Source organism: Episyrphus balteatus, chromosome 2, assembly GCF_945859705.1.
Source record: "Episyrphus balteatus chromosome 2, idEpiBalt1.1, whole genome shotgun sequence".
Taxonomy (NCBI): domain Eukaryota; kingdom Metazoa; phylum Arthropoda; class Insecta; order Diptera; family Syrphidae; genus Episyrphus; species Episyrphus balteatus.
In genome coordinates, this window is record NC_079135.1 from 2,403,866 (window position 1) to 2,475,954 (window position 72,089).

At 30.1% G+C, this 72,089-nt stretch overlaps 1 protein-coding gene across 1 annotated transcript; it reads right to left on the bottom strand.

The window, feature by feature from the left end:
- Positions 1 to 2,813: 2,813 nt before the first annotated feature.
- LOC129912615 (uncharacterized) lies at positions 2,814 to 42,423 on the bottom strand. The gene is made up of 13 exons (XM_055990921.1): positions 41,496 to 42,423; positions 36,904 to 37,385; positions 23,925 to 24,081; positions 23,223 to 23,350; positions 22,901 to 23,068; positions 19,747 to 19,913; positions 19,492 to 19,692; positions 18,949 to 19,386; positions 16,190 to 16,401; positions 15,840 to 16,080; positions 14,934 to 15,096; positions 4,175 to 4,277; positions 2,814 to 3,170 (listed from the first exon to the last, which is right to left on the bottom strand). Exons 1-13 carry the CDS (start codon positions 42,402 to 42,404, stop codon positions 3,051 to 3,053), a joined length of 3,489 nt encoding a protein of 1,162 aa, XP_055846896.1. The 5' UTR covers positions 42,405 to 42,423; the 3' UTR covers positions 2,814 to 3,050.
- Between the last annotated feature and the right edge of the window lie 29,666 nt (positions 42,424 to 72,089).

Below are 72,089 nucleotides of genomic sequence, written 5' to 3' on the forward strand. Positions count from 1 at the left end.
TAAACATTTCGCAGCGGATTTAGCGGTGTCAAATATGTGTTCATTCCACAGGAGGTGGTTTGTAATGCACATACCGAGGATGGAAAGCTTTTCGGTTTCTTCGATGCAAGTACCACTCATGGATAGTGGCATGGGAGACATGTTCCGCTTTAATGATAGTAAGCAGCATTGAGTTTTGGAAGCATTAAATTCTACGCGATTTCTTATTCCCCATTGGACAATGCTATTAAGATCAGAATTTAATGAGTTTATCATATTTAGCCGTTCAAGATCCACTTCCGAAGAACTTGGGCGAGAATCAGGAAACGAATATGAAAAACTGAGGGTACTATCATCTGCAAAACAGTTGAGTGGATTAGAAGTTTCAGACAGGATATCATTTATAAAAATGAGAAAGAGAGTCGGAGACAGAACGGAGCCCTGTGGCACACCAGCATTTATTTTGTGGGTTTCAGACTTGAATCCATCCAAAACAACTTGTATTGAACGGTTCGAAAGGTAATTTCTAATCCAACGAAGAAGAGATTCATCGACTCCAAAAGCACGCATTTTCGAAAGAAGAGCTTGATGCCAAACTCTATCAAATGCCTTTGAAATATCAAGTGCAACAATCTTACTTTCTCCAAAACGATGTAAAGATTTGTTCCACTGCTCGGTGAGATAAACTATCAGATCACCAGTGGACCTGTTGCTACGAAAGCCGTACTGCCGGTCATTAAGAAGCTTCCGTTCCTCAAGATATTTCTTAAGTTGAAAGTTAATCAACGTTTCCATGACCTTGGAAAGAAGGGACGTAAGTGCGATCGGTCGGTAGTTTGAGGGTGAGGAAGATTCGCCTTTTTTAGGGATAGGCTGGACAAATGCTGTTCTCCATCCACTCGGAAAGAGACCTGTAGAGTAGGACAGATGGAAAAGCTTACGCAGTGGTTTTGCCAGCGTGGAAGAACACCTCTTCAGAACGATGGGGGGGATACTATCCGGGCCAGCGGATTTGTGTATGTCAAGATCTTTAAGAACTCTTGCTACTGTACGAGTGCGAAAGAAGATTTGTACCATAAATCCGTTTACGCGCTCAAGTACTGGCGGAGTCATAACACTATCAGGCAGTGTTGAGTTGGCAGCGAACTGCCTCGCAAGTAGGTTAGCTTTGTCAACAGAGCTAACAAATGGAGTGTCATTGAAGACGAGCGTTGGAACCGACGACGAGGTAGTGTTGCGAATATTTTTTACAAATGACCAAAAATTTTTACTACCTTTGGGACATTGTAGTATTTTTTGCCTTAATTCTTGATCATGCAAAAATTTGGTTCGTCGAATATGGGCGTTGCTGGCCTTTCTAGTTCTAGTTTGTTTACATCTTCACCAGCCTAGAAATGACATTCGCTGGAAGTTTCCCTTACCACAAATATCATTCCAACAGGTAGTGCGATAAATAACGCCCTCTCCCTTCCGAAAATTTAAACCTCTGCAAGCGTGAAAAAAAAAATGAAGTGTGAATGACAAATTTGAGTGAATTTGGTGGAGGTTGAATGATTGAATGATGGAATTTGAACGAATGGAACATGAAACAGGTTGAATTGAATCGCAAAATGCAAGGTGCAAACACAATGTCTTAAGGCGATTACACTTTGCATTTTCTTATTCGATACTTTTTTTACGTAGTTGAGCTTAGTTAAAACGTAGCTCAACAATATCTAAATAGTTAACATGCGATCTTAAAACAACGCAAAAATGTGAAACCACCTTAATGTTTTTTTGATTTTCGCTGAATGTTTCTTGAATGACACTTCATTCCAGTCGATTGGAAATTTTCCAACAGATAATCCAGTTGTTTTTGTTTTGTTTTGTTTTTTTTTTTACTAAAATATAGAATTTTAATTTATTGAATTTACCTATTTCGGTTATAAAAAAAACATTAAAAAAATTAGATTCTGCACTCCTAGAGCAAATTTCTAATCGTTCAGTATATAATATATGCCCCTTCGGTTTTTGTGGGCCGCGTAGTTTGTACCACAAAATTCGCGTTCGCCGTTTTATTATATTAAGCAATTAAGTCACAAAATTGGACTTTTCAGGTTCTTATCGAATTTTCTTATAAACTTGTAGGTATGTTTGTATATTGTCATCACAAGGAAATACTGTGAAGAAGTTTAACACCAGATGATCCCAAGAGAATCCACAATTGATTGAAACCGCCACCAAGGGTTAGTCATCTTAATTGAAAGCAATGATGTTTGTTATGACGAAGTTGTTGCAAAAATTTGTAGAAGTTGTCTCTTTTTATAGGTATACCTACCAAACCTAAACTGATTTTAAAAATTTTACTTTCATTCGAACTATGGCGGTGACTCTTGGACACCATCTGATACATGGAAATAAGAGAATACATAGACAATATTTGAACATCCGCATCCTATCATATTCCCTACAAAGGTCAACTGATTTCATGTTAACGAATTTTTTAACTAAAATGGTCACTGTGGCGTATGCGTATTATTTTTTCCATTAAAATACAAAAATATGAATTTTTCTGATTATTATTTTATTTTAAATGCAATTTTAAACTAATTTGTAAGTGAAATTAAAATTGTGGAAAGGTTGCAATTATATTGTAAATCTACTGTGAATGAACATTTTAATCAACTAGGACTTCAATATTAATTTAAAGACTCAAGATATGCAGAAAATTGAGTCAAGGTTTTCGTTTCTCTTTTTTAATCCTGAATAAATTATGAAATAATACTCCTTCGGGAATTTATTTTGTTTGCTTGTTTTGTTTTTGTTTTTTTTGTTAAGAAAACAAACCAACTCAATCAAAAACATAAATCACCGCAACCGAAAACATTTCAATGATGTCAACTGCAGTTTTCTTTTTAAACAAATTTTTTGAAGCCAAAAAGGTATCCAACCAAACAAAATGCAACGCCACCACAAACGTCTACCGTCATACCGCGTCATTGTCACCAATCCAAACCAAAAAAAAAACTCCTTGCTCCTGCTCCATATTATTCTGCTGTTGCCGCTGCTGCTCCTGATTCTACTGCTGCTGCTTATGTAGCAAATTGTTGCCATAAATTATTATGAACCATCTCCAGAGCCAGGACAACTATGCTAGCTGCAAATCCAAAGATAAGTACGAAAACTGCTGATGTGAATGTCTGCATATCAACCTGGATAATAAAAAAAAAAAAGAAAGGACGAAGAAAAAAAAATAAACACATTTATAAGGTAAAAATGAAGAGTGAGGTGCTAGAATTCCTGATGCACGAAAACTCTCAGTCGTACTCAAAACCCAAAATGAAAAACGAGAATGTGGTTGTTTGTGTTTTGAAAAATAAAAAAAACTTTACTCCCCCTGTGGTTAGTCCTTGTTTGGAGGATTCTTGTTTTCACCTTTGCAAATGGCAACGACGAGACCACAATATCATGCAAAAGAGCACAAATGGCTAAAAACTCATTTCCAACGGATAAAGGAACATTTTAAGAGATCCTTCTCACTAACAACAACACCACCACTAAGACAAAAAAAAAATAATATTATTCGGCAGGATACCTCATCTCTACCTGGGTACACCGTTATTTTGCTATTCTTTGATATACGTTTTAAGGATGCGAGAGAGGGGGCCAAAAAGGTCGCCCCGCAATCCCGCATTGATGGTACTCATTTTTCACCAAGCATGCTACTTGTCAGGCGGCAAAGGTCAACGTCAGTTGCTTTTGCAGGATGTATAAGATGCCACAATGGCATACAATAAAACAATCTGCCACGTTGCAGTCTCGCAAATACTCTTGCTTGCTTGCTTGCTTGGTGTATTATTGTGTATCGTATCCTTGGAGCTTGGAGCTTACATCAATTTCTGCAAAAAAATACCAACATGGCAACATATTCTCGAAATAAATGGATTAACTGCACTTTGCACAGCAGAAATGAGGAGTTCATGGAATAACTCGAGAAACAAATTTATCGTTTTACTCTCTGTTTGTTTCGTCGTTCGTCGTTGTCCTTGTCGTTTGTTCGTCGTTCGTCGTTACGTTTTCGTATCAGTATTGTCGTCATTTTCTGCTTGGTGCTGGATCTGGATGGTGTGAAGGCTATGAACCGAGAAAATCCATTAACAGTGTCCCCACTCGAAAACTTTAGCTCTTCGGGTCACATGCAGAGAAAACTACTTACCCTCAAATCATCAGTTTGGATCTGCTTCACGCACCGCGGTTTTGGCGAGTGCCAGACTTTTCTCTGGTAATCCATTAGTCCGGCCTCTGTGCTTCGTCGTAGCCTGTAAAATAATCGAAAAAAAGGGGGGAACATGTGAGAATCTCATGTGTGAAATCTATGGACTTTTCGTTTTGGCCAGACTGCGTTCTTGTGTAATTACTCTTTTATATGTGTGTGTGACTATAAGTTACCTGAATTTCTGGACGTTTCAGTTTGGTAGAGAAAGTTAATTTATTGAGTCGATTTAAATGGTTTCATTAGTATTCAAACAGTGAGAAAATTTTGGCATACCTATAGGTAGATTTTTAAGAACTGAAGGAACTTTTCAAATGCATATTATAAATGTCAAAACTTTTAATTATAAAATAAATCGAAGACATATTCACAGGTGGCGCATAAACTTGCTTGTAAAATGTGAAACTATTTTCTTAATTTTATGGTTAAATTAAAATTATGGGTAGCAGTTTAGTCAAAACGTACAAAATTAGCAGTTATTCAATTAAAACCTTGCCACAATTTACTTATGGTTTTTGGAAAACGTTCCTGAAAACTGGAGATTTGGGGGAAAAAAAGATCTGGATACATTTTTGTACTGCTTTGACAGAAATCAATATCTCATGAGACAGTCCTTTAGTGCAGTTTTGACTTTCTTGACCGAAACTTTGCTCTAAGTAAAATAAAATGCACGACTGGGTCGCACGAACTTGCTCTTAGAGTTAAAGTTGCCTTAAATTTTTAAGACTTTTTATATAGAAATTTGGAAAAAATAAATATCGTTTAAAAAAAAAATAAAATCTGAAATCTAATTGCCCTCCAAAGTAAGTATGCAGTTTTGATTAATATATTAAGATGCATTTTTAGAAAATAAATTTTCAAAATCGTTAAAACTTATTTTTTTTAAATAATTTTTTGGGAAAAAAGTTTTAAAATAAAATTGGTATGCCATTTTGTAGAAATTACTAATCAACATCTTACAACAAAATTTCAAAAAAATTCAGTGTCCCGTTTTCGAAAATTTGATTTTACAAAAAAAAAATTTCAAAATTTTTTTAAAAATCCAAAAATAATTTTTTTGGAAATTTAATTCTTGGTTCATATTTAAATTATATAAATGCTTCTTCACAAAAAGTTTAGTTGAAATCAAATAAGCAGTTTCGGAGATAATCGAATTTGAAAAAAAAAAAACGGTTCTATGGCAGGTACCGTTAATTTTCAAACAAAAATTTTTTCATTAGAAGATAGAACTTAGCTTAAAACTACTACTTGAATTTTTTAAACAAAATCGTTGGAGCCGTTTTTGAGATATTTCAATTTTACTAAAATCGGTATATGACAAGTACCGTTCAAGACGAAGTGATCTGAGCAATTTTTTTTTTTTTTTTTTTTTGAAAATCGGTTCAATTTCACGGCGCTGCGCTTTTGAAAAAAGTCAAAAATGTTGAGGGCATTTTTGACTCTTTTGGTAAAAACTTAGTTAGAAAGGTAAACTAAAAAAAAAGCTAAAAAAAGTGTATCGAGCTGTACTTTTTTTGAAAATCTGATCATTTGATGGTTTTCGAAAATTCATAAGTATCATTTTTGCTAAATTAAGAGTCATACATTTTAAAAGACATTGCATATCGTCAAACTAGATCAGACAAGACAGCTTCAAGACAGTATACAGATAAAAAAAAAACTCAGTCAATGCCAGACTTATAGTCATCAACAATTGGTCAATTACTTTGATGTAAGCTTAAAACTCGAATTGATCTCTCCAGAAAAACGGTTTTTTGAGATGATAATGGGGGAATATTTCGACATGAGTGACGTTTATAATAATTCATTTCAGAAGCGGGAATACTTCGCGATGATTGCAAAAAAACATCGGTCTAAAATTGCTTTATCCAGTTATGTATAACAAAAAAAAATTATGTGTGCAATCACACGTGGTAAAAGTGAAACCTTAAAAACTCAATTTTCTATCCTTTTTCTTTCATCACCTTTAAATCGGCTTTTTTAATATGACAACCTATAATAAATTTTATATCCCATGAAAGGTTATTTATTTAAGCTTTAAATATGTTTTTCAATCATGTCTGTCCCACATCTACAAAAAAAACTAGAATTTTTGTTTTCATCAAGAAAAGCAAAAAAAAAATCAATCTATTTTCACTTCTAACACCATTAAATCCATTTTTTTTCAATGACAACCTATAAAAATTGTATACCATCTGAAAGCTCATTATTTTATCATTTATAATAATTCAATAATATTTCTACTAAGCCTACAAAAAAGTAAGAATTTTTTAAAAACAACAACAAAAAAGTTATAGTCAATTGATTTTTAATGTCGCTTTTGCGTTTCATCATGTGTCAAATCACTACGATACTAAAGAAATTTTCACTTCAAAAAGTACAAAAGGCATGAGTACCTACTTTTTTTCTAACAAAGTTGTAAAGTTTTGTGCCGAAAAAGTGTCATTTGCAGGAATTTTGTAGTTGAAGCGCAACTGCGAACACGTGGCAAAACTGCTTCAAATAAAAGTGGTTGCTGGAGCTGGTTTAAAAATTTAAAATTAGTGAAGTGATTTTGACTTAAAAGGCAAAAAACAGAAGGGTTAAAAAATTCAAAGACATGGAAACGACTGCATCAATGGAGGAAGATTTGTGTCAAAAACATGCCCTTACTTTGGTTTCAATTGAACCCTAGAATAAAATTTCCATGCCTTCCAACCCCTTTATTCACCAGATATTGTCCTTGTCGATTATAAAATGTTTCGGTATAAATCTGATTACGTGACTATAAGCCCGTACAATAAAAGATACGAAAAATTGTATCTATCCTTGAATGGCCTCAAAACATGAAGACTTTTTTTTCATCTTTACAACATTACATTTCTTGTTTTTAAATACCTACCAATTTTGATTATAACGTGTAACTCATGTACAATTTTTTTGAAGTATTAAAAATTTGTACCCTGATGATTTTGATTACAATTTGGAAATACTAAACAATAGAATCAAAAAGTATACCTTTAAGTAGAAAAATAGTTTTACACTTTTACACCTATGCACTCAAGTGTTTCTCTTTCCTTTTAAAAAAAAAATTCACAAATAAAATAAGTGAGTCTTAGACAAGTGAAAACTTCGTCAACCAAAAACCTTAGAAAATAGAATTAAAAGCATATAAACGTTATGTCTATAGTCCATATACAAAAATTTTCTTCCATCAAAGTCCCCACACAAAATGGATAAATGCCGTTAGTTAGATTACATAATAGTCATTAAATCTAAAGGTTTTGATCCATACAGTAGTCAACACAGCACACCAGCATTTCGTGTTCTTTTGTTATAACCCACAGGAAAAGACCAACTTTCTGCACTCAAATTATGTAATGAAGTTTCCTCTTTTCGAATTTTCCATATTATTGCCATACAAATTTTCATTGCAACACCTCTCTCTCTCTTCATCTCCCTCACAAAACACTCTTCTCTCAAAATATGCAACCCCCCTCTAAAAACTAAAGGGACAACTTTTATGGATATATGTAAAAATGGAACATAATAATTCAAATAGAAAAATAAAAAAGAAAAAAAAATATTCCACATACGCCACAGTGACCTAACACCAGCGCACCCAGTCATATCTTTTACTCACATTGAATTTCTAGACAAATTCTGTTCCGTTTTCCGACCTAAAGTCTGTGCTGAATATATTTCTATACAGAAACAGCAGCAGATGTCAGTCAGCAGTGTTGTAGTGTATAGTTGGTATAGTAGAGTGCTTTTATTCATAAAGTGCTGACAAGGGTCTTAATATACATTTTAATTCAAAATCATTGCAAAACCTGGTCTGGGTTTAGTTTGCAGTGACTATGATGATGGTGAGTTTCCTAATGTCACATCATTTAATTTTATTCATTTCTAGTTATTCGTTCGCCTCTTCAAAACTACAAGAGAACTGAGGAGAAAACTCGAAAACTAGAAAACAAGAACATCATCACCGAACAACGAACATAACTACGAGAGTGCGACAGACACAATTTTGTGCACACTCGAATTGTTTCAAACATCGCATCGTCGTCGTGTCGTTGCTGGAGATTAAATTTTCCAAAATCGTTTGTCGGTGTCGGTTGGTTGGTTTTTGGTTGAATTTGCCAGCATTATGAAATTGCAGTTTAGCATAGAACTCACACCCTCTCGTACTATAGTTAAATTGTGCATTTGAATGCTTTTGTAATAAATTTCATATTTCCATTAATGTACTCAACAGTGGACAGTAAAACAGTAAATTTATAATAAATTGTCCTAAATATTATTTTGTGGGAGTTATAGAACAAGACTTTGGAATGAGAAAGGATGTCAAGGTACGACAGTTTGATTTGGTCGACAAAAGATGTGCATGTTTTTGTAGGAAATTTTGAGTTACATAATAATTATGTAATTGTCTCTGGACAGAAAGTTAAGTGAAAGTTATTGTTACTGGCTTTTATAGTTGTAAGATGATTACATGCAGTTAAAAGGTTTCAAACAGTGAATGAAAACTTCAAAATCTGTCGAAATTCATTTGTATTAGTTTTTATTTAAGACTCGAATTTTTGTAAGTTTCTTGGAAAATTTAACAGTTAGAAAATACCATTTCCGTCTACATTTCTGCGTGCAGAAAAATAGATAAAGATGAATAGGTCGTTTGGTACAAAAATGCAATAAGTGAGATAAACCTCATGTTTGGAAGCTTGATTTGAAAATGATTAGATCAATTTACATTGAAGTACCTGGAAACTTGAGATAGTGAGTCTTTTGAATTACACTTAAATTACGTATCTTACTTTGGCGGACACTTTGTGGCGGAATCAAAAAAAATTTATCTCATTAATTGTAGCTAATTAAATGCTAAGTTTTTGCGCAAACCAAAAATTTATAGCTCGCATAGTTTTTGAATTATTGAATTTTCCGCTAAATTAAGTCTGAAGTTAGCGGACAAAATCTGAAATGATTGAAATTAATGAGTTTAGTTGACCTCCAAATTTGTAGCTTTTTAAATGCTTTTCAATTACATTAACTTGGTTTTTGTAATATTCAAGATTTTGTTTTAAAAACATAGCTCAAAAGTAACCTTTCAAAATCCAAAAAAATGCGAAATTCAAAAATTTCGTGCATTGGTACAGCGAACAGGAGGTGCACTTTTTAAACTTCAAATTGCAATAGAAAATGACTGAGAGGAGCTACAAAATAAATTTTTGCGCAACAATTTTTTTTTTGCAAAGCTACAATTTCTAGAAAAGAAAAAAATTAAAAAATTCAACTTTTTTCAAAATTTTGACCGTTACATATGAAATTGAGTCTTATTTAAGCGGAATATTGAATAACAAAAAAACTAAACGAGCTACAAAATCGAGATTTTTGGATTTCGTCTTAATCTAGGTTAGCTACTTCAAATTTGTGCAAAAAATTTTTTTTTAATTTCGCATTTTTTTGGATTTTGAAAGGTTACTTTTGAGCTCAAAAACGGTTTGAGCTACAAAATTGGGGTTTGTATCAAAAATAATGTATTCAAAAGCTATAATTAATGGAAAAAGAAAAAACTTAAAAAAGTGAATTTTTAAAAAAGTCTCCACTGACTCGTCAAACCGGAAGTGCACTTCTGAAACTTTAAGTTGCAATAAAAAATGACTGGGTGAAGCCCAGTTTATTTATTTTTGCGCAACAAATTAGCATTTAATTAGCTACAATTTTGGGCATCAAAAAAATATTATTTTTCTTACTTTCGTCCGCTAACTTCAATCTTATTTTAGCGGAATTTTGAATAACAAAAAAACTGTTCAAGCTACAAAAACCAAGTTAATGTTATTGAAAAGCATTTAAAAAGCTACAAATTTGGAGGTCAACTAAACTCATTAATTTCAATCATTTCAGGTTTTGTCCGCTAACTTCAGACTTATTTTAGCGGAAAATTCAATAATTCAAAAACTATGCGAGCTATAAATTTTTGGTTTGCGCAACAAATAAGCATTTAATTATTTAGAGATAATTTTTTTTTGATTCCGCCACAAAGTGTCCGCCAAAGTAAGGTACGTACTTAAATTCTTCGTGAAGAATGTTTTTTTTTCTGGTTCAAAATGATAATTTTTCTGAATGAAGCACAGAATAATCATATAGATTTGAAACTTTGTACATACATATATGTAGTTTGGATGACAACACAATATTTTGGCAGTCCGGACCCTATGGAGGGGTATTTGAGGGGTTGAAACACCTTAAATCAATTTTGGCCTACTTCCAATTATTGTCTCGAACTGAAACTTTGTACACATAGTGTAGTTCAGATGACTACACAATATTTAAGTGGTCCGGACCCATGGGGAGGGGCTTTGGGGGCTAATACAACCCAGGTCAAATTTAACTTACTTTCAATCATGATAAGACTAAAAAGTAAAAAACAAAATATATAGTTTAATGAACTATAAATACGCTTTTATCACGCACTAAAAACTATAAAATAACTTAATTGACTTATTGGAAATGGTTAGATAAAAAAGCGTAGAGGACATTTTTGTTGCGTGTATTTCATAAAGTTTGAACAAAGCGGTCTATGCTTTTTGATCTTACCATTTCCAATAAGTCAATTTAATTATTAATCTCCGAACTTAAAAAAAGAATAGTTTCAAAAAACTTTGAAATTTTTTCAATATTAAGTTATCAAGCATTGATTTTTTTTTAATCTAATATAGTATAAAAATCTCGTGTCGCAGTGTTTGTTATCAAACTCCTCCGAAACGCATGGACCGATTTATATGAAATTTTGTACACATATCGGATAGGTCTGAGAATCGGCCAACATCTATTTTTCATACCTCTAAATTGTTAGGGTGGTCAAGCCAAATTTTTTTATGTTTTAAGAACGATTTTTATGAAATTTTTTGTATATATCGGGTAGGTCTGAGAATCGGCTACTATCTATTTCTCATACCACTAAATGGTTAGGGTGGTACAACATTTTTTTTTTTAATATATTTTTGGAACGATTTTTATGGTATTTTTTTGTGCATATCCGGTAAGTCTAAGAGTCGGCTAACATATATTTTCATACCACTAAATGGTTAGGGTGGTCCAAGCAACATTTTTTAACAAAATTTTTAGAACGATTTTGTGTGCATCTGTGCATATCAAGTAGATCTGATAATCTACCAAAATTTATTTTCATAAAAATTAAATGGTTCGCCGCAGCATTTAAATTTCAAGTTTCGTCTTAGTTAGTGCAATTCCTCAACGAGTAGTGCACCCGGTTTTTGTTATTTTCGATTTTGTTAACTCTCCGCTCATAAAAAATTGAAGAAAGCCAAAATCTGTTAAAGGGAAAAAATATTTTTAAAGTGGAGTTAAAATGAACATAAGAAAGAGCAAGCCACCTACACAATCTACATATGAAACGAAATCTTAAACAAAAAAAAACAAAAAAATTCATTTTGACTCCGCATTTCATCAGCTCTATAGAAAAGTTTTATTATTTGTGGAAATAACATTTTCAAGATATAATAATTATATTAATTAGAATTGGACTTAATTGAAATGGGAAATTCGAAAGTTTCTGAGATAACAAACATAAAAGCGAAATACAGTCGAGTTTATAGCCTTTAGATTTTTAGAAGTTGCTACAGCAAATTTAAGTCTGGTAGCTTTTAATTGCTGCTTTATATCGTTTTCAAGGAGTTAAAAACGGTAAATTTTCAACTCATATGAATAGGTAAAAATTCATACTATTTAATATTCTAAATGCAGGAATTGATGCTTTAAGCCTGAAGACATCAATCGTGACAATGCGATCAATACATCTCAAAAAGCACATTCTTTTATTTAATAAAGACCTATATTTGATGTTATGCCCCGATTTTTTTTTTTTTTTTTTTTTTTTTTTTTTTCAAAGATTTTCACACTCGAAAATTGGAAGTAAATAGCAGAAAAGGTGGAACGAAGTCCGACGGGTCAGCTAGTATTCAATATTCTAATACGCATATAAAAGTAAAAATCTAAAATAGCAAAAAATTTTAATTTTGGAAACATTCACCCCAGATTTTAAGATATGCCCAGCAATACCATGTTGGAACGACTAGCTCTTGTAGTTCAAAATATATTTTTAGAAGATTTTTATTGCAAATTAAGGTTTTTGATTACTTGATCAGAAGAAAAAAAATTATGTATATTTTTTTTTATTTTTGCCAAGACTTTTTTTTTTGGGGAAAATTTTAGTGCGTTTTATCTTTAAAAATTATATGCAATATTTGTCAATACAATACATTTAAAAAATGATTCACCCTTTGACGAAATACAAAAGATCTAAAAACTAAACTAAACTAAAAACTATATTGTAACAACACATTATTGTTGTTAGCATGCAGTACAGCCTTTGCCTATTATTATTTTTATATTTTATTTTTATATAAGTTTAAAATCAATGTCGCCTTTGACTATAATTTTAATTTTTTATAATTATTTATTTTTATTTTCTAAAATTCAAAGCCTCCTAATTATTTAATATTTTTTGATTGTTTTCTGGCTATAAAAGGAGAGCCGAAACTAGAATTAAATCACTTTCGATTTGACCAGGAAAGAGTCAAGATACTACAGAGGTAACACTTACCGCTTCTTATCCTTAGCTTCTTTTCTGAAAGTATTATTACAGTGTTTCCCTACGCCTTCTGTAATAACTGCGGAACACCAACCGCATAATAGCAAAGGGTAGGAACACCATGATAATATTCTTTCAATAGAAGTAGTTCCAAAATTTGTTATTTTATTCATCCTCGATTGTTCAATAAAGCTACTATTTTAAATTATCTTGTGGTGTCAGAGTTTTATTTCGGAAAGACCCCACGACATCTCAACCGACGAAAGCATCCTGCTACAATGTCAATTTTCCAAAAAAAGAGGAAAGGCCATCCGTTAGCCAAATTTTAATTCAAAGAATATTAAAATAAATATGTATTTAATTCTCAGATTTTGCATTGAATTTTTTTTTCGATGCAGAAATATTTTTATTTGCAATAATGATTTTTAATGCAAAAAATTTTTGTTTTAAATAACATTTTTCTTTTTAATTTCAAATGCTTTTTTCTTTGAGTATTACAACCCTGGTAATGACAATATTTCTATTTTTTTTTTTTTTTTTTTTTTTTTTCTAAAAAAATTAGCTTTTGTTGCCAGAGTCTATTTCAGAGTTTTCTACACCAAATAATCAGGGACCTCAAAAATCAGTAGTTGAGTCCGATTGAACCTTGGAAAATAAATGTTATGGTCTGTATGTTTTAAAACGTGTTTCGAGAAGTCCAAAAGCCAACCTCTTTTGATGTTTTAAAGTCGTTGATGCACCTGATATAGCAAGTTTTGACATGATCTCTGAATTAAATGCTGAACATTACCTCTTCTAGAATAAATAATTTTTTTTACCAGAATAAATAATTTTTTTTTTTTACATATACAAAATCCACCCATTTTAAAATCCTCTAAAGTTTTTTTAAGCATTTCATAATTCTTTCAAGAAATAAACAAAATCAAAAAAATTTCATAACCCTTTGCTTATTAATTAAACCAATGCTTAAAACCTTTATGTACAAGGTTTTATTCTCTTCTAAAATGTTTGGCCTGAAGTCTTAAAAACTCTTTGCTCTTTTGACTCTTTGAAATTCTAAACAAAACCGCCTTTTAAGTAATTTTTCTTATACCATTTTTTTAAATTTTGATAAGTTGAAACACAAAACACATGACTTCATGAAGAAGAGACTTGACAGTCATTGCTTTTTCAGATAAATTAAAAGCATTTCGTTCTAATAGATTTCGAAGAAAAACAAAACCTTCTTCCGTAGCTTAATTTAATGAAAAAGTGATTAATATTCTTGTAGGTATATTTCAAGCTCATAGCTTTAAAATGATTAGTTTTTGGAAAACAAATCTTAAGGAACTGCAAGCTGAAAAAAAAATCTTGTGTAGATATTATTTTCCCAGAAACTCCAATACTTCTAGGTGAGAAAATAATTCCAGTAAAATTTAAATACATTCACTTTTCTCTTTAATTTCTATTCCTCGAAAAGTAAGACTAAAAAGTAAAAAAACAAAATATATAGTTTAAAAAAACTAAAAATACGCTTTTATCACGCACTAAAAACTATAAAATAATTTAATTGACTTATTGGAAATGGTTAGATAAAAAAGCGTAGAGGACATTTTTGTTGCGTGTATTTTATAAAGTTTGAACAAAGCGGTCTACGCTTTTTGATCTAACCATTTTCAATAAGTCAATTTAATTATTAATCTCCGAACTTTAAAAAGAATAGTTTCAAAAAACTTTGAAATTTTTTCAATATTAAGTTTTCAAGCATTGATTTTTTTTTAATCTTCTAATATATAAAAATCTCGTGTCGCAGTGTTTGTTATCAAAGTCCTCCGAAACGTATGGACCGATTTATTTGAATTTTTGTACACATATCGGATAGGTCTGAGAATCAGCCAACATCTATTTTTCATACCTCTAAATTGTTAGGGTGGTCGAGCCAAATTTTGTTATATGTTTTTAGAACGATTTTTATGAATTTTTTTGTATATATCGGGTAGGTCTGAGAATCTGCCACTATCTATTTCTCATACCACTAAATGGTTAGGGTGGTACAAAATTTTTTTTTAATATATTTTAATTTCTATTCCTCGAAAAGTGTTTTTAAATAAATTTTCTCAGAATATAACTTACCCATAAGTTATGATTTTCTTCAACGGTGATCCCTTCTGCACAATATTGACCATCTTCTGTGGTGGAAATAGTTGAATTTCCGACAAATCGCAAATTTCCTTTTCCTTAAAGGTATCCGAGATTATTTTATATGCTGTGGCCACATCCACATGAAAAGCAAATCCTTTGGCAAAACGAACAAAAATACAAAAAAAAAAGGACCAAAATAATAATACGCTCATTAAAATGTGGTATTAAAAGTTTATTCTTTACGGTTGGTTGCGGTGTATTTTAGCATCATGCAACTGCAAAAGTGTACTATGGTGGTTTAGCCACAAAAAAGCTTTAAAGGTACCTTTTCTAATAATACCTTTACCCTTATCCTGATTATGATTGAAGGAGATGGGGTTGGAACAACTCCCCAAATCCCTTTTCTAGAGATTTGTTCGCCTTCATAAAGCTTTCGAGTTCGTAGTAATAGAAAATATTATTATTTTTATAATTTTCAAACGGATAATATATTCAGTTCATTTCAACCGAATGCCTTTCAGTTTTCAGATTTACCACCGAACCGACCAACACACTGTCAGAGGGAAAGGACTCACACAGTACTCACACACATCGCTCTGTGCTGTGATGATGCTGTTTCTGTCGGTAATGCAATCGGCTTATCCGTCTATGAACTGAACCGAAGTACAAAAGTACATTAAAAGGATTTCTGATGTTCCAAATGAAAATGAGAATGAAAATGCATGTTTCAGCAAAAGACTTGGAATATTGCATAACGTTGTAAGCTCATTTTGGGGATTTGCAGTTTTGATTAAGGATGCATGTTCGCTTGATTATTATTTTTTTTTTTTTCTGTTTTTGACTGAGTGAGAGTGTGTTGGTTTTTTTTTGTGTGTTGCTGTCAGTATGCTTGCTCACCTCCTTGTTTAATTTTTGCCACGCCATACTCGGGATCATGCCAGTTGGATGCTTCGCTAGTTTTTGATTGTACTCTTTTTCTGTGATTACTAGCAGTAGCGGTGATGGGGTCGATTTTTTTCCGCTGCTGCTGCTGTTCCGCTGATGTCTGGCTGCCGTTGTCTGATGCTGCTGATGAGTTCTGGTCTGGAGGTAGTGATACAGAAGCGTACAATTGAATGGCATCTGGATCTTTTGTGTGCTAAGCCAAAACAAGATGGTTTTTTTTTAACATTTTTGCATATCCATTTTATATTCGCGGTATTAAAGAGATTCGTGGAGGTAAATGAAGAAGATTCTTATATACTTACTAAGAAAAAATCACGGTTGTAGACGATATCTTCAATTCCAATTTCCAGTGAACTATGAACCAAATCGCGTAGGGTCTTTATGGTTTTTGGTTTTTCCATCAGTTGTGTTCCAACTATGCTAGCCGAATAGAATTGGTAGATGCAGTAGGAGAAGAGAAGACTGGTAATGATTACACAGCGACACGAGAGTAGATTCGTGGAAAGTGATAATCCTGGCAAAAAGATATTAAGGTTTTAAATGAGTTTTTTGAGAAGATAACACAAAGTGTTGTGTTTTTTTATATTAAATGGATTTTAAAGGAATTGTATTTTAAAGGAATTGAAGTGAAATTAGTTTTCAAGTTTGTTGCATCTATTTTTAAGTTAAACAAAAAGGGCTTATTAGTATGTCTTGTATCTTCTCAGCTAGTGGTTCTTAGTTCTATTTTATGAAAACTCTATTAGATCACAATCGGGACTTTAGTAAACAAAAATTTATTTTTTAAAGAAGAAACAAAATCATAAAAGTGTTGTGGAAATACAAAACATTTTTAAACGGTAAGTCGTAAAGAATTGAATTTTTTTTTTTTGAATATGAAATTAATTGAAATTTTGTACAATTATAATTTATTTAATTACCTATCTACAGTACAAATTTCATTCAACTATTTATTAAAACAAAAAAGTTATAACATGTTGAAGTCGTGTCGCGTTTTCGTTTCATTTTGTTTCAAATCACTACGATACTAAAGAAGTTTTCACTTCAAAAAGTATTGACAAAATTTAAAAAAAATTTCAAAACCAAGTTATGGAGGTTTTTTTGCAGTTATATACCTTCGACAAAAGACTAATTACAGGTACGCAAAATTTTGCACAGCAATTTGAGTTACACCATTAGAAAGATATTAAAAAAAATTAGGGGTCTAATTCGGATTTTTTTCAAAGGCCCTGTATTTTGAAATACAAATTTTTGAAAAACAACTAATTTTTAAAGACATTTTTGAGTAGATAGTCTTTTATTTTTTTGGAATTTTTAAAAGTCTGCAAAAAATCTCAAACTTTGGAAATATAGGATTTAATCATGCGCATGATTTTGTATTTGGCATAGGCTAGTATCTTTTATAAAGTAAAATTCTAGAAAAAAAAGTTTTTTTTTATAAATTTTAGGAACCAATACAAATCATTAAAAAACGAACAATGTGTGAAAATGCTACTTATTTTTAATTTTTCATATAAAAATTTTAGTTAAAATCAATTGAATCATTTAAAAATAAAATATATACACCACAGTGAACCTTTTTGATATGACTAAATTTTAAGAATTTATTTCATCTATAAAAAAAATATTATTTTAAGTTTGTTTGCTATTAAGCACAAATTCAAAAAAAAAATCATCGAAACATTTTTCAAAAAACAAAAAAAAATTAAGACATTAAATTTTTTCAGGCATGCATGTGCTCTTAAGATTTGAAAACAAAAAATTCTCTCAAATTCGGTTTGAAGAAGAGTCAGAAATTACAAAAATTTGTTCTTTCAAAATTCTTATATTTCTGTAATTTTAAAACCAAAAAGTGTTTAGAAAAACACTGGTGATATCAATTTTTAAAAAATCTCTTTTTTGAGCTCAAAAATGCTTTTGGAAATCAAAAATTGTTCAAAAAACGACTTTAAAAAAATGGCTTTATAGTTTTTGTATACAGATAAATGTAGTTTTTATGTATAGGGGAAGTGGGGGCAAGACCGCCTATGGTGGCAGGACGGTTTTTATACTATGTTTTATGAAAAACAATTAAATTGAGTAAATTTTGTGATTTTTCATCAAATTGTCATGTTTTGTGTGAAAAGAAACTTGTACTTTTGTTAAGGGGGGAAATTCCTCTGGACGACAGCTTTTTCAATAATTTTTTTTGGAAAACCGAAAGCATTTATTGAAATTTGGAAAAGTATATGATATTATTGACATTATGAAGTATTGATACATTTTTTTTTTTTTTTTCAAGTAGAAAAAACAAAATGGCGGCTTTTCAGCTCTTTAAAGTTGAAGCATCGAGTTTGCGCCGTGCAATGCCCTGGAACTTATGAGGCTTCATTTAAGGCTTAGACCACTGAAAATAGTTCCTTCGGTTGATAAATGAATTTATTAGGGAAAAAAAAAATAAGGCAAAAATACAAAATTCCAGAGGGATTTCCCCCCTTAAATGAAATATTTATAAGTCTTAACTTTTTATTTTTTTGTAACAAAAGTTGGGAACCGATGAAAATATAGCATACGTTTGTGATAATTGCAAAAAGATTCCAAAATTTAAGATATAAATGGTTTTATTATCAACAGAAGTTGATAGGGTGGTCTTTCCCCCATGTAGGTTTTTGTTAGGTGTTTTTTCAAAACGTATTATATATTTTGTTCAATATTTTTAAATCACCAAAAAATTATTTTGTAATAATAGATATTTAAAAAGTATCCAATTTCAAGAAATACTTTTTGTTTTGTAAAATAATTGTTCTTTTACGATTATAAATTTTGTTTCAATCTTCCATTTATCCAAAACATTGAAATGTGATAAGCGTGAGAGCTTTTTTTTAATTCTTCCTCATAGGTAAGCAAATTGAATACTAAAAATTCTTCACATTTTTTTTTTTTTTTTACTTTGAATTTCGCTATTTTATTGGATCTTTCAATTTTTTGATAAAACCTACAAAATATATCATCGATTGACAAACTTTCATCACCCGTTTATAAAAATCAAAAATAAAATAAAAATTAATGTTCAAATTCCTACCTTGCTGACAAATTGATCCAATATAAAAGAGCATTGACTCCAGCATTATCTCCCATCGTTTTTTATTTGAAATATTTCCATCTGTCTTGCAAAAGTATTTCATCCAGAGACTAAAATATTTCTTCAAACTTTTCCCCATCTTCAAACTACCACCAGTTTCACTATGGCCATGGTTATTAAGTGAAACTACAGCATTGATCGGACCACTAACTCTGACACCATTATCAATACAATCAATTTCACTTTGCTCCAAGACAGAAGAAGCAACGCCTTGGCCATAATCCATCGGGACTTGTCCTTTTTTTCTTCCTATTCCAATTCCACCAACAGCTTTGATGTTAAATCTTTCCTTTCTCAAAGTTATTGCATTTTTGTTGGAATTCGAGATGGTGTTGGTAGTAGTCTCATCACTTTTTCTTCCCTCGGTATTTGCGAACCCTTAAATTGAAAGTTTTGATTTATGATTTTCGAGTGCATTCGCCTTCGTCTCTATGGCAACTCTGCTGAGAATGATGAAGACGATGGCGACGATGGAAAACTTACAAGCAGCTGCATCTCTAAGGAAACCAAGTCGTGCCAAGGGCATTGTATCCTTTTGAGTGAAAGGACTTACTTCAATATCTACTTCCATTGTAGTTTTCTTCCTTAGGGGATTGTGTTGGTTCTTAGTGTTTCTTACATCGATTGCATTTATTTTGCTTTGTTGTTGTTGTTGTTGGAATACTGACGATTTGTCAGAAGAATCTATAAGAAATGAGAAGGGAATTTACAATATGAAACATTTTTGCATTTACTTACAACCTTCTTGCATGATTTTCTGCTCTACAATTGTCAAAACACCCAAAAGAGTTATAGTTGCTGCTCCGACAACTGCCACGAGTATCCAAACATCATTGGCAAAAGGTTGAAGGAACTCAGTTTGGTCCGTTCGGATAGTTCGTGGATGTCGGAATATGAAGCATGGTCTGCGTTTCACAAAAAATAAAAAAAAAAAAAATAACTTTCAAACAAGTGATCCATGAATGGTAACACTCTTTTGCGTACCCTAATTTAAATAAACACTAAACACCAAAATATAACTAATTTGGGGCAACATTAGGGTTTTGTTTGGCCATCCGGGACATTGCCAATCCGCCCCCAACCAAGTTGACAAACATGAAATTATTTTCGGTCAACCACTACTTAGCTTTTGGGAGAGCACATCTGTGATGAACACAAATCCTTGCCCCAAACCTAAATTCGGTTGGCAAATACCAAAATTTGAAGCTTTAGAATCCACCCACAAAAGCAATACATCCAAAATAGAGGAGAACTTGTGAACATATAGAAAATATTTTTCAAAGAGATCAGAAGTGGGATTTTGACAATTGTGCTATGGTGACATCTTGTCTTTCGGTTATCTGGTTCAATGCCACATAATGAAGTGCAATGTTTCAAAGAATGATTTGCTTGTTTTTAATTAGGTCAAGGGCAAGTTGAGGCAACTTGAGTACACAAGGATTGAATTTTGTCAGGAAATGGATTTGGAAAATGATTTGGAGGGAAGTAGATTTTGAACCCTTAGTTTTGTTTTCAAAGGAAAAAAGGGGTGGAAAAAATTTAATAAAACGATGGAGGAATGTTTGGCAAAATAGCTAATATTTTGACGAAAATTTGAAACAAGAAGATATTTAAACTCATCGAACGCTTCTGAATCCTGGAGTCCTTTTTTTTATTGAAATACAATTTTCTCTTTAAAGAAAGAGGAGACTTCTTGAAATAAAATTATCTCATGTAAGCCAGAGTCTTCACGAAAAAAAAAAATTATGACGAGACAGGACTTCACGAAGCTTAAAGTATAACCTTAAAACCTCTCTTAAGATGCGAAGTTATAAAACAAAAAATGCTTCATGATGAAAAAGGACTTCAAAAACAAAAAAAAAGGCCTTAAGACCTCTTTAAAATGCGAAATTATGCAAAAAAAAAGTCTTCATGATGAAGTAGGACATCAAGAACCAAATAGGATGACCTTAAGACCACTTTAAAGATGTGAATTTATGGAAGAAAAAAATCTTCATGATGAATTAGGACATCAAGAACCAAAATATATGACCTTAAGACCTCTTTAAAAATGCGAATTTGTACAGGAAAAACGTCTTCATGATGAATTAGGACTTCAAAAACCAAAAAAAAAGACCTTAAGACCTCTTTAAAATGCGAAATTATGCAAAAAAAAAGTCTTCATGATGAAGTAGGACATCAAGAACCAAATAGGATGACCTTAAGACCTCTTTAAAGATGTGAATTTATGGAAGAAAAAGTCTTCATGATGAATTAGGACATCAAGAACCAAAATATATGACCTTAAGACCTCTTTAAAAATGCGAATTTGTACAGGAAAAACGTCTTTATGATGAAGTAGGACATCAAAAACCAAAAAAGAGACCTTAAGACCTCTTTAAAATGCGAAATTATGCAAAAAAAAGTCTTCATGATGAAGTAGGACATCAAGAAACAAATAGGATGACCTTAAGACCTCTTTAAAGATGTGAATTTATCGAAGAAAAAGTCTTCATGATGAATTAGGACTTCAGAAACCAAAAAAGAGACCTTAAGACCTCTCTTAAGATGCGAAGTTATGAAACAAAAAATGCTTCATGATGAATAAGGACTTCAAGAACCAAAATAAAGACCTTAAGACCTCTTTAAAATGTGACTATGTACAGGAAAAACGTCTTCACGATGAATAAGGACTTCAAAAACCAAAAACAGAGACCTTAATACCTCTTTAAAATGCGAAATTAAGATTTAGAACTTCAAGAACTAAAAAGTATGACCTTAAGACCTCTCTTAAGATGCGAATTTATGAAACAAAAAATGCTTCATGATGAATAAGGACTTCAAGAACCAAAAAAAAGACCTTAAGACCTCTTTAAAATGTGACTTTCTACAGGAAAAACGTCTTCATGATGAATAAGGACTTCAAAAACCAAAAAAAGACCTTAAGACGTCTTCATGATGCATTTGGGCTTTAAGAACCAAAAACTATGACCCTAAGACCTGTTTAAAGATGCATATTTATGCAAGAAAAAAGTTATGATGAATAAGGACTTCAAGAACTAAAAAGTATTACCTCATAAAACAAATACAAAATCTTAAAAAAATCACTAAACAATAAAATTTATAAGAAAGTATTCTACTTTTGTATTCAATTTTACTGCCTATTTTTAGGAGTTTTATAAGAATCCCATTTTGATGGATAACCCTGGTAGGTTTCTCTAAAAATATAAAACCATTTTTAAAATTATATTTAACCAAACAACAACAAAAAAATCAATCAATATAATAATCCAGTTTTAAAGCACCCCAAATTCTACCTTCTGTAAGAATATTTGACGCCTCTTGCACCCCCAAAACCCCTTAAAAAGTAATATTTCATTCCATTGAACAAGAACATGCCAAAGTAAATGTATTCTCGGTGACATATTTTCCCTCTTTACAAAGTTTTCATTTAATTTTACGTTTGCCCACGCAATCAATCTTCACCAATATTTTCAATATCTCTATAGATACACCAATTCACCTATCTACCTTTTACATATACCTTAAGCTGCACTTAACTTGTAAAATGAAAATTTATATCCCATCTGTGTCGAAGGATTTATTCCCAATTAATGTGGCAAACGCCCAAACCCCCGTCCATTTGTTTGTCTATAACATCAACATGATAGCCCGCCGCCTATAAACAATCTTCTTGGTGGTTAACCAAGAAAAATGACAATCTAAACGCACACACCTCCTCGAACAAGAAAACAGTGTCATCATTTTTCATTCGATTGACAGCTAACAATATGCCAAATTAAAACCCCACTTTCCACCACAAAACATAGCATTTTGTTTGGTTGGCTATGGTAAAGGTGTTAGATATATCTAGTCGTGTATTGTGGTGGCTGAATGACACTCTCTGTCTCACCTGGCAATCCATGTCCTTGTTGTGTAATCAATCACCTTGGCACGTTCTATCCGAAAGAAAATCGGTGATCCACCGATATCAGCCTGACGTCGTACAAGTGCTCCTATCATTCCATCGAATTTTCCATTTTTCAGATAGCCCCAGGAGGGAGTACGCGACATGACCATGCTTTACACCAAAATAATAATTGAAAGTATATCCAATCCATGTGAGATAGTATAGAGGAGCAAGGACACACATTTTAAATAATATATTGATTGATAAATTCTTTAAAGTCGTTTACAAGGACACTCAAGACGACACTCACAAGTATATTACTTACCTGAAATTAAATAAATCCCTGACGTAGGAGAGGAGAGCGAAATTGAAACGATTCATCGAATCCAGGTGGGTGTCATATTGCTGTGTCAAGTAATCCTCCAAGTTGTCCAAGTGATTCTTGTTGGTTATCTTCGAAAGAAAAGGAAATCTTAAAGCTCTACAGACTCCTTAAGACTCACACAAACACTCTTGTAAAGAGACAAAGCAAACACAAGATCTAGTGTAAAGTAGCAAAATTAAGAATTTAACCCCAGGACACATGAGGGAAAACAAAGGATGAAAAGATGGCCTCAGCATTTGACACCACCCAACCAAGAATCTTTAAAATTCAGAAGCACCAAATGGTCTTAGGTTTCAGATTGTTGATACTTTGGCCAGAGAAAGAAAGAGTGAGTGAGCTTGACAAAATGGCAATTGGGATTCCTGGAGGGTCTTATTTGTTTGTCCCATGCTATCTCTTTAAGGATCCTGAGCTTGCGGCTGACACAATTTCAAATGAAAAAGGAGTAAGAAAACCCTAAGAAAAAGAAACAAATGTTAAATCATCATTGGTTGACCCTAAAAACAAAGATGACACATTACGATGTGTATTTTCACATGGGAAATCAGAGATCACACGTATATCCTTTTTTTCAACATTTCCCACACATATGATTCAACGACTTGGAGAGGAAGGAAATATTAATTCAGAATCAATACTCACCACAATCATGCAACGGATGTAGGCATGTTTCATGTCCATTCTACGGATGATTGCGGTATTTTGTCGATACCATGGTTGCAATTGGAGGCCATTATCTGGTGAGAAGTTTCCAATGTGTGTTATGTTTAGACTGCCACCGTATTGGAAACCAGGATTCCTGTGAAAAATTTAGTGTTTTAAGAATATGAATTTAAGAACATTAGTCTTCATTATGAATTAGGACATCAAGAACTAAATAAAATGACTTAAGACCTCTTTAAAGATGCGAATTTATGAAAGAAAAAAGTCTTCATGATGAATTAGGACTTCAATAATCAAATAAAATGACCTTAAGACCTCTTTAAAGATGCGAAATAATGAAAGAAAAAAGTCTTTATGATGAATTAGGACTCCAATAATCAAATAAAATGACCTTAAGACCTCTTTAAAGATGCGAATTTATGAAAAAAAAAGTCTTCATAATGAATTAGGACTTCAAGAATCAACTAAAATGACCTTAAGACCTCTTTAAAGATGCGAATTTATGAAAGAAAAAAGACTTCATGATGAATTAGGACTTCGAGAACCAAAAAGTATGAAATTAAGACCTCTTTAAAGATGCGAAATAATGAAAGAAAAAAGTCTTTATGATGAATTAGGACTCCAATAATCAAATAAAATGACCTTAAGACCTCTTTAAAGATGCGAATTTATGAAAGAATAAAGTCTTTATGCTGAATTAGGACTTCAAGAACCAAAAAGTGTCACCTTTAGACCTCTTTTAAGATGCGAATTTATGAAAGAATAAAGTCTTTATGATGAATTAGGACTTCAAGAACCAAAAAGTGTCACCTTAAGACATCTTTAAAGATGCGAATTTATGAAAGAATTAAGTCTTCATGATGAATTAGGACTTCAAGAATCAAATAAAATCACCTTAAGACCTCTTCAAAGATGCGAAATAATGAAAGAATAAAGTCTTCATGATGAATTAGGACTTCAAGAATAAAATCACCTTAAGACCTCTTTAAAGATACGAAATAATGAAAGAAAAAAGTCTTTATGATGAATTAGGACTTCAAGAACCAAAAAAAAATAGGATGACCTTAACACCTCTTTAAAGATGCGAATTTATGAAAGAAAAAAGTCTTCATGATGAATTAGGACTTCAAGAATCAAATAAAATCACCTTAAGACCTCTTTAAAGATGCAAATTTATGAAAGAATAAAGTCTTCATGATGAATCAGGACTTCAAGAACCAAATAAAATCACCTTAAGACCTCTTTAAAGATACGAATTTAGAAAAGAAAAAAGTCTTCATGATGAATTAGGACTTTAAGAATCAAATAAAATCACCTTAAGACCTCTTTAAAGATGCAAATTTATGAAAGAATAAAGTCTTCATGATGAATCAGGACTTCAAGAACCAAATAAAATCAACTTAAGACCTCTTTAAAGATACGAATTTATGAAAGAATTAAGTCTTCATGATGAATTAGGACTTCAAGAATCAAATAAAATCACCTTAAGACCTCTTCAAAGATGCGAAATAATGAAAGAATAAAGTCTTCATGATGAATTAGGACTTCAAGAATAAAATCACCTTAAGACCTCTTTAAAGATACGAAATAATGAAAGAAAAAAGTCTTTATGATGAATTAGGACTTCAAGAACCAAAAAAAAATAGGATGACCTTAACACCTCTTTAAAGATGCGAATTTATGAAAGAAAAAAGTCTTCATGATGAATTAGGACTTCAAGAATCAAATAAAATGACCTTAAGACCTCTTTAAAGATGCGAAATAATGAAAGAATAAAGTCTTTATGATGAATTAGGACTTCAAGAACCAAATAAAATCACCTTAAGACCTCTTTAAAGATACGAATTTAGAAAAGAAAAAAGTCTTCATGATGAATTAGGACTTTAAGAATCAAATAAAATCACCTTAAGACCTCTTTAAAGATGCAAATTTATGAAAGAATAAAGTCTTCATGATGAATCAGGACTTCAAGAACCAAATAAAATCAACTTAAGACCTCTTTAAAGATACGAATTTAGAAAAGAATAAAGTCTTTATGATGAATTAGGACTTCAAGAACCAAAACGTGTCACCTTAAGACCTCTTTTAAGATGCGAATTTATGAAAGAATAAAGTCTTCATGATGAATTAGTACTTCAAGAATCAAATAAAATGATTTTAAGACCTCTTTTAAGATGCGAATTTATGAAAAAAAAAAGTCTGCATGATGAATTAGGACTTCAAAAACCAAAAAGTATGAAATTAAGATATCTTTTAAGATGCGAATTTATAAAAGAAAAAAGTCTTCATGATGAATTAGGACTTTACGAATCAAATAAAATCACCTTAAGACCTCTTTAAAGATGCGAAATAATGAAAGGAAAAAGACCTCTTTTAAGATGCGAATTTGTGAAAGAAAAAAGTCTTCATGATGAATTAGGACTTCAAGAATCAAAAAATAAAATGACCTTAAGACCTCTTTAAAGATGCAAATTTATGAAAGAAAAAAGTCTTCATGATGAATTAGGACTTCAAGAACCAAATAAAATGACCTTAAGACCTCTTTAAAGATGCGAAATAATGAAAGAATAAAGTCTTTATGATGAATTAGGACTTCAAGAACCAAATAAAATCACCTTAAGACCTCTTTAAAGATACGAATTTAGAAAAGAAAAAAGTCTTCATGATGAATTAGGACTTTAAGAATCAAATAAAATCACCTTAAGACCTCTTTAAAGATGCAAATTTATGAAAGAATAAAGTCTTCATGATGAATCAGGACTTCAAGAACCAAATAAAATCAACTTAAGACCTCTTTAAAGATACGAATTTAGAAAAGAATAAAGTCTTTATGATGAATTAGGACTTCAAGAACCAAAACGTGTCACCTTAAGACCTCTTTTAAGATGCGAATTTATGAAAGAATAAAGTCTTCATGATGAATTAGTACTTCAAGAATCAAATAAAATGATTTTAAGACCTCTTTTAAGATGCGAATTTATGAAAAAAAAAAGTCTGCATGATGAATTAGGACTTCAAAAACCAAAAAGTATGAAATTAAGATATCTTTTAAGATGCGAATTTATAAAAGAAAAAAGTCTTCATGATGAATTAGGACTTTAAGAATCAAATAAAATCACCTTAAGACCTCTTTAAAGATGCGAAATAATGAAAGGAAAAAGACCTCTTTTAAGATGCGAATTTGTGAAAGAAAAAAGTCTTCATGATGAATTAGGACTTCAAGAATCAAAAAATAAAATGACCTTAAGACCTCTTTAAAGATGCAAATTTATGAAAGAAAAAAGTCTTCATGATGAAATAGGACTTCAAGAACCAAATGGTATGACCTTAAGACCTCTTTAAAGATGCGAATTTATGAGAAAAAAAAGTCTTTGAAATGAATTAGGACTTCAAGAATCAAATAAAATGACCTTAAGACCTCTTTAATGATGCGAATTTATGAAAGAAAAAAGTCTTCATGTTGAATTAGGACTTCAAGAACAAAAATTATGACCTTAAGACCTTTTTAAAAATGCGCATTTATGAAAGAAAAAAGTCTTTATGATAACTGAGAACTTAAGGAACCAAGTGCATGATGAATTAGCACTTTAAGAATCAAATAAAATCAGCTTAAGACCTCTTTAAAGATGCGAATTTATGAGAAAAAAAAGTCTTCGAAATGAATTAGGACTTCAAGAATCAAATAAAATGACCTTAAGACCTCTTTAATGATGCGAATTTATGAAAGAAAAAAGTCTTCATGATGAATTAGGACTTCAAGAATAAATAAAATGACCTTAAGACCTCTTTAAAGATGCGAATTTATGAGAAATAAATTGCACGACTGGGGTCCAACGTACTTGCTCTTATGCTTAAAGTAACTATAATGTTAAAGCTTTTTATTCAAGAAATTTAAAATTCGATATTTTGAAGAAATTTCATAAGTAGTATAAAAAAATTAAATCTGTTTTTATAATTAATAAAACTCCGTTTTAAAATATCTTAAAAAAAAAACAAATATGCCATTTTATTTCTCGTATAAAAAGGTATTTTTAGAAAAAAAATTTTGAAAATTGTAGGAGCCGTTTTTTAAAAAAATAATTTTTTATATATAAAATTTTTTTAACATTTTTCAAAAAAAAAGTTGGTATGCCATTTTGAAGAAATAATTAATTTACACATAAAAACTAAATTTCAAAATTTTTCATTGATTCGTTTTCAAAAAATTGATTTTTCAAAAAAAAATTTTGAAATATTTAAAAAAAAAACCAAAAATGCGTTTTTTGAAAATTTTCTAAAATTTTAATATTATCTTTACTTACACACTTTTGTATAAAAATTTTCATTTAAATCGGGTTAATGTTGTACGAGATATTCAGAAACGAAAAAAACCGTTCTATGACAGGTACCGTTAATAACCGTACAAAAAATATTTTTTTTATTTGAAAAGTTGGCTATTATGTGTAGTACTACACACAAAAATTTTAATCAAAATCGTTAGAGCCGTTTTTGAAAAAAATTAACTTTTCTATTTCCGTTATATGGCAGGTACCGTTAGTTTTGGTCATAAAAAAAAAATTTCAATTTTCCCTCTAGGGAATCACCAAAAACTGCTAACTACCAAGTTTGAAGAAAATCACTTCACTCGTTTAGGCTGCAGCTCCAGATAGAGACAGACACACACACAGACAGACAGACAGACAGACAGACAGAATTGCCGGACCCACTTTTTTGGCATTCTCCATCATCGTAATGTCATGTAAAATTGTTATCTCGAGTTCGATTTTTTTACGAATCCTAAACTTGCCCTATAGTACCTATATCGCAAGTAAAAAAAGTTTTCATGATGAATTAGGACTTCAAGAATAAAATCACCTTAAGACCTCTTTAAAGATGCGAATTTATGAAAGAATAAAGTCTTTATGATGAATTAGGACTTCAAGAATAAAATCATCTTAAGACCTCTTTAAAGATGCGAATTTATGAAAGAAAAAAGTCTTCATGATGAATTAGGACTTCAAGAACCAAAACCTGTCACCTTAAGACCTCTTTTAAGATGCGAATTTATGAAAGAATAAAGTCTTTATGATGAATTAGGAATTTAAGAATCAAATAAAATGACATTAAGACCTCTTTAAAGATGCGAATTTATGAAAGAATAAAGTCTTTATGATGAATTAGGACTTCAAGAACCAAAAAGTGTCACCTTAAGACCTCTTTTAAGATGCGAATTTATGAAAGAATAAAGTCTTTATGATGAATTAGGACTTCAAGAATAAAATCATCTTAAGACCTCTTTAAAGATGCGAATTTATGAAAGAAAAAAGTCTTCATGATGAATTAGGACTTCAAGAACCAAAAAGTGTCACCTTAAGACCATTTTTAAGATGCTAATTTATGAAAGAATAAAGTCTTTATGATGAATTAGGACTTCAAGAACCAAAACGTGTCACCTTAAGACCTCTTTTAAGATGCGAATTTATGAAAGAATAAAGTCTTTATGATGAATTAGGACTTTAAGAATCAAATAAAATGACCTTAAGACCTCTTTAAAGATGCGAATTTATGAAAGAATAAAGTCTTTATGATGAATTAGGACTTCAAGAACCAAAAAGTGTCACCTTAAGACCTCTTTTAAGATGCGAATTTATGAAAGAAAAAAGTCTTCATGATGAATTAGAACTTCAAGAATAAAAAAGTGTCACCTTAAGACCTCTTTTAAGATGCGAATTTATGAAAGAAAAAAGTCTTCATGATGAATTTGAACTTCAAGAATAAAAAAGTGTCACCTTAAGACCTCTTTTAAGATGCGAATTTATGAAAGAATAAAGTCTTTATGATGAATTAGGACTTCAAGAATAAAATCACCTTAAGACCTCTTTAAAGATGCGAATTTATGAAAGAATAAAGTCTTTATGATGAATTAGGACTTCAAGAACCAAAAAGTGTCACCTTAAGACCTCTTTTAAGATGCGAATTTATGAAAGAATAAAGTCTTTATGATGAATTAGGACTTCAAGAATAAAATCATCTTAAGACCTCTTTAAAGATGCGAATTTATGAAAGAAAAAAGTCTTCATGATGAATTAGGACTTCAAGAACCAAAAAGTGTCACCTTAAGACCATTTTTAAGATGCTAATTTATGAAAGAATAAAGTCTTTATGATGAATTAGGACTTCAAGAACCAAAACGTGTCACCTTAAGACCTCTTTTAAGATGCGAATTTATGAAAGAATAAAGTCTTTATGATGAATTAGGACTTTAAGAATCAAATAAAATGACCTTAAGACCTCTTTAAAGATGCGAATTTATGAAAGAATAAAGTCTTTATGATGAATTAGGACTTCAAGAACCAAAAAGTGTCACCTTAAGACCTCTTTTAAGATGCGAATTTATGAAAGAAAAAAGTCTTCATGATGAATTAGAACTTCAAGAATAAAAAAGTGTCACCTTAAGACCTCTTTTAAGATGCGAATTTATGAAAGAAAAAAGTCTTCATGATGAATTAGAACTTCAAGAATAAAAAAGTGTCACCTTAAGACCTCTTTTAAGATGCGAATTTATGAAAGAATAAAGTCTTTATGATGAATTAGGACTTCAAGAATAAAATCACCTTAAGACCTCTTTAAAGATGCGAATTTATGAAAGAATAAAGTCTTTATGATGAATTAGGACTTCAAGAACCAAAAAGTGTCACCTTAAGACCTCTTTTAAGATGCGAATTTATGAAAGAATAAAGTCTTTATGATGAATTAGGACTTTAAGAATCAAATAAAATGACATTAAGACCTCTTTAAAGATGCGAATTTATGAAAGAATAAAGTCTTTATGATGAATTAGGACTTCAAGAACCAAAAAGTGTCACCTTAAGACCTCTTTTAAGATGCGAATTTATGAAAGAATAAAGTCTTTATGATGAATTAGGACTTCAAGAATAAAATCACCTTAAGACCTCTTTAAAGATGCGAATTTATGAGAAAAAAAAGTTTTCATGATGAATTAGGACTTCAAGAATCAAATAAAATGAACTTAAGACCTCTTTAATGATGCGAATTTATGAAAGAAAAAAGTCTTCATGATGAATTAGAACTTCAAGAATAAAAAAGTGTCACCTTAAGACCTCTTTTAAGATGCGAATTTATGAAAGAATAAAGTCTTTATGATGAATTAGGACTTCAAGAATAAAATCACCTTAAGACCTCTTTAAAGATGCGAATTTATGAAAGAATAAAGTCTTTATGATGAATTAGGACTTCAAGAACCAAAAAGTGTCACCTTAAGACCTCTTTTAAGATGCGAATTTATGAAAGAATAAAGTCTTTATGATGAATTAGGACTTCAAGAATAAAATCATCTTAAGACCTCTTTAAAGATGCGAATTTATGAAAGAAAAAAGTCTTCATGATGAATTAGGACTTCAAGAACCAAAAAGTGTCACCTTAAGACCATTTTTAAGATGCTAATTTATGAAAGAATAAAGTCTTTATGATGAATTAGGACTTCAAGAACCAAAACGTGTCACCTTAAGACCTCTTTTAAGATGCGAATTTATGAAAGAATAAAGTCTTTATGATGAATTAGGACTTTAAGAATCAAATAAAATGACCTTAAGACCTCTTTAAAGATGCGAATTTATGAAAGAATAAAGTCTTTATGATGAATTAGGACTTCAAGAACCAAAAAGTGTCACCTTAAGACCTCTTTTAAGATGCGAATTTATGAAAGAAAAAAGTCTTCATGATGAATTAGAACTTCAAGAATAAAAAAGTGTCACCTTAAGACCTCTTTTAAGATGCGAATTTATGAAAGAAAAAAGTCTTCATGATGAATTAGAACTTCAAGAATAAAAAAGTGTCACCTTAAGACCTCTTTTAAGATGCGAATTTATGAAAGAATAAAGTCTTTATGATGAATTAGGACTTCAAGAATAAAATCACCTTAAGACCTCTTTAAAGATGCGAATTTATGAAAGAATAAAGTCTTTATGATGAATTAGGACTTCAAGAACCAAAAAGTGTCACCTTAAGACCTCTTTTAAGATGCGAATTTATGAAAGAATAAAGTCTTTATGATGAATTAGGACTTCAAGAATAAAATCACCTTAAGACCTCTTTAAAGATGCGAATTTATGAAAGAAAAAAGTCTTCATGATGAATTAGGACTTCAAGAACCAAAAAGTGTCACCTTAAGACCTTTTTTAAGATGCTAATTTATGAAAGAATAAAGTCTTTATGATGAATTAGGACTTCAAGAACCAAAACGTGTCACCTTAAGACCTCTTTTAAGATGCGAATTTATGAAAGAATAAAGTCTTTATGATGAATTAGGACTTCAAGAATAAAATCACCTTAAGACCTCTTTAAAGATGCGAATTTATGAAAGAATAAAGTCTTTATGATGAATTAGGACTTCAAGAACCAAAACGTGTCACCTTAAGACCTCTTTTAAGATGCGAATTTATGAAAGAATAAAGTCTTCATGATGAATTAGAACTTCAAGAATAAAAAAGCGTCACCTTAAGACCTCTTTTAAGATGCGAATTTATGAAAGAAAAAAGTCTTCATGATGAATTAGAACTTCAAGAATAAAAAAGTGTCACCTTAAGACCTCTTTTAAGATGCGAATTTATGAAAGAATAAAGTCTTTATGATGAATTAGAACTTCAAGAATAAAATCACCTTAAGACCTCTTTAAAGATGCGAATTTATGAAAGAATAAAGTCTTTATGATGAATTAGGACTTCAAGAACCAAAAAGTGTCACCTTAAGACCTCTTTTAAGATGCGAATTTATGAAAGAATAAAGTCTTTATGATGAATTAGGACTTCAAGAATAAAATCACCTTAAGACCTCTTTAAAGATGCGAATTTATGAAAGAAAAAAGTCTTCATGATGAATTAGGACTTCAAGAACCAAAAAGTGTCACCTTAAGACCTTTTTTAAGATGCTAATTTATGAAAGAATAAAGTCTTTATGATGAATTAGGACTTCAAGAACCAAAACGTGTCACCTTAAGACCTCTTTTAAGATGCGAATTTATGAAAGAATAAAGTCTTTATGATGAATTAGGACTTTAAGAATCAAATAAAATGACATTAAGACCTCTTTAAAGATGCGAATTTATGAAAGAATAAAGTCTTTATGATGAATTAGGACTTCAAGAACCAAAAAGTGTCACCTTAAGACCTCTTTAAAGATGCGAATTTATGAAAGAAAAAAGTCTTCATGATGAATTAGGACTTCAAGAACCAAAAAGTGTCACCTTAAGACCTTTTTTAAGATGCTAATTTATGAAAGAATAAAGTCTTTATGATGAATAAGGACTTCAAGAACCAAAACGTGTCACCTTAAGACCTCTTTTAAGATGCGAATTTATGAAAGAATAAAGTCTTTATGATGAATTAGGACTTTAAGAATCAAATAAAATGACCTTAAGACCTCTTTAAAGATGCTAATTTATGATAGAATAAAGTCTTTATGATGAATTAGGACTTCAAGAACCAAAACGTGTCACCTTAAGACCTCTTTTAAGATGCGAATTTATGAAAGAATAAAGTCTTTATGATGAATTAGGACTTCAAGAATAAAAACACCTTAAGACCTCTTTTAAGATGCGAATTTATGAAAGAAAAAAGTCTTCATGATGAATTAGGACTTCAAGAACCAAAAAGTGTCACCTTAAGACCTTTTTTAAGATGCTAATTTATGAAAGAATAAAGTCTTTATGATGAATTAGGACTTCAAGAACCAAAACGTGTCACCTTAAGACCTCTTTTAAGATGCGAATTTATGAAAGAATAAAGTCTTTATGATGAATTAGGACTTCAAGAATAAAAACACCTTAAGACCTCTTTTAAGATGCGAATTTATGAAAGAAAAAAGTCTTCATGATGAATTAGAACTTCAAGAATAAAAAAGTGTCACCTTAAGACCTTTTTTAAGATGCGAATTTATGAAAGAATAAAGTCTTTATGATGAATTAGGACTTCAAGAATAAAATCACCTTAAGACCTCTTTAAAGATGCGAATTTATGAAAGAAAAAAGTCTTTATGATGAATTAGGACTTCAAGAACCAAAAAGTGTCACCTTAAGACCTCTTTTAAGATGCGAATTTATGAAAGAATAAAGTCTTTATGATGAATTAGGACTTCAAGAATAAAAACACCTTAAGACCTCTTTTAAGATGCGAATTTATGAAAGAAAAAAGTCTTCATGATGAATTAGAACTTTAAGAATAAAAAAGTGTCACCTTAAGACCTTTTTTAAGATGCGAATTTATGGAAGAATAAAGTCTTTATGATGAATTAGGACTTCAAGAATAAAATCACCTTAAGACCTCTTTAAAGATGCGAATTTATTAACGAAAAAAGTCTTTATGATGAATTAGGACTTCAAGAACCAAAAAGTGTCACCTTAAGACCTCTTTTAAGATGCGAATTTATGAAAGAATAAAGTCTTTATGATGAATTAGGACTTCAAGAATAAAATCACCTTAAGACCTCTTTAAAGATGCGAATTTATGAAAGAAAAAAGTCTTCATGGTGAATTAGGACTTCAAGAACCAAAAAGTGTCACCTTAAGACCTTTTTTAAGATGCTAATTTATGAAAGAATAAAGTCTTTATGATGAATTAGGACTTCAAGAACCAAAAAGTGTCACCTTAAGACCTTTTTTAAGATGCTAATTTATGAAAGAATAAAGTCTTTATGATGAATTAGGACTTCAAGAACCAAAAAGTGTCACCTTAAGACCTTTTTTAAGATGCTAATTTATGAAAGAATAAAGTCTTTATGATGAATTAGGACTTCAAGAATAAAATCACCTTAAGACCTCTTTAAAGATGCGAATTTATTAACGAAAAAAGTCTTTATGATGAATTAGGACTTCAAGAACCAAAAAGTGTCACCTTAAGACTTCTTTTAAGATGCGAATTTATGAAAGAAAAAAGTCTTCATGATGAATTAGAACTTTAAGAATAAAAAAGTGTCACCTTAAGACCTTTTTTAAGATGCGAATTTATGGAAGAATAAAGTCTTTATGATGAATTAGGACTTCAAGAATAAAATCACCTTAAGACCTCTTTAAAGATGCGAATTTATTAACGAAAAAAGTCTTTATGATGAATTAGGACTTTAAGAACCAAAAAGTGTCACTTTAAGACCTCTTTTAAGATGCGAATTTATGAAAGAATAAAGTCTTTATGATGAATTAGGACTTCAAGAATAAAATCACCTTAAGACCTCTTTAAAGATGCGAATTTATGAAAGAAAAAAGTCTTCATGATGAATTAGGACTTCAAGAACCAAAAAGTGTCACCTTAAGACCTTTTTTAAGATGCTAATTTATGAAAGAATAAAGTCTTTATGATGAATTAGGACTTCAAGAACCAAAAAGTGTCACCTTAAGACCTCTTTTAAGATGCGAATTTATGAAAGAATAAAGTCTTTATGATGAATTAGGACTTCAAGAATAAAAACACCTTAAGACCTCTTTTAAGATGCGAATTTATGAAAGAAAAAAGTCTTCATGATGAATTAGAACTTCAAGAATAAAAAAGTGTCACCTTAAGACCTTTTTTAAGATGCGAATTTATGAAAGAATAAAGTCTTTATGATGAATTAGGACTTCAAGAACCAAAAAGTGTCACCTTAAGACCTTTTTTAAGATGCTAATTTATGAAAGAATAAAGTCTTTATGATGAATTAGGACTTCAAGAATCAAAACGTGTCACCTTAAGACCTCTTTTAAGATGCGAATTTATGAAAGAATAAAGTCTTTATGATGAATTAGGACTTTAAGAATCAAATAAAATGACCTTAAGACCTCTTTAAAGATGCGAATTTATGAAAGAATAAAGTCTTCATGATGAATTAGGATTTCAAGAATAAAATCACCTTAAGACCTCTTTAAAGATGCGAATTTATGAAAGAAAAAAGTCTTCATGATGAATTAGGACTTCAAGAACCAAATAAAATGACCTTAAGACCTCTTTAAAGATGCGAAATAATGAAAGAATAAAGTCTTTATGATGAATTAGGACTTCAAGAACCAAATGGTATGACCTTAAGACCTCTTTTAAGATGCGAATTTATGAAAGAATAAAGTCTTTATGATAAATAAGGACTTCAAGAACTTAAAAGTATCAAAAGTCTTCATGATGAATTACGACTTCAAGAACTAAAAAGTATCATCTTTAAATATGCAAAATTATGGAAGAAAAAAGTTTGCATGATGAATTCGGACTCCAAGAACCCAAAAGTATGAAACTAAGATATATTTAAAGATGCGAATTTATAAAAGAAAAAAGTCTTCATGATGAATTAGGACTTCAAGAACTAAAAAGTTTCACCTTAAGACCTCTTTAATGATACGAATTTATGAAAGAAAAAGTCTTAATTGTTAATCCTTATAAACTTTTATAAATCCATGAAAAAAATCTATCAAGCTCTCCTTAAACTATTTTTTGCCTCATACTTAAATTCTTGCAAATTAAATGAACAATACTCTATGAAGTTATTGTCTATTAATATTCTCAACAACTAAACAAGAATGCATTGCTCCCTCTTATTCTATTTAAAAACCAATACAACTTTATTGGCACTTGAATACGTCAATAACCATTCTATAACATGATATATGGAATAATAACAACAAAAAATAAACCTGCTTCTATACCTCAAGAACCATATCTCTCTCTCTCTCCATTGCATTCCAGAATTATGAGTTCTTTAAATAATCTTCAATCAAAAGTCCTTAACTACATCAAATGCAATTTGTTGTTGTGTCTACTCACTCTTTGCGGAGCTATCAACTGGAAATCTTTGTGTTCATACAATCATACAAGACTTCGACTACGACTACACGAGTAGAGTACCTCTATATTGACATTTTGTTTAGATTTGGATCAGGACGATGATGATGCACAAGCAAGCAAGCAATGGATAAACATCATGATGATGGGTAAAGTTACATACTTACCAAACGTCATACAACATGTAGTAATCCCTCTTTGAATGTGAATCTGGACCCTCATTGATTCGCTTTGCCAATATTAGCTCAGTATTTATATTGATGTTGATTTTTTCTAGAAACTCCTCAATAAGCAATATGTTCTTCTGCTCCTTCTCTTCCTTCTCTTTGGAATCAGTAGAGTTGAAGACTTTGTTGTCACTGACTTCGTCGTCATCGTCTTTAACGTTGTCGTTGTTCTTTCGGCCATCTCTATTGATTTTATCATCCCCTGATGAGATTCTCGTAGTGGCATTAGGGACTGGATCTAGAGCAGCATTAGAAGTATCAACAGTGGCAGTAGTTGGGATATCCTGCAGCAGCTGCTGGGAATCATTCCGCACATCACTATCTTCATGGTCGTCGTCATCATCATCTGCTTGCCGATTAAAAGTATAATCCTCAATCAAAAGCCAATGATATGAGGAGTTGAAAAGTCCTTTGTTAGAAGCCTGAGATGTATATTTGTAAGTGTGTATGTGTGTGTGTGTGATATAGGGGATAAGTGATGTGGTCGGTTGGTTTTTGCATGTGTATATGTAAAAAAGAAAAGAAAAGACAGAGAAAAACAAACTAATTACATATTTATTTATTCTCCTTTTCTTTATATCGCCTCCAGATCTATCCCGACAGGAAGACCAACCAACCGAGATAGACTGGGCTGGACAAAAGGAATAGTCTTGTGTTTTTTTTTTTAGGATTTTCTTTTCTCCAATTCAAAGGAGCTTGGGATGAAGCCTGGATAATTGTGGATTACCGAGTCTTCCTCGACAATTACGGAAATTCAACAACTGATTTTTATCGTGCCACTGGATTATGGTAATGGCACGATTGTGATGGTAAATGGCAGAGTGTTTTTGTATGCAACAGTTTTTTTTTTATCCTTCTTCTTTTTCTCTATGTTTGTATGTCAGTTGAATGGTTGGATATAGTTGGGTCAGTAAGAGGATTGGATTGGATGATGGTAATACTTAAAGATAGCGTTAACGTCAATTATCCTTAAATGATGCATTAATTTTGTTTTTTTTTTTTTGTATCGAGAATATGATAAAGTGCTGCCAATTAGTCATTTAGAGAAAAGGTAGTATATGAAAATTTTATCTTTTCAGCCTTTTAAGCTTTAGGTACTAATTCTAGATTTGAAGCTTCAGCTTTTCAAATTTCTAAGTGTTCAAACCCTATTTTGCTTCTATAAAAGCCTAAATACAAGTCCTATAAGCCCTTATAGAAGCAAATTTTGCTTCTATGTGTACTTTTTATGGGACCAAAAGTTATGACCTCAAGACCTCTTCAAAGATGCGAGTTTATGAAAGAAAAAAGTCTTCATGATGAATTACAAACTCAAGAAATAAAAGGTATGACCTTAAGACCTCTTAAAAGTTGCGAATTTATGAACAAAAAAAGTTTGTATGATGAATCACGTCACCTTAAAACCTCTTTGCAGATACGAATTCATGAAAAAAAAAGTCTTCATGGTGAATTAGGACTTCAAGAACTAAAAAGTATAACTTTAAGACCTCTTTAAAGATGCGCATTTATGAAACAAAAAGTCTTCATGGTGAATAAGGACTTCAAGAACTACTAAGTATGACCTTCAGACCCCTTTTAAGATGCGAATTTATGAAAGAAAAAAGTCTAGATGATGAATTAGGCCTTAATGAACCGAATCGTACGGCCTTAAGACCTTTTTAAAGATTCAAATTCATGAAAAATAAAATGCACGACTGGGTCGCACGTACTTGCTCTTGTAGTTCACAGTATCTTTATCTTAAATATCTATTGGAAATTTAAGATTTTGTAGAAAAAAAATCAAAAAAAAAAAATCAAAAGTTTAAAAATTAAATTAAAAAAATTTTTTTTTTTTAAATGTTTTTAAAAATATTTTTTTTTAACATTTTATACTTAATGATCTCTGTAAATTTTAAATAAAATAACTAATGCTTTGATGAAATATATGAACTTAAAAAATATGTCAATTTTTGAAAAACGGCAACGCCATATTTCCGTTCTCCGCATTTTTTGAGAAAAACTAAAAACGCAGTTTTGTTAGAATCAATAAGAGTATTCCGCACACCAAATTTGATCGAAATCGTTAGAGCCGTTTTCGAGAAATTTGCAATACCTCGAAAACGTTATATGGGAGGTATGCGTTAAAATGGAGATATTAAAAAAATAAAAAAAAAAACGGGTCTAGGGAATTACGTAAAAATCATCTGGACCAAGTTTCAAGCAAATCCATCCATCCGTTTAGGCCCTAGCTCGATGTACAGATGGACGCACAGACGCACAGACGCACAGACCGACGCACAGTGGGGAACCTTATATGGGAGAGTGGAAAAAACTCCGTAAAATCTAAACTACTGGACCGTTTTTAATGAAATTTTTAGGAATAATAGGAAATAAGAAGATAAATCAACACCAGTAATTTCCGCCCACTGCCCCGCCTACTAAAGTGAAAAATGGCTATTTAAGTTGAAAAAAGTCGAAAACTAGTACTTTTGTATGAAATTTAACGAAGACAACGTGACTTGCAGTAACCAAAATATGCTTTTCTGAAGGTTTTCGATGTTTTGAACTCGAATCCGAAGCCATAAAAAATTAATCAGCTCCTGTTTTTGAAATATTACCGTTAGAAAATGCAAAAAAAGTTTTTTCTTGACTATTTCTTGCCTTGTTCTTTTATATAAGTAAAATTGTCTGAACATATTAAGTAACGGTTTATATAATAACTGATTTCCTTCTTTCAAGACCTGTTTAAATCTTTTCGATATCTTTTTTACTGCCTGAGATATCTTGAGTTGTTTGGCATGATATATCTACCATATAAATTATACCGTCATTATCTCCTTTATGATATATGAATCCGAACCCACTTACTACATTTTAAGATATCTCGGGAAATAAAAAAGATAACCAAAAGATTTAAACAGGTCTTGAAAGAAGAAAAATAGTTCTAATATAAACCGTTATTCACGTTGTATGGGGATCTGGAAAAAATTCAATTAAAGCTTAACCACTGAACCGATTTTAATGAAATTTTCAGGCAAGATTATTAAAAGCAAGTAAACCAAAATAATATTTTCTTGCAAGCTTAATTATTGTTTAAGACTTCTTAAGAAATTTAAGAAACAATTTCTAGGTTTTAATTTTAGTCATATCTTTATTTTAGTTTTTTTGTGCTCTGAGGGCCATTTGCTGAAACGAAACTTAAATAATTTAAGTTGAACATAAGCTCCTATTCTCTACTCTTTCCTCTCTACCACATAAGAGTTTATTTAGAACATAATTAAGTTTCGATTCAGGAAACGGCTGTGAATCTAATATTCGTAAATCATAAAATTTTAAATAAATTGCACAAAACGTTGAAAACCGTCCATTTTGTATGTATTTTTCGATTTTTTTTTTTAATATGTAGGTATTTTCAAACTAACGTCAGATTTGAATTCATCAGATCAAAATACATATTAAAACATATGATTTTTAAAAAAATCTTTCCATTTTTTATTATAATCTGCTTTTTTAGAAAATACGTTTTTCACATTTGCTTAGTTTCAAATTGCTCTAAAAAGTTTATTAGGACGAACTAGGATGAGATTTTTGTTGCCAAATGTTGCTGAGACTCAACACTATCATATGATATGAGTCCGCCCACAGAGGAAGTAGTTAAAACAATTTTTGAACTCAAAATTCCCGAAAATTATAAGTATTCTTAAAATGAAAAATCGAAAAATTTTTTTGTTCCGCTAAACTTGTAACTGATATTGTTAAATTGTTTATTTTTTATATATTTACAAAAAAAATTTTTTTGAAAAGTCAAAATTTAACTGATTTTATACCATTTGAAAAATACTCGTGTTTACATCAGTTTTCATAATTTTTCAACTTTGAATACAAATTTCTAAGTCTAGAAATTTTTTTTCAAAGAAATGCTTTCACATCCTGATTCTACAACATAATTACTGTAAGCAAAACTTCCAACATATACAAAAATCCAGCTTTCACACGCATGAGTTTTTTCCACTTTTTTCCCACTGTGCGACGGACGGCATGACGAAAACCACTTTTTTGATCTTCTCCATCATCGTAATGTTGGTTTTGATTTAAACCTCGATTTTTTTCTACACGAAACCAATACTTGCCCTATAGAGCAAGTAAAAAATCTTCATGATAAATTTAGACTTCAAAACCAAATAGTATGACCCTTATACCTTTTTAAAGATGCGAAATTATGAAAGAAAAAAGTTTTCATGATGAATTGGGACTTGAAGAACCAAAAGTTATATGTACTTTTTATATAAGAAAATTTTAATTTTAAATATTTTCTTATACAAGCAAATTTTGCTTCTATAAAGCCTTACAGAAAAAATTGATAATGCCTCTATAGGAGAAAAATTTGCTTCTATGAAGCCTTACAGATGATAATACAGCTTCTGTTAGCCTTTATAGAAGTAAAATAGTTAGTTGGGAAGTTCCCAGAAAATTATGGAATAACATCCGAATGTCTTGTCAAAATGTAGGTAGTTGAATTTCATCAAACGGAACAAACACAAAACAAAACTTACCATTTCCAAGACCTTTCGACTGGCAATATTGCAAGACAAATCCAATACAACAATTTGTCGCAAAACTTCACTTCGAAGGAACGTTGCAAGCAACTCGGATGCATTCATTGTCCCGTCGTTGGACTTATTTTTATTTGCAAAACTCTCACTTGCTTGGTAACTATTGATTAATAGATCTATTCGCAGAATTTTAATTAAAACACCCTTTGGCTGAAAATCTGATGCAGAGCTTCGTCGTTCTCCACGTTCACTACGACGACTGCGACTATGAACAGGCCATTCACTTGAACTGAAGCTGCTGGAAATGTTGACACCATCAATCGTGTGTCCCTTATTCGGACGACGACTACGACGACGATTATCCTTGCCTGTGAAAAACGATCTCAATATTGTCAGCGTGTCAATATTAATCGATGTCCTCGTTTGCTTTCGCTGCTGCTGTCTGGTTGGTGATGGTGACCCATTGCCCACGTCACCATCACCGTCCAGGCCACTGCCGTTCCCATTATCCTGCTGGCATGTTAGCAAACTTACTCTCGGTATATGCTTGTATTGGACAAGTTCATAAATTAAATGATGTAGCATCCCTGGGCTGCCTGCAGCACTTTCCAGATGGTTGACATCAATATTGTTCGACTTTTTGTCAACAAAATGCTTGCTATCGAAGAAGAGTTCTTCTTGTTGTTGTTGTTTTTGTTGCTGGTGTTGTTGTTCTGATGCTAGTGATGTTTGTCGAAATAGCCCCCGAGTGTAATAAGATGCAATTTTTGGCTTTATGTTTGCCTTCTCTGATGTTGTTTGCAATGTTGTCCATGATGCGTTTGCGAATCGATGTAAAATTATTGCCATCAGAAATAGAAATGAAACAACTGAAGTGTTGGATTTTTTGTGAAGTTTATTGGAATTCATCTTGAATGTTGTTGTTTTCATTTGCAAATCTTAACGTGAAATGTATGATTCTTTTTCAATTCTGGAGTTTTTATACTTTTGAAGTCTTTCTATTTAATGGTTTTAATCATAGTTTGATGATTGATTTTTATAAATTGAAAAAAAAAAAATCAATACACTTGAAGAAAAAAATGATATTAAAAAAAAATTATAGAACTTTGTAACAGTTAAAGCTAATACTTCGTTGCGTTAAATTTTTAGCCAAGCTATCATTGCTATAAAAACTTGTAAAAAACAGTGATAGTCCAGAGAAATTTTAAAATGAAAAATGTTCTCACTGTCTATCTCTTACACTGCTCTTATGGTTTTAAACCAGTCATCTCCTGAGCAGAGAGTTTGTAAACGCAATTTCTTTTTTTATAGTGAGGATGAAAAAAAGAGGGCCTAAGTTGCAACCTTAAGGAATTCCAAACTTCAACAAGGCAGGTTTAAAACCCAGTGAGAACAGTTCAAAAGTTAAGTCTTCTGAAGTCTGTTACTAAAATCAGTAAAGATAACGTTGATTTCATATTCATTCCCTTAGAATGAAAAACTGTTGCATTCTAGATTAGTGGTTGGCCCTCTACTTTTCAGAAACTCGTGTTGCCTAATAAGCAGCTTGCGGCGATATGCTTTCCAATATCTTGAATGAAAGTGTGGCGAAGTACCATCACACTTTTCAGATTAAACCAATATATCACAGTACATTATATCATCATAGGACAACTCATCATGGGCATGCTGATCATGGAAAAACTCATCACAAGGTGCTGTTGCAACAATTTTTTTTAGTTCAATTTATTTATTTATCTATTTTTTTTTTAAGGGGTTATATCTAGTTGTAAGTGCAAAAAAACCTTCTTTTTTGTGGATTTTTTGTGAAGAGGCTTTTAATTATATAAACATAAAGATAACATATCCATATAGCAAATTTAATGTATTAAAATAATTCGCTGTGGATTTAAAAAAATATTGGGTTCCGTTATTTTTGTAGTAGATCTCCTAGACGACCTCCAAAAAAAAGGTGTCTGGCGGTGAGCAAAATTTCTCCGAAACGGCTGGAGTAATCGGCTTGAAATTTTTACACAATTTTCTTAGATACTTTTGTCAGGTAATGAACGAAGGAAAAAGGTTTTTGACAATAATTCGATTTTTTAAGCCACTTTAAAGTGTAAATTTTCGTGAAAAACAACGATTTTTTTGTTTAGGAAGCCGCCATTTTGTCAAAAATCAAAATTTTGACTATTCCTTCGTTCATTACCTGCATTGGTCTATCCTGAAAATGAATCTTTTAGTTTTTTTAATTTTAAGTGACTTGGATCAGAGATATCTTGCTCACCGCCAGAAACCTTTTTTTGGAGGTCGTCTAGGAGATCTACTACAAAAATTACGGAACCCAATATTTTTTTAAATCCACAGCGAATTATTTTAATACATTAAATTTGCAACTAGATATTACAACTAGATATAACCCCTTAAGTTACATCACCAAATTGAAGATAACTCTTTTGTTGTTAGAAAATTGAAAATAATGAACAATTTAAGATTTAAAAAACAGTTATTTTAAAGAGTTTTTTTTGTTCAGTGCAAAAAAGAAATTAAAATATCCATTTTCTTATTATTTTTTTTTTTTAAGAAAATATTAAATGCCATTTTATCAATTACCAAATCACTTTGACAATGTCAGAAATAATGGTTTCTCAACAAAGGTATGCACTATGCATAATAATTTTATAATGACTAAAATACCTTTGACATTGTTTTTTTGAAGTACAGGTTCATTTGTAACCAATTTGAATGTCCTTCTGTAGACGACATTTAACTATTTTGTGATTTTGATTGAAAGAAAAAGAAGAAATGTACCAACTTGAATACTAAATTAAGTGAATTAAATCTCAAATCTCTTTATTTTTAATTAAATTCTTTAAAAATTACAGGTTATGAAATATTGCATATGTTTAGGAGCGCAGTTAAGAAAACCTTTTCCTACTTTTAGGAGCTTTTATAATTAAAATTGAAATAAATCGTTAGTTTCTCATCTTTTTATAAGATGTTATGCTAAATTAAATAAACTATGCATTGGATGATATGCATAAAAAATAGTACCTAAATGCTTTTAATTAAAAAAATTGTAAAGTATGAACCTAGTTTATACTTATTAATTTCTTATTGATATTACTTACTATTTTTATGCATACGGGCCTTTAAGTCTTCTTACGGGCCGATTAAAATGATGAAAAGTTTTTTCGAGTCACGCTAGTATTTTTTTGTTTTTTTGTTAATTTATTTTTATTTTAATCCTTCGTTTTGGTTCTGATTGTGAAATTTTGCTTTTCAGTTCAAAATCTAGCCAAATGAGTGCTTTTTTATCGGAACACACGAAACTTTAAAAAAAAAACTAAAAAAAGAGATAAACCCTTTTCATTGAACACACACACACACATACTTTACATCGCACGTCGCATCGTCGTCATCGTCATTTTGAATGGATGTGCTTCGACTGAACATTAAGCAGAATATGTGGGCGCACAGCAGTGGTGCAGATAAAATAAATTACACGTGTTAAATCGTCACCATCTATAGGATATCCACGAGACTACAACACGGGGTGTGGTGCGGTTTCGTTGGTTGGTGGTGGTGAAGGCTTCACGGCCTTTTAACAGCAGGAGCTCTGGAGCTCAAATTGGGGAATGGGAACTGACGTGAACATCAAAACGCAACTTTCAACTTGGAGTCGGCTTCGTTGTATAGTCGAAATATACCTACTCACATCGTCATATAAAATCGTCGTCGTCGATGTGCTGCATAATGCCTACCATGGGGCCGGTTACGCTGTGATAGGCGTGTGTAGTAGGTGAAGTGTCACGGTAAATTGTTTTAACGTCATTAAGGGGCCAGCAGTGATTTTTCGGAAGGCTATTGTTTAATTTTTAATCCCGGCTACCCTTTTATTTTTTTTTTTTTTTTGAGGACATAGCACGTAAAGTGCTTAACCCTCTTTTAAAGCGATATAGCTTAAAGTATTTTATTTTTTTATTATTATTATTTTTTTGTTTTCAAAGCTTGAAAATTTTTGATGAAGGGTTGCGCTACGATGCTAAATGTAATGCATAAAAGGGGAAAAATTAAGCACATAACTGGGTTTTAAATATTTGTTTGAGAGTGATGATAAAAACATAGTTTTATGACAAACAAAGGAATGTTTAGCTGTTTTAAACGAAAGGATATAAATTAAATTTTTTTTTTGTTAAATTTTTGAAGAATTTTAAGAAAGTTGTGACTGAATAAAAATGAAATAACTTTTTTTCATTTGTTCTTTTATTGACTTTTTACTGAACCCATAAGTTCCCCTACAAGTATTTCGTGTTAAAAACTATTTGTATGAATTTTTTTTTTTTTTACTAAAATAAATTATATTTCATCATCAGGATTTTATGAGATTAGAGATTTTTTTTGTATTTATTTAAACGACGAAGGACGTAGCTTAAAGTAGAAGGAAATACAATTTTTAACAAATGGGCTTCTTATTTCAAAATAATTGTTCACATGAATAGAGGGAAAATATAAGTAACTTTATTTAACTAAGCTATGAACTTGGCATTGAATCAAAAGTGTCGTAGTTAATATTTTTTTTTTCTTAAACCATAGCGATTATTTGTCTTTATTTATTAAATATTAAAAATAATATAATAAAAAAAACTAAATTTGTTTTCTTTGGAAAGACAAAAAAAAAGTTATACAGTCAAAAACATCGAAATTCTTTTTTTTTTTTGAGTTTGTACTCCGGAAAATAGATTGCTAGACACCTCTAGAAAACACACACCAAATATGAGCTCTTTATATAAATGGGAAGGTCAGTGGGTATGGGTTTGGATACGAATATCTTCTAAACGGTTAAAGCAGTTAATTTGATGCCAATGATTTCTTTGTAGAACTTTTAAGCCCCTACAAGAATATATATTGCTTTTTTGAAAATAATGAATTTTTTGTGAATTATAAAATTTTTAAAAGTAAAAAACGTTTTTATAATTTTTTTTAACTTCGACCTCAAATATCATTAGAATGGTTAGATTAATAAAAAAACACCTTTTTTGTGGAGCAATCTGTTTCCTACAAGAATATGTGTTGCGCGTTTGATTATTATAATTTTTCAATTTGTTACAAAATTAAGAACAAAAAACGAATTTTTAAAGATTTTCTGGATTTTTGGACCTCAAATATTTATTAAACTGTTAGATATAACGAAAAAAGTATTTGAGACCTTTTTTGTAGAGCGTTCAATTTCCTACAAGAATATGTAAAGAAATTTGCAAAAAAGTCGATTTAAAAAACAATGATTTTTTTTTAGTAGAAGCTTGATGTAAAAATAGAAAATTGCGAAGCGGAGGACCTTTCCATTAATATAAAGAGCTCATATTTGGTGTGTATATTCTAGAGGTGTCTAGCAATCTATTTTTCTCAGTAAAAACTCAAAAAAAAAGAATTTCTATTTTTTGACCCACCCTAATTTAGATGCAATGTTTTATACAGAGTTATTTAATTTTTTTTTTAACTTTTTTTTTACTAAATATGTTTTATAGATTATGACAATTTAGTAAAGAAACACTTTTTTTCAATTGAGACATCAATATGCATTTACATTCATTGAGTTAAAATTAACTCTATATCCCGTTGGAACCAAAGAAAAATTACAAAACACTCATTTCTCAAAAACTTAAAAAAAATTAGTGTTTATCGTTTTTTATGCTTGACAAAAGTAATAAGCATAATAACCTGAAAGCATTCGAAATTTCAAAAAATATTTATTGCAAATATAAAAAAAAGCATTACAAAATTTTCAATACACACCGAACATTTTCTGCAATAAAAAAATGTTGTTGCATTTTTTGGTAAAAATGTTATTTTTATTGTTAAATGTTTATATTTGAAGTAACATTTTTTTAAAGCAGAAAATCTTCGGCTTTACCAAAAATAAATTTTTTTCATCCAAAAAAAGAATGAATTTAAAAACAAAGATAAAAAAAACATTCATTCTTTCACCTAAATTTTTTTAAGACTCATTGAGACTTAGAAACAATAGTGTAAGTTCACGTTAAAATTTTTGGTACAAACTCCGGATTTAATTTCATCTCGACTTTTTATATCCTCAAACTAAGTCTGGTGCTTATATCTATTAAAAATATATTATACATTGTACGATTAATGGTTTCTGCTAATTTTAATCAAGCGATAAATAAATATTACATACGTTTCAAAATATATAACTGAGTGGGTCAATGTGGTGTATGAGTAACATTTTTTTTTTTCCAATTTACCCATGTACATTTTAAGTGGTTTAAAAAACTGAATGGGTTATATCAAAAATTTAAAAAAAAAATATTTTCTAAAACTGAACAACAAACTACATAACTCTTCAATTGAACCGTTTATTTCAGAAACGACATAAGTCCATGAGCATAAACTTTTCAGGAGCAACAAAAAACTGTTTTTTACTTAAAATTCCACAACACTTTAAATTTAGAGTATGCCGAGTTATAATCTAGCCTAAGATGCATTTAGAAACCTTTAAAATATAAACTTTTTTTTAGGTCTTTGTGGGTTTTTAAGCCTTTAAAGTCGGTGGACTTATGTCGTTTCTGAAATAAACGAAATTTTTGAACCCTACTTTCGATTTTAATAAATTAAATAGCAGTAGATAGAGTAAATCTTTACCTTTTTATAGATGTATAACTTAAAGGCTTGCGTGTCATGATGTTTGCCAAAGAAATTTAAAACTGGTAAAATGTCATATTATTCAAGAGTTAAAAATGCTTCCAGCACCAGAAATCTGGCTATAACTTTTGAATCCTGAGGACAATTTTAATGAATTTAATAGATATAAATAGAGTAATTCTTTACCTTTTTATAGATATATAACAAAAGGGGGTGCGTGTCAATATTGCTGCCAAAATAATTTAAAACTGGTAAAAAGTCATGTATTTAACAGTCAAAAATGTTGTCACCGGGTGAAAATTTTCCATATATTTTGAACCCTTTTCTTTCAGTTTTCGTATTTTGGGGGGTCTGACATACCTAATTTTTTTTTCAGAAGATGAATAACTATACATAAATGAGAAATTTCCAAAAAAAAAAAATTTGGAAAAAGTGGACTTATGCTGTTTCTGAAATAAACGATTCAATTTTTGGTGCAGTCTCTCAGAGTCAAGGTCCTCCACCGTCCGGCCAGAATCTTCAGGTACCCAAAGAGATTTTATTCATGCTCCAAATTTTCGCTGATAATTTTGTTATTATAGCCCTCCACTGCTGGAAATATTTTATGCACCTAGATATTATTTAAAAACCAGTCAAAGCATTCAACACGCGTATAATGTATTATTGAACATGCAATGATCTCACGTTTATATAAATTGAACGTGAATTTCAGAATTTTTTCTCACTTTACACTCTAATAATAATAAACAAAATAAATTTCACAATTATTATTTTTTGATGAGGAAGTTAGTTATTATATCTCCATTAATTTAGTAAAGCTTTATAATTTCTCTTGAAAAACATATAATTCTAAATTTGAATCAAACTATTATCTAAAAGATATTCAAATCTCTCAAGCAATGAATCCCAATTCTTGAAATTCTCCAAACACTTTCAATATAATTTCTACCCAATTGCATTTCCAAGAACACAAAACTTGCCTTGTTCTTTCAACTGAAACTAAACTATATACCTCTCAAAGCTTAAGGGATATTAATTTTGAATTTAATCATACAAACATACAGGAAGCCATTTACCATATAGAAAATTTAAATATTAAGTATTATTGTGTTTATATTTCGGAGAATATAAGTCAGTTATACTCCATTAAAATATTGATTAATGTCTAAATAAGACACACAAATTAATGGCGCTTAAAGATGCAGAAAATTAAACGACTTCAATTTGACGCATGGTAAACTTTAATAAAATGTTTTTTTTATACAGTTCACCAGAGTGAAACATGGCGCAGTTTATCTTTTAGTCAAAGTGATGGTATTGGTGTTTGTTGACGAGGGAGGGCTTACAGAGACGGATTTCAAAGAGAGATGCTTTCACATTTTAACTGTTGAACTTTTAAACAAGGACATTTTGTATTCCTCGTTATTTTGTGTTTTTTGTTTCAAAAGTAAGGGAACGATTTTATTTAGAAATAGTAATAAAAATAAACGGTCCCTCTCTCAATTAAGTTAAAAGCGACTTCAAACCAACAACGACGACGATGCGATGCTTTCTCCATTGCCATAATCCATCGATCGATGGGTGAAACTATAAAAATCGAAATGTCCAGATAAACGTCACATCGAAATGTCTAAATGCTGCTTTACACAACTTGTTGATGGTTCAAAAATGCTTGCACATTTATTTTCTTATTTTTTCTCCATTTTTTTTTCTTTTTTAAACTGTTCTTTTTCACAATATCAAATTTAATTTTGTTAAAAGCTTTTCGTTTTATTTGATAAAATACATACCTAACCTACATGTGTTTCAAGTGTGTAGGTGTTGTGTTTGTATATTGGAAAAAAAAAGGAAAATATTAAGTCGATAAAATTGATTGAAGTGTTAAACGTTGGAAAATATGAATGGCATTTATAACGATTGTAGGTTTCGGATGCTGGCTAAATTATTAAATCGTTCAGGGATGCTAGAATTTTAATTTTACAAATGTTTTTTTATTAGTTTTGTACCAGCTCCCAAATCAATAATTACGGTTTAACATTTTATGAAGGACCCTTAGTTATTGTTAGTACGTGCACAATACTAATACATTTTTAGAAAATATACAAAATGAAAAAGGTGTGGTTTTGTATGCAGACACGATTTTTGATATTTAATTATTAATTTACTGAATAAGGATGGAGTCAAATTGAAGAGGTTGTGGTGGTTTTTATTTTTATATTTTATAATAATTGAATAAAGCACGAATTTATATGAATATTTGACAAAAAAAAAAACGTACAATAAGTCCTGAGCCATAAAAACTATTTGCACTTTTTTCTATCGCAAAATGATATTACCCTTGAATGGTTTCTATGTAAAAAATTGAAAACTTTTGAAATTATTTCAACAGAAAAAAAAAACAAAAAATTAAGTTTAAAAAAGTTCTTATCTATTTAATTTTGTCCAACAAACGGTTTATGCTATTTAATCATTTGTAAATGTATAAAAAACGTCGAAATGATTAACAAAAAAAATAAATAAATTTCTTATGAACACAAATTTTCAACTGGTTTATTCATTTCTTAGATTCTGATGTATTACAAAATTCTGTATTTTAAAAAAGTTTTAATCCTAAATTCTGTTTTCAAAAATTATTTAATAAAATTATTATGTATAGATAATATACATAAATGTTTCAATAGTGAAAAACTGCGCTTTTTCAATATCAAAACGTATTTTATTGTTTTTTTCATTTACAGAATTTTTCGAAATACCGAATTTTCAAATTGTTTTTTATAAAGAAATTTAGAACACAGAATAGCGACCTTTTTTAACTTAAAAAATAAAACACAACACTATTACATTTTACTTGACAGAACACTAGCTTACAAAAAAATCTAAAATTTTTTGACACCAATTGCCGTTATACTTTTCGTATATGTAGATTTAAACGAGAAAACTCGAAAATTGTATTTAAGTAAATGTTTATGGATAGGTTTTCGAGATATGATTTTTTAATGTTAGCTTTTTGTTGTTTTTTCACGCATAATTAGGTACTATTCGGGCCATATCTTGAGTAATAAATAACCAATCCGAACAGAAGAACCGGCACCATGAAAGCTGAATAAATAAGCAAGAATATGGAATAAATTTTCTAAATCACTTCAGTTGCTTAAGTGCAATGAATCAAAAAATTAAAAAAAAAAACGATTTTTTAAATTAAGTTTAAAAAAAGAGGATACTTTTCTTAAAAATATTATTTATAAAGTTATGTTATGACCATACAAAAATTCGACTCTTTTTGTTACTTTTTGATTTTTTGTCTATAACTTGCAAAGCAAGCCGAATTTGAAAATTTTTATAAAATTAAAAAAAAAAAATCTTTTAAAAAATTTAAGAAAAACTATTCAAAAGGAGAGAAAAGAAGTTTTTTACTAATGAGCACCTAGAGTGGCCCAGCCTCTTAATGGGCTTACGATCCAACAAAATTGTCTTTTAAATAATGATTACACATACGCCACAGTGACCATTGAAATTTTAACTTTGAAAACTGTTGCCGTTGTAACAAGAAATGAAACGATTGATGGTTCAAGTATGGCTTTTTTTTCATTGCAACATTTCAAACTAATGCATATCTATTATGTTCAATTTGTCTGTACGTGGCATGAAATTTTCATAATAGTACTCTTGTTCTCGAGTGAGTACCTTTTATGGTAAAAGAAAATTAATTCATTTATTTTGATAAAGGAAAGAACTTATATAAAAACTAATAAAAAAATAAAAAACTGATATACTGGAAAAGATGATTTCCTTTAATCATTTTAAGCTCAACAATCAATAAGACTCAACATAAGTGTTTTTTTTTTTTTAATCAAGGTCAATCGACAAACTTAAAGGAAAAACAATTTTCCGTTTAATTCTTTGTTTTTATTTTCCTAACTAAATCCCTAAAAATAAGCTACCATCACCCAAAGGCTTATCACTTGCACAAGCTCTCTCTCATAACTCTTGTGTGTGCAAAGAGCAAACTAACGTATTTGAGATTTTCTTTTCAAAATGTGCGCTCGCATACACCGCACAAGACGGGCGGCACCACATCATACCCGTGTGAACTCCACTTTTAGAAAATTTTCTTCCACCATCGTTTTCGTGCTTCAGCACTTCGTTTTATCCCAGAGTGCACCTCTTGGCCTCTTTGAGCTTGAGTAGCTTAAGAATATGCCAAAGAGTGAAAGCAAAAAGATATATACAGCAGCACACAGAGAGAAGAAGTGTGTTTATTTTTGCAACAACGTGCGCAAATATACTTTTGCCTCTACGTTTTGTCAGCAAAGCCACACACCTGTATTAATATGGTGTGAGTGTGAGTATATAGGGTTTGTGTGTTGCATTCGAGTATTTGCTTATGGTTTCTTCTATAAACGAAATGCTTAAGTGTATAAATATATACATTGGTTGAGGGTGAGGTTGAGATGGTTTCGGGGTGGTTTTTAAGGTTTTGTGGAGTCTTCTTAAAGATTTTGCATAGCTATGACATTTTATTAATATAATCCTTGTTTTAATCCTTTGCCAAGAAAATGTTGACTTTTTGATTTAGTGAATGTAAGAAAATATAATTAATTTTTGGTTTTTAATGAAAAATATGATATTGACAGAAAGACTTTTGTTTCAAATTAATATGAAAGTATTAAGAAGGATTTAACTTATGACCCTCGTTTTGATTTCTTGTACAAATTGAAGGATTCCCAACAAGACTTGAGATGCACTTTCTCATATTCTTTGACTTTGTTAATACTTCGCAAAATTAGTCCTTAAAAAAAGGTTATATTTTATAAACGATTCGAACCGCGACAGGCCTCCAACTAACTGTAGACCAGTGTCGATGCCTTCAAAAACATTAAAAAGTACAAAAAAATCATAGTAAAATGAAACCCATTGGAAAAGGAGGTGAATATGATGAAAATGAAAGGAAAAATAAATTACGGGCGAGTTGAGTTCGGGAAGTGGGTGGGTTGAGTTTTTAATGGTAAAAAATGGTATATCTCGATTTCCGGCAAAACTACAAATCCTATAGAAAAAAGTTGTATGGCAAAGTTGTAGGTAATGAAAAGATCTACAACTTTTGTATCAACAATTATTTCACATAACCTCAAAATTCATGTGAAAAATTAAAAAAACCGAGTTTTTGGTTTTTTTATTTTTATCTTTTTCAAAAACAAAAATTTTTTCTACGAAATTAGGTGAAAACTTACCTTATTATGTCCCAAGTACACTGTAATTTATTTGATTTAAAATATTAATTTGATTACCTTATTTTGACTAAATACCAAAAAAAACACCCTAATTTTCAATCGCAAATTCACGTGTCAAAATATCAGCTTTTTTCCAAAAGTCGGTGGGCATTTCGTTCGTTAAAATGTCTATTTTCTGATGGTGTAAAAAGAAATTACATTAGTATACTATAGAACATGTTCTGGTAAAATTCAAAAAATGGAAAAAGCTTGAATTCGAAAAAAAAATTTTATCATTTTTTACAATTTTGGCCTATTTATTCAAATTTACACTTAATTACTCAAAAAACGTAAGATTTCATGTAACATTGATAAATCTTACGTTTTTTGAGTAATTAAAGTGTAAATTTGAATAAATAGGGCAAAATTGTAAACAATGATAAAATTTTTTTTTCGAATTCAAGCTTTTTCCATTTTTTGAATTTTACTAGAACATGTTCTATAGTATACTAATGTAAATTTTTTTTTACACCATCAGAAAATAAACATTTTAACGAACGAAATGCCGACCAACTTTTAGAAAAAAGCTGATATTTTGACACGTGAATTTTCGATTGAAAATTAAGGTGTTTTTTTGGTATTAAGTCAAAATAAGGTAAACAAATTAATATTTTAAATCAAAAAAATTACAGTGTATTTGGCACATAATAAGGTAAGTTTTCACCAAATTTCGTAGAAAAATTTTTGTTTTTGAAAAAGATAAAAATAAAAAACTAAAAAACCAAAAACTCGGTTTTTTTAATTTTTCACATGAATTTTGAGGTTATGTGAAAAAATTGTTTATACAAAAGTTGTAGATCTTTGCATTACCTACAACTTTGCCATACAACTTTTTTCTATAGGATTTGTAGTTTTGCCGGAAATCGAGATATACCATTTTTTACCATTAAAAACTCAACCCACCCACTTCCCGAACTCGACTCGCCCGTAATTTATTTTTCCTTTAATTTTCACCGTATTCACCTCCTTTTCCAATGGGTTTCATTCTACTATGATTTTTTTGGGTTTAAAAAATTATCGACCCTGGTCTACTGTGCCAAGTCTGAAGCTAAAAATTTCAGGAACAGAAGCCATTTTAAAGAGCTCCGAATCAATTAAAAATAAAATGCACGACTGGGTCCAGGGGCGTACACACCATTGGGGCAAGTGGGGTGGTGCCCCGGGGCCCCAACACGTCAGGGCCCCGTAAAAAGACAATGCAGAGAAGGCAACTGGTTATAAAAGTATCGAAGCAAAAAGATAAGATATTTGGCATGAATCACTTCGGACAGAAGAGACTCAAGTAGCACAAAAGTCTAAAATACACCAAAATATTTGGTGTATTTTTTGCACTTTCGTGATATACATTTTCAATATAAAAAATACACCATTTTCTCGTATATAATAAACTCAGGTGGTTAAAAAAATATACCGATTTTTGGTGTATAAATGGCGCTAGTGGTATATTAAATGATCTGGTTTTTGGTGAAAATTATCCCTTTGAAATTGAAAAATACACAATAAATCTATGGATAAAATACACCATTTAAATTATTCTGATTTAAAATTTGAGCCCAAGTTTATTTTTTACCTCAAACAGTTTGATGAATTCTATTCTATTTCACACCATTTCTTATGAAATAAATGAAAATGAATTTTTATTCACTTTCATAATATTGCCATAAGAAACTAATGGTTAAATATGAATTTGTTTGCCAAATTTAAAAACGAAACACATTCTGTCTACTAATTTTAGATACTACCCCCTCTAAAAATCGAGCGCCTCAAAAATGTCAGTGAATTAATGATTTTTGTTTTCGATTTTAAAAATCTGTTTTTCAAAAATTATAATTTTTTGTTGTTTTTACATTTTTTTAGAAGAGTTCTTTTATAATATAATATACCGAATCGAAAAAAACCAAGAATGCGGGATAATAAGGTCGAAAAATATACTATTATAGTAAAATAATTAATCGCTGTCTTCTTTTGTTAAATGGCGGCCATTGAAAAATATGTCGTCCCCCACTTATGCATTCTGGTGAATTTTATGTCCACAGTGTGCACTTCCTACACCAAAGAGAGTGTACAAAATATACCGTTTTGGTTGATTTCAGAATCGAATAATTTTATGCACCATTAACGGTATATTATAAAAACAATTGAATATCGGTGTATTTTTTGCACGGAATCTTAAAAAATTTTTGAAATTTTTTACAGAAAAGACAGTGGTATAATTTTTATAATAATAATTTTGAGAAATACACCATATTTTTTCAATTTCCTCAATTTTACACCAAAATTAATGAATTTACACCAATTTATATACCAGTGTGCTACTTGAGGAGACAAATTATATTGAAATTTTTTGAAAGAAAAATTTGGGGCCCCAAAAAATATTACTAACATAATTTTAGCGGACAACAAATGATAGGTACATCAGGGGCCCCAAAAAAAATAAGTGGGCGTATACCTACGTACTTTTTTATTTGTTCTTATTTTCTATATCAAAGGGGCCCCAAAAATTTAGTCTTGCCCCGGGGCCCCGACAACTCAACATACGCCCCTGACTGGGTCGCTCGAATTTGCTTTTATAACTAACAACTTTTTATATACAAATTTTATAAATGTATAAAAAAAAAACTTAAAATTCGATCTTAAAATATAAAAAAAAAAAATAATGTGTGCAATTCACACGTGGTAGAAGTGAAACCATAAAAAATCATTTTTCTTGAAAAAATTACACCATTAAAAAGCTTACAAATTTTCCTTAAGAATAAAGCCAGGCTTACATTTTTACAATGCGCAAAATGTATAAAAATAATTTATTCAAAATAATAATTTTTCATGAAAAAAGCAAAAAAAATCTTCTTTTTTTTTCTTCTAACACCATTAAATCCATTTTTTTTAACAATTAATAATAAATTTTATATCATCTTAAAGCTTATTACATAACCTTTTATATGACGCTTCAATCATATTTCTACGATGTCTACAAAAAAAGTAAGATTTTTTTAAAGCCAACCATGAAATTTCAAACTGGGGTTACGGTACTTCCTACACTGGTGGCTGTTCATCGGTAACAGATTTTCACAGGTGTTTTGAGGTATTTTTCAAGTTTTTCAATTTTAGATTATGTAACTTGTAGAGTACGTACCGTCTCTACAGCATGCGTATTAAAGTAAAATCAAATTTTTATATGCTATAGATCGAAAAATATAACGTGTTTAGAAAAAGAACATCTTTTCACAGTTATCTCAGAATTTTGATTATGAAATAAATTGAAATTTTGTACAGTTATAGTTTATTTTATTACTTGTCTACAGTATAAATTTCATTTATCTATCTATTAAAACAAAAAAGTTAGGTATAATCAATTGATTTTTCCTGTCCTTTTTTCGTTTCATCGTGTTTCAAATCACTACGATACTAAAGAAGTTTTCACTTGCAATAAACGACTCTTTAAATGAAATTGAGCTCAAAAATAAGTATCCAGCATCTTTTATAATGATGCATTTTTAGAAAAAAAAAATTTCAAAATCGTTAGAGCCGTTTTTTTTTAAAGTATTTTTTTATAAATTATTTTTTGGAAAAAAAAATTAAAAATAAATTTGGTATGCCAATTTGTAGAAACTTTTAATCAACCCGTAAAACCAAAATTTCAAACCAATTCAATATCACGTTTCAAAAATTTAATTTTTCAAAAAAAAAATCGTAGGAGCCGTTTTTGAGAAAATTAAACTGTTCCAAAATTGATATAATATGACAGGTAGCGTTATTTTTGGTCTAAAAAAATTAATTCCAAAAAACAGGATTTAAAAACTGCTACATACCAAGTTTGAAGTAGATCGGCCTATCCGTTAAGGCTGTAGCTCTTTAGACATACGGACTTTCGAGACCGATTTTTCGCATTCTCTATCATCGTAATATCATAAAAAATTGTTATCTCAACTTTTTTTTTTACGAATAACTTGATATTATAGTACCTATATATCGCAAATAAAAATTAACACAATTGTCTAGAAAGAATTTACCTACCTGTCAATACTCCATTAATAAATTTAAAAAAATATATTAATTCTGTGAAATTTATTTATCAGCTAAATTAATTCATTTCTAGAGGAAGAGGGAGAGAGAATTGATTGCTCTAAAGTAGCTTTATTTTAACTTTTTCACTTTATCTGACTCCCACATGGTCTGCTCATCTTCCACCCTTTCCATTTAGGTTGTAGACTTAAAAAAAAAAAGTTTTTGAACATTTTCAATATTCGAGCACTTCACGTTCAGTGTTTGTACAAGTGAATCGGTAGGAACTGGAGGTAGTAGTCAGTCCACTCGATATAGGTGTACACGGTTCGATATTTTCGCCTCTGTAAAATACTGTAGGTACCCTCCCAATATTGACGTAAGGTTATAGTCGAGCAGACACACAGAATATCACAACATACAACACACATATTCAACACAAAAAAAAACTGAAACCTTTCGCAAAATAAAAAAAAAACCTAGGTAAAAAACACAATTTCGAAATGTATAACTTGTTACCGAGTGCTAGGAGTATCTCTTTTCTATTTTTTCGAGGTAGGGGTTACTTCACGACCTTCTTTTTTTTTCGTACCTACCTGCACAATTTTTCCGAGCATCCATCCTTTCTCAACCGACATCATAACAAATGGACTGTTTTAGCAATTTTTTTCGGGCTTTATTAAAAAGTTTCTTGTTTACTTTGAGTCAAGTGGTGAATGCGATGGTGGTGTGGTGGCGTTGGTTGGTGAAGTGATGGTGGGCGGTAGAATTTGCAGAATGCAGAATGGAATCAACAATTTGCATATCGCAAAGTTATACAAAAACATGTACACTCTTCCACTTTCCAGCAAAAGGTATAGGTTTTAAAGGATGGACAAGGATACGTTTACCTTTTATATAGTCGGTACATTTGTGCAAGCAAAAAATTGCTATCCTAAAAGTGTTTTGTACAAGCAAGAAAAAAATGACTAGAAAACTTATTTTTCAATTCGATAGTTGCAGACTTTTGTATTTTTTAATGTTTTTGCTATACAAAGTAAGATTAACAACTAGTTTAAGTTGTATTTAGAGAAAAATAAAAATCGAGTTCGAGTTCTTACCTGAGTCGAGTTGCGATGATTCGGGTTATCTTGAGTCGGGCTATGGGTTGAATCGGACTGTCTTGAGTCGGGGTGTACAAAGTCGTGTTGTCCTGAGTCGGGCTCTCTTAACACTGTTGTATGCATGCACAGAGAGAAAATAAAGGGATGACTTTATTTCTTGTATATTTAACTTTATTTTTGGTATATTTAAATGATTTCTGGTAGATTTAACTATATTATGATTAAAAATACTAGAAATAGTTCCACGCAGTATTCCAGGATTTATTTTTTCTCCGTGTGTTCATTAAAAATATTATAATTTATTTATCAATAAACAATTTAAATTTCTATGAATTTTGCGTATTGAGGTCAATTTGAGAAGCAAATACAAGAGTCCTTAATGAAATACTATATACTTTCTAAAATTATTCGTAACCTATTTATTTATTAAAGAAATTCCATTATTGTTGTTCTTAATACAAAACCTTGTATACCTATAGTTTTTCGCCAAATAGCATTCGAAAGATATAAAAAACTATAAATGAAAATTGATTAAAACGCTATTTCCATTATTGCATATAACAGAGATATCCTGCAGCCATTAAAACCCAAACCGGATACGACTAGAGCTCTTCTTACTTTGTGGCTAAACTATTTTCGTTGGAATTATCGATAGTTTTCTGTATTCAATTAATGTTTTATTTCAAGAGAAAGAGAGATAGAAAACTACTGAACTAAAAATTCAAAAAAAAAAAAAATAAAATAAAATTGGAAAATTTCAAGGTTTCATTCAGAGATAGAGACTTAACTATAATTTTGGTATGCTTCCTGTTCCTCTTTTCCACTGGCAAATCAATTATTTATTTCGTATTTTGAGCAAAAAAAAAGCTGATAATGCAGAAAATGTAAAATAATTGCTTTTTCGAAAATTTTTGCTAGAAGGTAAGGTAATCCAACCTTTTAAATGTGAACACAGTTTTATTGAAAGGAATAAAGTATACATTAAGCAGGATTCTTTGAAATGAATACAACCAAATTGTACTCTCGCTTTTGGTTTTTGCAAGGGATTTTCAAAGATTTTAGATTATAAAATGTTTCTATGTAGTTGAACATGAAATTCAATAATAATTAATGTTGTATTTCAAGTCTAGATAGATTTTATTCAAAGAGCTTAAAAGTGTTCTTGCAATAATATTGTAAGTTAAAAAAAAGCTGGAAGATTTGTAATAAAAAACGAAAGCGGAATAACTCAATTTTGTTTTAAATATTCAAATTTCAATTCTTAGACATGATTTATCATTTGTTGTATTTTGTTTTTGTTTTTAAATTAGTATTAACGTACCGGGCATAGAACCGTTTTTTTCATATCTGAGTTCCTCTCAAACAACTTATACAATTTCAACAATTTTTTTTACAAAAGCATTTATACAATTCTAATATAAAAAAATTCTAATAAAAAATTTTTTAAAAAAATTAATTTTCTTGGCTCCAAAAAGAATTTTGATTGTTTTGAAAAGTTTTTGAAAACGAGATATTTAATTTATTTTGTATTATTATTTTATTTATTTTTTTTTTTTTTCAAAAATTAATGGCGTTTTCGATTGGCTCTCCGGAAGCGTCTGGTATCATTCAGAAGCCTTCTGAAAGTGTTTTATTCACCCGAGTTTGACAGGCAGAACGCTTCTCAGAATAAAAATTCTCTTCTTGATTTCAAAACAGAATTCAAATCAGAATTCACTCAAATGTCAAAATAAAAACACTCAATCAGTGTTTTTTTGTTTTTCATTCAACAATTCATTGTTTTCTGAAATTTAAATTAATTACAAATCAAAAATGGATACATTATTGGATAAATAACCATTTTCTTCGAATAATAATTCATAATTTTCCAACTCTAACACCATAACTTTGGTTTGCAAGAAAAAAAAATTATACAAATATTTGACAATTGAAATTTCAGACAAATAAAAAAAATAGAATTGAGTGGAAGCGATTTGACCTGTTCCATTCGATTTCAGAATGAGTCAATTCTTGAGTGAAACCAATCGAAAACGACATAAGTATTTAAAAAACATGTCTAGCGATTTTATTTTTTTAATTGCATCTTAATACTTGTTTTGAAGTTCAATTTCGTTTAAAATATTGTTTTTTTACTTTGTAGAACAAATTTCATGTTTTTTTTTCTATATATTTTATTTAATTTAACCAATCTGTTTACTAATGATATTGGTATCAAATGAAAGGTGATGTTAACCACATTACATGGGTAAAATATTTTTAAAATCGTTGGTGGGGTTTTGGAGATATTTAAGTTTGAAATTTCGAATTTTTTACAAAAAATAATATTGGTATCAAATGAAAGGTATTTTTCTTGTTCCAAAAATCTGTAATTGGTACCAAAAAGCCAATGATTCATTTTATTTATGGTTTTGATGACAAATTAAACATTTATAAATAAGTTCTTACACGTTTTACGCGAATCATTCGCTTTTTGGGACAAATTACAGATTTTACTGTCTCTTCGAAAAAAACACCCTTTCACCAAAATTTTTTTTATGAAAACTCTTTATTCTTGCTTTCTATCCCAAAATCAATGTTTTCACCAAATTTCATCAGGGTGACCCATCATTTTTGTTTTTACTCAAAAAAACACCCTGTTAACCATGATATTTTTATAGACACTTAAGATTCTTGTTTCTTATCTTAAAGGTAACATAATTGCTAAATTTCAATAGGGTACCACTAATATTACTCTAGTATTTCACACTTTTTCAAATAAACCCATATTTTACTTCTAAAAAAAAAACACCCTTTCACATAAAAATAAAATGCACGACTGGGTCGCACGAACTTGCTCTTAGAGTTAAAGTTGCTTAAATTTTTAAGACTTTTTATATAGAAATTTGGAAAAAAAATTCGTTTTTGAAAAAAAATAAAATAAAATCTGAAATTAAATTGCCCTCCAAAACAAGTATGCAGTTTTGATTGATATATTAACATGCATTTTTAGAAAAAAAATTTTCAAAATCGTTAGAGCCGTTTTTTAAAAAACTAATTTTATATAAATATTTTTTTGGAAAAAAAGTTTTAAAATAAAATTAGTATGCCATTTGGTAGAAATCACTAATCAACATCTAAAAACAAAATTTCAAAAAAGTTCAATGTCCCGTTTTCGAAAATTTGATTTTTCAAAAAAAAAATTTCAAATTTTTTTTTTAAATCCAAAAATTATTTTTTTCAAAATTTTATTTTTGGCTTATATTTAAATTATATAAATGCTTCTTCACAAAAAGTTTCGTTGAAATCATATAAGCAGTTTCGGAGATAATCGGATTTGAAAAAAACGGTTCTATGGCAGGTACCGTTAATAATGATTTTGAAAAAAAATTTTTTCTACTGAAAGATAGACTTTAGCTTAAAACTAACATTTGAATTTTTTAAACAAAATCGTTTGAGCCGTTTTCGAGATATTTCAATTTTACTAAAATCGGTATATGACAAGTACCGTTATTTTTGGTCCAAAAAAATTAATTCCAAAAACCCCTCTGGAGAGTCGCCAAATAACGCTACATACCAAGTTTGACATTAATCGGTGCATCCGTTTAGGCTGTAGCTCCTTATACAGACAGACAGACAGACTGACAGATAGACTGACAGACAGACAGACAGACAGACGGACTTCCGGGACCCACTTTTTTGGCATTGTCTACCATCGTAATGTCATGGAAAAATGTTATCTCAACTTTTTTTTTTGTACGAATGCATAACTTGATATATAGTACCTATATCGCAAGTAAAAATGTATAGACATACATTATTCGTAGTTCCCATGGGAAAGAGAACATATTTAATGAATTTCGTAAGGGTACCATTTATACCATTGATTTTATCGGACTTATCGCGGATTTTTTCCCTATTTCCCAAAAAAAAAAACACCCTATAACCTAAAATACTTGTATAGACTTTTTGAGTTCTTGCTTTCTGTTATAAATGAAAAATTTTTACCAATTTTCATTGGTGTAACAATTTTTTCCGAGTTTTTGTGGTACTAATTCCGAATTTCATCATTTTTTGAAAAAAAAACACCCTTTCACTCAAAATAATTTTTTACTTTTTATAGATTCTCAATTCTTATACCAACCAAAACTATTTCACCAAGTTTTAAAAATTAATAAAATATAAGTTAGCTGTTATGATACCTTTCTCACACACAACTTAACCTATCAAAAAAACACCCTTTCACCCAAAATATTTTTTAAAACTTTATGAATCCTTGGTCCCTGTTTTATCTTAAACCTTCATCCCAAATTTTGTCAGTGTAGCATGTTTTTCACATGGGTTTCGGTTATATTTTACCTGTTGAGGTCAAAAAACAAGCACCCTGGTTTTTAATCGGAAATAAATTTTCTTAGAGCAATCGTATTGACTTTATTTTCATGTCATTAGATTCAACATCAAAAAATACATTGAAAACATGTGTCATATGATGATATTCAACAAACAATTTGTGAAAAAACACCCTTCCACCCAACTTTTTTTTATAGACTTTTTTTGTACTTGGTTCTTATCCCAAAAGCAAACTTTTTGCCAAGTTTCATGAGTGGAACAATTTTTTTTTTTTTTATAAATGCCTATTTTACCTGTACTATTCTTCAAAACTTTAATTTCAATTAAAATTCAATGAAAAATAAAAGCAAGTTCTTGAAGTTTGTCAAGAAAATGAAATATTACATGGTTAATAGGGTGGGTCAAAAAAATCGAAATTCTTTTTTTTTGATTTTGTACGATTGCTCGACAACTCTAGAATATACACACAAAATATGAGCTCTTTATATTAATGGGAAGGTTCTCCGCTTCGCAATTTTCCATTTTTAATCAAGCTTCTTCTAACAAACAAAAATCATTTTTTTATTAATTGACTTTTTAGCAAATTTCTTTACATACTCTTGTAGGAAATTGAACGCTCTACAAAAGAGGTCTTATAAACATTTTTCGTTTATCTAACCGTTTAATAGATATTTGATAATTTTTATAATTTTTATTTTTATATACATATTTATTTTATAATTTTTTAATTTGTTACAAAATTATTAAGAACAAAAAACGAATTTTTAAAGATTTTCTCGATTTTTGGACCTCAAATATCTATTAAACGGTTAGATAAACGAAAAAAAGTGTATAAGACCTTTTTTGTAGAGCGTTCAATTTCCTACAAGAATATGTAAAGAAATTTGCTAAAAAGTCAATTAATCAAAAAATGGTTTTTTTTAAAAGCTTCATGTAAAAATGGAAAATTGCGAAGCGGAGGACCTTCAGATTAATATAAAGAGCTCATATTTGGTGTGTATATTCTAGAGTTGTCTAGCAATCGATTTTTCGGAGTACAAAATCAAAAAAAAAAAAAGAATTTAAATTTTTTTGACCCACCCTAATGTTTAATATACATAATTAAAGTTTGATTTATTTTTGATTCTCATAGTATGTACAAATTTTGTATGCAGTTAAGAAAAATGCATAAATTTTCCATGGTGTGCAATGGTACCATTTCAAAAGTGTTCTTTCTCCCTAAAAAAAACACCTATTAACTCAAAATATGTTGATTGTCATATTTTATTATTTTTTTTCTATGGTATATGAATCGTTTATACAAAATTTCATCAGCCTATCATAACTTTTAACGTGATGGTCGAGACATTTTGTTATTAGTTTTATTCGATTGGGCATTTAAAAATACCTTGAAATCAAGTATCATATTAATAAAAATGTTTTATTACCTACCTACTCTATGATATGCAACAAAGCGAGTGCAACACAGAAAAACTCCTATATCTACCCTTCCGAATGGAATACAAGGTGGCACAATATCTCAAAATAACTCTTATATTGAGTACTACCAACGATGTTAATTTCATCCTTTTATCACAAAGTGCACGATTTTGTTGCTAAGCCGCCCCACTAAAATTCTTAAGTGCTATTTTTCTCGAAGTAGAAGTAGTTAAGTTCTTTAACATATTAAATTGAAGTCTATTCATTTAAAGAGTGTCATTTTCCCAAAAAGCTTTTTGTCGATTTTCTTAGAAGTTTCTTAAACAAATACTTACTCGTATACCTTTTCATTTTGTCAACAACAACGATGCACCATGAGCATTGATTTCACAAGCAGTCATTTTTATGAATAAAACAGTTGTTTTTTTTTTTTTATGCATGCGAATCTATAGTTATACAATTCAAATGTATTCACAAAACAAACCCTTTTTGCATTGTTGACAATTCCAAAAGAAATCAAATCCCTTCTGTGTACGATCAAAAAAGTGTATTCCTGCGAAACCATAAAAAATAATGTAAAGTACTCAATATACCATTCCGATATTTTTGTGTGATGTGTCCTTTCACAATCCGCCTTAAAGGATTTTATATTTCGGTGTTAGGTAACAAATAGAAACACCATCACCATACCGCACCGCATAAATTAGGTGAGGCACCTTCTATACAGCCACTTTGAACCCTTTTTTTTTCTATTTGAATCTCATTATATATAAATTCAGAGGTTTAGACTGTATCAAAATAATGTATATATCCTTCATCTTCTATACTTCTACATCCTCTACATCAAGGATATCAAAATGAAAATAATTTACGTATGCCATTTTTCCGCTTGAACACGTTCGAATATGAAAAATCGGTGCTGTTGCGGCTCAAACGCCTTCATCCTCACTCAAAACTCAGCAGAAAATAAAAACAACAACAACAAAAACGAAAAAAGGACGTGACAATAAACATATTGTGCAAGTTTTGTTGCTAAACATCCTAATAACAACTTCTGGCACACAAAAAGAATCCATCTTCCATCCTAAATCTCTCTGATGAGCTTATAGCAATATATATTCAGGTCCAACTTTGTTGTTGTTTGGGTCCCTATTTTGTTCAAAAACAGCAGCAGCATTGTACAACAATATCAAAAGGACAGTCTAACAGATGTTCCTTTGGCCGGAAATAGAAGGACGACAAATCTATTTCCAAACTGGCTTGGTTATTGGTTTTGGTTTGCTCTGGCTCCTATTGCCCATCCTCACACCCACATCCAAGCATACTCTATTCCTATAGAACACGAGTTTACATCTACTTTTAATATATTGCTTCGACTCCTGCAAGTCCTTTTGTGAATTCCTTACAAAATTTGGATACTTATTGCTGTTTCCTAGAACACAATGGAAGAGTTGGAATCTTCTTCCTCATCCTCCCAGAAGAGAAAGAGAGGGTATGGATGATGTTGTATAATGTATATATAGAAATGCGTCTCTGATGCCAAGAAAGCACAATCAAAGGATGTTCATGTTTTCCCCATCATATGGCATTATACCAATTTTCCGATAGCAAAAGAAGGGACCCGCATCGAGTGTTTTGGAATAAAAATGAAAACTTGGAAGATTTATTAGGATACAACTGAAGATCTATATATACAATATATGCAGAATGGGAGTTATTGGAGGCGGAGAAGGGTGTGGTTGGCACCACAGGGAGAGAGTGAATACTCTCTACCTTCAATATGTGTGTAACAGATATCGAAGGATATACGTGACCGATTGATCTTTGATTGTTTCATTTTGTTCACCATTTTAAGTTGGTCCTTTTTGTGATTTTTTTTTTTTTTGCTGTTTTGATTTTGGCAAAAGATTCGTGTGGCTTGAATTGATTTCTAAATGACAGAGAAGATTTTATATTGAGACGAGCTATGCAAAGGATGCATGCCAATTGGAATTGGTATAACATCAGGACTTTTTTTGTATACCTAACATAATAGAGGTCGTATTTTTAATATCTGAAGATTTATTAGCACTAATATTATATTTTTTGGTTTGTTTTTTTTTGTCTGTTTTTCTAATTTTGGACGCAGTGGGTTGTAACAGATTGACTTGGAAACGGATGGCCTAAACTAAATTATGTTCCGGTAGATGAGTTATGATAAATTTATGTGATTTTTATTTTGAAAAAGGAAGGTATGTATGTTATTTTTATCAAATTACATAAATAACTGCCTTTTTTTAATTTAAAAATAATTGAAAACGATATTTTGTTTTGTACCAAGATTTTTCGAAAATGAAAAAAATTAGAAAAAATTGACTTGAAAATTATGAAATTCCCTTTCGCATTAGCAGCATAAGAAACAGTAGCTCTCTACAGTTTAGATTATAATAAAAAAGTACGCATACATCATAGTGACCTTGAGTTTTGTATTAGTACACAGCAGCTCTAATATCAAAGGCTTAATATTTCAACATAATCATAGGTCACTGTGGTGTATGTGTACTTTTTTTTTTTAAATTAAATAATCTCAAAATGTTGATAGTCAATTTGTGATGAGTTTATTTGATGAACATTAATTTTGAGGTGTTGAGTATGCCAAACTGCCTACAGTAACGCGTTATGAGTTACGATACGAATGTCTCTTTCATGGTTGATATCTGGTTGTCATATGATACATTGCGCTATGACTGGGTGTGAACTGTATGAAAAGACCATACAATGCATTTTCATGCTCAGTACAAACTTTGCCAATAAAAAAGATAGTAGTGGTAATGTTTTTAACAAAAATTCATACATAGGCAAATATGCATAAAGGTGGTCCACGCTTGTATGGAAAAATAAAATTTTCAAAAAGTGGTCGGGCCACCCCCTAGTTTGGTTCCACATCTTATTTGTGGGTTGGGGTCAAAATTCTGCCGGGGTCAAAATTATTATGTCAAAATTCTGTTTTACAAAATTCTGAAAAAAAAAATAAAAAGCATATTCCAAACTCTTAGCAGAATTTTTTTCTTCAAAAAATTCCTAACAGAGTTTTCAAAAGCAGAATTTTGAAACACAAAATATAAAAAAAGCAGAATTTTGAAAAAACAGAATTTTCTTGAAAAAAGCAGAATTTTGAAAACCAGAATTTTGAAGCCAGAAATAATATTGCGAGACGACGAGAGCGAGACCAGATTTTTTCTTGGTCATTTAAATCGAAAGCTATTTGGTAATGTTAATATTTGTTTGGGTATCTGTCTATTTTCGACAGGAAATAGAGGAATGTGTGTAAAAAGAAGGAAATTATTTGGCCAAACATCGAAAACTACACCGAAAAAAAAAATTTGATAATAACAGCTATCAAATTAACATTTTTGAGTGACAAAAGTCGTCCAACAATTAAAATATCAATTTTGATATTTTATTATCTTATCACTTTGACATTTTTTAATTTTAGGTGGATAGTGAAAATTTCACTTTGACAGTTAAAATATCATTTTGACATTTTTTTTAAGTTTAAGTGGATAGTGAAAATTTCACTTTGACAATTGAATCATTTATTTTCAAAACATGATAAGTCCATATGCTCAAGAAAAGTTTCTCACAACATAGTTTTTTTATTTAACAAGTTTGAGCTATACTTTAAATGTAAATATTATCGTTATATATCAAAGTATCTACTGATAAAGATTTGAATTCATAACAATTAATAATATTAACCTTTTTGTAGGTTTAACAAAAAATATTCAAAATGGACTTATCATGTTTTGAAAATAAACGATTCAATTAAAATATCAATGTTGACTAGATTTTACGTTTTAGTTTATTATAATGAAACCTATTTCTTTCTTTTTCTTTTTTATTATTTTAAGTATTTTCTTTCTTTTTTCAAAACATTACTGAAAGTAAATATTCATTACAAAATAGTGGTGATATTATTTTTTCTATTATAGGTGATATAATTGTTTTGTTATTTTCTCCCAAACTATGTGAAGTAAAATCTTATTGCCGATCATATTTTCTCAGTAAATCACACATTTTACTTCGAAAAAACACAAAGCGCCTATAAATTAGTACACATTAAGAATGTTTTATTTCATATTTTTCAACAATTTTGAATGAGAAATTGATATGAAATTAAATATGATAATAAAATATCAAAAAAAAATTTCCAAAATGTGACATTTAAATATCATCCTGATAATAAAAATATTGTTTTAACATTTCAAATATCATAAAACAAATTTTATAGAGCATTTTTGGCTGATATTTAAAAAAATGTTAAATTGATATTGGTTTTTTTTTCGGTGTAGAGAAAAATTTTACTCGCGCTACGCTCTTGTCTCGTCGTCTCGCAATATTGTGAATCAGGCATGACGCCACTTCCAAGCAGTGGTACCACTTTACTTCAATTGAAGTAGATCTACTTCTTTTTTTCCAAAAAAAATTAAATCTACTTCCTACTTCGCACCATCACCAAAATATCGAAATCTAATTCATTTTAAAATTTCTGTTCCAATCTATTTCAAGTTATAAAAATTTAAGCCAAATCTACTTCTTTTTTCAGAAAACCAAAAATTTGACTAAAAAATTTTATAAAACAATGTATAAAAATACATTTACACCGAAAATATGTAGTTTGAAAGAATTCAATTTTTTTGTTTTTACTAATTAAATTATTTAACTTAAGTAAATTTAATAGAATTATTTTTTTTTATATCGATTTTTTATAAAGAAAAGGATATTTTGAAATTTACTTCGATTTTTCTCAATCTACTTCCATTTTTTCCTCAAATCTACTTCGACTTTTTTTCTGCAAGTGGTAACGCTGCTTCCAAGTAAATTTCTTCAACAGGAGTAGTAAACTTTGCACTTTTTTCTTATTATTATTAATTATTGCTCACATTTTTTCTTGCGACATCGGTACTATAGGGCAAGTTTAGGATTCGTAAAAAAAAAATCGAAATCGAGATAACAATTTTACATGACATTACGATGATGGAGAATGCCAAAAAAGTGGGTCCGGCAATTCTGTCTGTCTGTCCGTTTGTCTGTCTGTATGTACCTCGAGCTACAGCCTAAACTATTCGAGTGATTTTGTTCAAACCTAGTAGTTAACAGTTTTGGGTGATTCCATAGAGGACAAATTGAAATTTGACCAAAACTAACGGTACCTGTCATATAACGGAAATAGAAAAGTAAAACGGCTCTAACGATTTTGATTAAAATTTTTGAGTGTAGAATTACACCAACTTTTTAAATAAAAAAAATATTTTTTTTACCGTTATTAACGGTACCTGTCATAGAACGATTTTTTTTATTTATGAATATCTCGTTCAAGACCACCCCGATTTCAACGAAAATTTTTATACAAAAGCATTTAGGTAAAGGTGATATTAAAATTTTAGAAAATTTTCAAAAAATTCATTTTTGGATTTTTAAAAAATATTTCAATTTTTTTTTTTTTTAAATTAATTTTTTGAAAATGGGCTTATGAAAAATTTTGAAATTTCGTTTTTATGCGCAAATAAATTATTTCTTCAAAATGGCATACCAACTTTTTTTTTTAAATGTTAGAAAATTTTTATATATGTATATATAAAAAATTATTTTTTTGAAAAACGGCTCTAACGATTTTCGAAAATTTTTTTCTAAAAATTCCTTTTTATACAAGAAGTAAACTAGCATACTTTTTTTTTTGTGAAAGATAATTTAAAACGGTATTTAATTAATTATAAAAACAGATTTTATTTTTTTTTATTTTTTCTTGAATAAAAAGCTTTAACAATAGAGTAACTTTAAGCATAAGAGTAAGTACGTGCGACCCTAGTCGTGCATTTTATTTAAAATGTAAATGATTAAAAGTACAAAACCTAAAAATTGAACTGTTAGCAGCACCCTCTTCCGCTTAAGATAGCAAATTGAAATTTCACAACGTTAATGTTATCGATAAGTGGAACAAATTTAGGTGGCCCGAGACATAAAAAAAATATTTTTTTTGACGACCCTAATATGCATGTAACGCTTGCAAGTTGTACAAATTTGGTTTAGCCCTGACTAAAATTTTTAACTCACCGTTTTTTGCTGGTATTTTATGCTTTAACTGTAGTTTAAACATGTGCTTAGCAATTTGAGTAACTTTTCAACTATAAACCATTGCTTAATCTCAGCTTAACCGCCAATATTCTAAAACAAAAAATTTTTCTTAATGATCGTGGCTGCCTAGTGCCTATCCTATTTCTATTTTCGAACATTTTTTAACTTTATGTTGTGTCAGTTTAAATTAAGGTTCTGCTATAAATTTTAAAATTTGGTCATTATTACTTTTCAAACATAATGACAAGCTGTAATGTAAAAGCTCTTTTATGCTGTCATATCAATAAGCGTTTGGTTGTTTTTTTTTTTTTTCTTAAAAAAAATCAGATGTTAGAATTCTTTGAAAAATGCGGATGTCTTAGCAAATAAACTAGAACAATTACATTTAACCCCCTCTTATCCCCAACCAAAGATACATTGTTAATGTTAACAACTAAATGTGTTGTGTACGTATATGTTGTATCAAACCGAGTAGAAATTGGTAACATGCGTTTGCTGCTATCACAAAATGTTTCCCTCCTAAACGAACCCTCTTTTCCAGGGTTGACAATAAATTTTGTTCTTATGTCTTTGTCTTTGTTTTTTTTCTTTTTTTTTTTTAGATTTTTATGTCGCGTTTTTGTCACATTTTTATTTATGATCCATGTTATGTAATCATTTTGCAGAAGTTTCTATATAAAAATGTTGAAACAAGCCCTCTATACAACTTAAATGGACCTGAGTACACACATGTGGTACAAATTTTGGGAAAATGTCATGGTTTTCAAAAAAAAAAATTACTACTTCCCTCCCAGATCTCTTCTGTAGAATTTTTTTTTCTAACCCCCAAGAGAGATACACAACCAAGCAAAGATTTTCATCGTCTTTAAGTGTTTTTCCTTAAAGGGTCTATGTGTTGTGTTTTTTTTTTTTTCAGTTCTCCTTCCATGTGGCATAGAGTATAAGAATGTAAACACGAGACAACATTCTTTTGTGAAGAAGTTTATTTTGTGAAATTTTTTAACACTTACAAGGTTCAAAAATCCTGTATGAATATGAGGTCACGTAACACATAAATTGAGATGTGTATCCTGCCTGCAGAGTAAAAATAGAAGACACTTATCGTTTTGAGTTGGAAGTATGTAGCTATATATTTTTTTTTTAGGGGGAAATGTTTAAGACTTAAGGATTTTTTTTTTGTTTTCGGGAATGAAATTGTTAAAATTCCTGATTTCTTAACACGTTAAACAGAAAAACAATGTTTAACGTGGGAGTTTCTTTTTTTGAAATAACTCAAATTTGAAATAATTTCCAGTTCAGGGAAAAAAAAATTATAACTAAAAAAAAAGTCTTCCACTTTTCGACTTATGGAATACGGTATACAGGTGAGGTTACTCTAGGGAAATCATTACAAAGAAAGAGTTTAAAATCAAATAATGTCCCATTAGAAAGGAATAAAGATGTCTTCACAATTTTTTAAGGGATTTCTTCAAAGGCTACGTGATAAAGGAATACAAACTGTCCATAATGGACAACTATAAAAATTGAATCCTGATTGAGTATAGTCACAATGAAAAACGTCTAGCATCGAAATTGTTCCTAGAAAAATAGACTTGAATAAAATTCCTCAAAAAATCTGACAAAGAGTGAATTTCTGTAGACAAGATTTACAGATAAAAAAAGAACTTTTCAATCACAAAAATGAATTCCAGGAAAGGTTCACTTTACGCAAAAAAAAGTAA

Bases quoted from the DNA above. Each gene is read 5' to 3' on its own strand.
- LOC129912615 (XM_055990921.1), bottom strand. From the start codon at position 42,404: ATGAATTCCAATAAACTTCACAAAAAATCCAACACTTCAGTTGTTTCA. The intron at 37,386-41,495 runs GTAAGTTTTGTT...TATACATCTCAG, and splicing joins GTCGAAAGGTCTTGGAAATG to GCTTCTAACAAAGGACTTTT. The intron at 19,914-22,900 runs GTGAGACAGAGA...TGTGAAACGCAG, and splicing joins ACAAGGACATGGATTGCCAG to ACCATGCTTCATATTCCGAC.